Source organism: Phalangium opilio, unplaced genomic scaffold (genome assembly GCF_054372755.1).
Source record: "Phalangium opilio isolate 3A_F unplaced genomic scaffold, DU_Popi_V2 ptg000009l_1, whole genome shotgun sequence".
Lineage (NCBI taxonomy): Eukaryota > Metazoa > Arthropoda > Arachnida > Opiliones > Phalangiidae > Phalangium > Phalangium opilio.
Window position 1 is genome coordinate 6,967,901 of NW_028324146.1, and position 57,431 is coordinate 7,025,331.

Genomic DNA, 57,431 nt, shown 5'->3' on the forward strand with positions numbered 1-57,431 from the left:
AACAGTAGCCGTGCTCATTACCGAAATTATCTTCAACCACTTTGTTAAGACGTTAAATATTTAATCCGTCACGAGACGAACTCGATTTTTTTGAAACGCAAAAAATAATTTTCCACTTCAATATAGAACACCAGCAACGTAACAACTCCATTCTACGTCACTTTCAATTTTACCTTTAACTAGGTGGTAGTTACGCACTAAAAGATCATTAAGGTTTAAAAAATAATTGCAATCAAGTCTAGAATTAACTAGCAGTCCAATTCAGATTAAATGTCTTATATTAATTGACACTGGAATATACAGTCCATCAATAGTGAAGGAGTGTGTTTATTGGGCCCAACTGACTGAAAGTATCAGAGAACATGGGTTGAACAACATTTGGTTATACCCTTCTGTTGAGTAAAGGCAGGAGCAGATGACATGGGAGTCTCGGACGCTAGCTTTCATAATGTAGAGGGCAATGGGATCCGCGAACGTCACGATTATTAACAAAAATCTTTACGCCAGTGCCACCTCTCGTTGGAAATTTGAGCTTTATTTTCCAACCAATAGCGTGGCTGCAAAGTCTCGAAAGGAGATCTGGGAAATCGCGTCTGGAGCCTCTCTTTAAAACTACGTGTCGTCTTTTTATAATTAGCCTAGGCTTAACGAGTATTAGAGTTAAACAAGTCGGGAAAACCAAAATATTACCTCTCCGTGTCGAGAAGATTATATAAACTTAAGTATCCAATGAAAACGTCGACCTTTTTGCCCTCATCCTTTCCCGCGCTTTGCGCTTCCGCATTTCATCCTTACTCTCAACATTATCTTCCTCCATTTTACATACAAAAATCGAATACTCACAAAAAGAAGCGGCAAAAACCTGCTGGCTCTTTACAACCACTTAATTTAACTTAATATCCAACTTCCAAACACAAATATTTACTGGTAGATAAATTGACAACCTACAAGCAAAGAAAAATTCTCAAGAATGGCTCCCGCAAATTTAAAAGGTCTATTTTCAACTAGGTTTTTTTGAAATTTTTGGTCTAATTGTTATCTACACCTAGATGGTTTTCAGTGAAACAAACAAGGAGCATAAACACAATAATGGAAGCTTCAGTTTTATTTAAAACATGTAAAACAATTATCATCTCTGCAAATAGCTTACACATGTCTTTTTTTACCAATGCCTAACCGTTTGGATTTTTCTAAAGCAATCTCAGCACCAAAAATATTTTTTGATACAAAATAAATGTTTTATATTCTTATAAAGAATAAAACAAGAGGATAAAAAAGATCTGTCCTCTCGTAATTTTTTAAGCTTTTATCAAGATTACTCTATACAACAGTAACAAGGAGTATAAACCCATTAGTGGAAGCAGTATTTTTTTTCCGAAACAATCTCGCTTATGTTTATCCTCTCTAGGCTTCGCTTAATACGTATTTCTCTTACGTAAAATATTAATAGACAGGCAAGGATTGATACCATTAAAGAAGGAGAGCAATATTATCCATATTTTCATTTCATATACAGAGAAAAGAAATTATTATGTTTCTGAGAGGAGCTTCCCATTTTTGTTGTTGTTTTGAAAAATATATCGCAATGCACGGGCCTTAATAGATATTGGAGGCAATGAATGAAATATATCACAATGCACGGGCCTTGATAGATATAGGAGGCAATGAAGGAAATATATCGCATGTACGGGCCTTGGTAGATATAGGAGGCAATGATAACCTCTCTTTGCACGAGAGGTTTATCATTAATATTTAAATAAATATAATTATTTTTAATTATTTTAATCTTCAATAATTAACATTAATAATAGTTAAATCGTTTAAAATAAAGTTATACCTATTATCATCTCAAACTTTGCTAATATAGACGTTTAAAGTGAAGGGTACCCCTCTTGCCCGCTTTTTTCAAATTTGGGGTATATATACGATTCGTTTCCATTATAATAGTAAGGAAAAAGCGCAATTGCGAAAACCTTTGGTGGAGATCCCACCTTAGGGAGGCTAGACGTTTCTCGTAACCCTAGCTGATCGCCGCGTATATCCTGAAACCAAACGATGATAATGGAGTAGAAGCCAATGATAAAGATTGGTGTCTATGTGGAATAGACGGAAGACCAGTGGATGGTGGTGTTAGAAGCCAGTGTAAGTGCAGACTGGTGTCGATGTTGGGATTGACAAAGAATAGAAGATGGTGGTGGTAGAAGCCAGAAAAGTACCAGACCGGTGTTCATATGGGATGGACGAAGACCAAACATGGTGGTGTGAGAACTCAAGTATAGATTAGCCAAAGGAGAGAAATACAATTTTCCAAATTTCTGTGAACTGTCAATGCGGTCCGGAAATTGGGAACACGTTTGCTCCGATACGCAAACTGCGAACGCGGTCACGTGGGTGTAACAACGGACAGACAGACACACAGACAGACACACCCAGACACGGCCGTTACAGAACCTCTCCTGGACTACGTCACACGGAGAGGTAAAAATGGATTTCAACGGCGTTTTAGTCTTTTTTGGGACTAAAATTGATAATGAAAAGCCCAGCTATTAGTGTTCGTACGGGGACCCCGACCCCGAAAACCGGGGATCCCCGAATTTTTCCCCCGACCCCGACCCCGGTACCTAACATGTAAAATGTAGTCGGGGTTTTTTTCGGGGTTAGATTTTGGTTAGGTTATTTTTAGCAAATTATTTTTTGTCCTGCGCCAAAAACAATCATCTCATTCGTCTCAAATAAGTGCTCCGCTTCTCCTTTATGGAAAACAAGTTGGGAAAACCAAAATATTACCTCTCCGAGTCAAGACGACTACTTACAAACTTATTTACCCAGATATGGAAATGTTTCTTAAGTTAAAATTTATGAAATATTTAAGCAGTATACAAAGCATAGCAAATATACTGTATATCAGACGACATTTTACATCCAATAATGATATACTTGTACACATTAAAATCATCCGATGGGGTAAAAACGGGAAATGAAGAGATAAAACTTTGGAGGGATATTACCTTTACGTGTTTGTAAAGGCCCAATTTTCTACTCCTAAACTGTATGCCCTCTATGTTCAAAGCCATATTCACAACAGGGTTGCCATGTAAACACTATCCTCTCGTTTCATCTCAACGATTTTCTTTGTTTGTCATCATGACTGTTAACGTTACATAACACCAAAGCTTATTTGTGGCTACACACACTGAAAGTAAATGCGTACCAAAAAAGCATGAAAACACGAAGCTATTATCCGATTACGATCAGACCTTTCACTGGTCTGGGCTGCGTTCAGCAGAGCTCAACAAAAAAGACAGCGGATTTTGGAAATGTTTACCGGTGAGGTCTGTCGTCATACTTTCTCCGGTCATCAGCGTTTTATAAATGACGCTAGCGCAATAAAGCGTGCAAGGTACCAAGGCTTAACAAAAATTGTACGATAACATATTTATAGAGATAGATAACAACTTTTATAATTAAACTAACATATCTCTTAAAATTGGCGAGATCAACTGGTTTCACGCCAATTAAATAGCTATAGTCCCATAGAGCTATTTGTATTTATTCCTCCATGGTCTTTTCGCCAAGCTGAGAACTACGCGTTTTGCGTCACGTTATTCAAAAAGCCGACTATTTTCTTTGAAGACCGCGCTAGCTCAGCGCTATGCACCGTGACGTCAAAATTCAAAAATAAAATCCCGTTATGTAGGACACTGCTAACAGCGCTGAGCTCTGCTGAACGCGGCCCAGATTTCCACCATGACCATAAAATCTAAGCCTAATTATTTAAAAGTGTATTTAATTTTCGGCTCACTCTGAAGTTCTGAACCGTTAATGTCTCTGCATTACAGAAACTAAAACCAAACTCAAGCGTTTACTTTTTGGTTCACTAGGCCTATTGAGAAATAAAAAATCATTTGACCAACATAGTAGCGTTGTGCTTGCATTCACTTTTGAAAGGATTATGCTATAAACAGATGTAGTATAGCTTAAGTAATATATAAATATCCATTTTAAATAATAATATTAAAAACAATCTTTGGAATATCAAAATGAAATAGAGCTTTAAAGCTACAAAAGTACTAAATGCATCATAATTACGAAAAATATTTCCACATATTCACTTTATATTAAGGATAAAGGGAATATTATGGTTCAGTAGGATTTCTATACACATCAAAACAAAACGAACTTCTAACGCAGCGCACTACAGTAACAACGGACGGACACACACAGACAAAAACATAGACTGCTTTTTAACTCTTTCCGTATTAATTTTGAATTGAGAAACAAGATTATCTTAAATTTTAAAATAAATATAATTAATATTTAATATTTTCTTCGTTAGTTATTCGCCTTATTGAACGTTACATCGTTTTAAAAAAGAACAATTAAACATTCTTGAGAGACTTAACTAATATTGGCGTTTGAAATGAAGCATACGCCGGTTGCTTCGCCATACTCAAATAGGTAGTATATAAGGGTGTCGAACTACAGCTAAAAGCAAGAACAACCGCAATTGCGAAAACCTATCGTGGACAACCCACCCTAGGGAGGCTAGACGTTTCTCGTAACCCTAGCTGATCGCCGCGAATGTCTTAAACTCAACGATGACGATGGAGTAGAAGCCAGGTGTGCAGACTGATGTCCATGTGGGATGGACAAAAACAAAGACCAGAAGATGGTGGTGTAGAAGCCAGGTGTACAGACTGGTGTCCATGTGGGATGGACAAAAACAAAGACCAGAAGATGGTGGTGATTAGAAGCCAGTATGTACAGACTGGTGTCCAAGTGGGATGGACGAAGACCAGAAGATGGTGGTGATTAGAAGCCAGTATGTACAGACTGGTGTCCGTGTCGGATGGACGAAGACCAAAAGATGTTGGTGATTAGAAGCCAGTAAGTACAGACTGGTGTCCGTGTGGGATGGACAAAGACCAGAAGATGTTGGTGTGAGAACTCAAGTAGAGGAGCTATTTCCGTGACTGTGAAAGCAGTTCGGAAATGGCGAACACGTTTGCTCCGATTTGGAAACTGCGAACGCGGTCACGTGGGTGTAACAACAGACACACAGACACACACACACGATCGTTACAGAACCTCTCCGTGACATACGTCACTCGGAGAGGTAAAAAGGGCAAAGGGGTAACTAACAACAAACAAAATACAGTAAAAACAGTCACCAAAATTCCAAAGTTCACCATCCTCCCTCGAATTTGTATATTAATAAAGCTTCTTTCCAAACACCCAGAAATTTAACGATTTTTTTTATCATTTTTCCAAAATTTTTCAGCATGCGATGTCTTACCCTGACCCCGACCCCGACTTGTTTTTTTCGGGGATAACCTGCCCCCGACCCCGATTAAATTTTTACCCCGTACGAACACTACCAGCTATTATAAAAAAACTAAAATATGTTTCAGTGCCAAATTTTTCTAAATTTCTTCTTGAATTAATTGTTAGCTACGAGAGGTTGGGAAACGAAATCACTCACCCAAAATGTAAGAGATAGTCAGTGATTTCGTTTTCCAACCTCTTGTAGCAGTTAATTAATTCAAAAGAAATACGGAATATAGAGGCCCTAAAACACATGTATAGCATTGTGCTTCGGCATCTTTTATAACCATGCTTTTATCTTTCGAAAACCCGAATCCAATCACTCCAGTGGTCACAAATTGTTAATTAAGCCTTGGCTTACCTGGCTTTTGATATGTTTCTCTGCTAGTTTGGACGTACTTTGACTATTTTGTAGGTTTAAAGTCACAAAATGTAGTGTTATCTTTTATCTTAACACCAATGGTTACATATGTTTGAATAAAGTAATTATATTGTGTATATTTATGTCGCGAACGGATAAGACGAACCTCAGAAGCTATCGCTAGTCCGTTATTACAAAAAAAAAATTCCCAGCAGCCTTTGGTGCTATTCTGTATGGCAAACGATACCACTACATTTTCGGCCGAGCTGTGACGTACGCGGGTCCCATTGCCCTCTACATTGTGGAAGCTAGCGTCGAAGACCCCTTTGTCATCTGCTCCTGGTAAAGGTACAAAACGGTTTTAGATAGTTCTAACACAAGCTGGCGCTGCTGGGCACTCGGTTTAAAGTCGTACATTGTTGGATATTTTCTTGTTTTAGGGGCCAATGTTTGGGGGCTGTACACTCCATGTTATTTTATACTTTCCACTCAGTTGGGCCCAATAAACATGCTCATTAACATAGCACCCTGTATATATCATTTTTAAATGTAATCTTTATCGTTAATTTAAAAACATCTCCTCGAATTAGAAAAATATTTTCAAGTGCACGCCTACTTCTTAAGAGTAACGTAACTGCGAATTTTCAGCCCTGAGTTAAGTCAGGGCATCTATAGATTGAGCTGTACAACTAGTACCAGAGGTGGATTAGGGGAAGTTATGAACGAGCCATAGGGCTCACTGTGGGGGCATTTTATTTACGAGAGAGAGGAAGAGGAATGGCTGGGTGGGTTAAAATTCCTCCCCTCTATCAACGGAGTAAGATTAAGGTCTCTACCTGGTGGATGTTAAGAGAAGTAACACGGGAAATTGAGAAAATGGCCTCCGAAGTTAAGCTTGAAAACTCTTCGCGACCTATTATGAGTATTAAAAGCTCTAAAAGTTATGAAGAAGTATCAACTCAATGTAATTTTTATTTAATGGTCAAACAAAATATGAGAATTAAGTCTGTAGGTTGTAACATAGATAAAAAACCGACAAAAAGTAGCGAAAAATCGGAAAAGATAGCTAAGCCTTTGCCGCGCTTTAAATCAGTTTCAACCCAGTGCTTGACTTTAATAAACCCCGTCACAATACCACCAAAGAAATCGGATGTTAAACGGAAAGGTATTTTCCCTGCTTTGGAACTTAAAAAATGGTCCACCAACGCTACTCTAGTTTCAGAGGAAGTCACAAAATAGCTGAGATCATTTTTTAATTGTTCTATTAACTTCTTAATAATGGGAAAGTCCGCGCCTCCCGACGATTGTTCCATTTCTAACTATAAACGACTCTTGACTGAGTAAGCCTTGTACATCATACACTAAAGCAGACGCTATTTTCAATCCGTTAGGTGGCGATATCGTTACCCTGCTATCCTCGTGAATTCTCTCTCATTTGGGGGGGGGGCTTAAAAATAAAGAGTAGCTCTATGTTCCCCCATCGCTTTTATAAAGCATTTGCCCATCCAGAAATTCTGCCTCTTTCGTAACTTCCCCTAATCCACCTCTGCTAGTACGTAAATACATACATACAGCCATATAAGAGTGTCCTTATTTAAGAGATATAAAATTCTCGTGGTGTTATTAGCGGGCGTTCAATCTTTTAGAATAGAGTGGCCCTTAATATGGTAGAGGCCAAAGGGTGAATTGGGGAAGTTTGCCTTGGGGCTTATTAATTTTTCGATGCCCATAATAAGGAGGCAAAGGCTTAGAAAAGCGATGACTTCAGCAGACTCTTCTTTAAAGATAAGCGACGATAAGCATCGAAATACATAAGATACTAACGTAATTCGCCCCAAGTCAGACTTCACTATAAAATCAAAGGTAGTCTCTAATAAAAAAGGCTAATGGAAAGTGAGGAAGAAAAGACAGCCTAATTGACAACGTAAAACTGTTTACTGATCTCTATAGCGGCATACAAGGGGAAATCTCGCGTATGGTTATAAAGGGGAGTAAGTGTGCAAACCGTATTACAATTACCAACTACACACAAAAAAAATTGAGTGTTTCTTGGAGTGAAAATGGTGTACTTTATAAATACACCTAACATTTTCACATGAATAACAAAAACGGTGTTATATTGGTATTTCAAAGGTGACCATTATCTACGAAAAAACGCTAAGTTAATATAGGTGTAAAATGTATCTGGAATTATCCTTTTTCTCAAAAAGGGTGTTATAAGGGTAGATCTCAGACTTTAAATTTTATAAACTGGGATTTTTTAGCACAATTCTCTAAATTTTTAATTTCTACTGTATATAGTTAAACTGTCTCATACAGTACCATACAATAACGCGAGAGAGGCGAGAGACCAATTTCGCATTTTTTCACTGATTTATGATTACTATTAATATTAATATGAAATAGTTTTGTGGACAATTAATATTTAGCGAAATGGAAGTTTCAAAAGAGTGTAATTCAAGAAAACACTTTTTTACAAATTAAAACACCCAAAATAGAGTTTCGTCACTTTGAGTTTTCCGGACAATTTAAGGTGTAAATTCGGTAATAAAAACCTGTAAAACACCGTTTGAAATTAAACACGGAAATTAAATAATAATACTGCGGGATAGAAAATCAATAACTTGTTTCTTAAATGAAGTCTTCCGTTTCTATAAATTTTTTAATCATGAAGTCAATCCAAAGATTATAAAGTCAAGGAAAATACTTAATTGTTCGTATTTAATTAAATATAACAGCATTTTTTAAAGATGATATTTTCTTAAGAAAATATTTTTATCCCTGAGTAAAACGTAGCTAAGGAATTTGTCATCAGGTGGTATGGTAGCTTTATAAAACCTGTTAAATGTGTTATGTGACACTTTTAAAAGCGTTACGCGACACTCTTAAAGGCGTTACGCGACACTCTTAAAGGCGTTCCGCGACACTCTTAAAGGCGTTACGCGACACTCTTAAAGGCGTTACGCGACACTCTTAAAGGCGTTACGCGACACTCTTAAAGGCGTTACGCGACACTCTTAAAGGCGTTACGCGACACTCTTAAAGGCGTTATGCGACACGCTTAAAAGTGTTATTTTAAGCTCGCAAAAGTGCTGAGACACATCCTGTAAGGAATTGCACAACACACATAAAAGAGTAACAGTTATCTTTTAGTACGAAAGACGAGTTGAAAAGGTGTTAAACTGCACCTCTGTTGAACAATTTCCATTCTTATTTTCGACACCCATTGTTCAAATAAGTGTGTTTAAATCCTTTCAGCTTAATATCTAGAGCTCGGCATTTTCGATCAATTATCTACATTATTTTATCTTAATCCATACCCGAAAATTATCCACAGAACTTACATGTTAAATCGTATTATAATCCACAAATTTGTTTATAAGTAATCGGTTATCCACCAATTTGTGGATAATTGATCGAAAATGCCGAGCTCTATTAATATCTAAGGAACAGTTTCGAAGTGTACCATATTTGACATTACCCATAAAGTTTTATAATCATTGTTTTGACACATTGCGTCCCGGGTTTAACATTTTTAATGCAATCAAACAAGGTTAATTTATCGTTAAGTGCTCGCGACGCCCACACTCTGCGTATTCGGTCCAAAGTATCGGTTATCGGTTGAATTAATAGTTTAGAAAACCCGTATAATAACAAAATTTCTCCTGCACTAAAATTTCGTGATTCTGCGGATGTAAATTTGAACTACAGACAAACCTTTCATTAAAAATCCATAAATATCTCAATAATTTACTGGAACATGTTTATTTACCATAATTTAAATATCAATTTATCTTTTTAAGCATCATCTTACAATAATAACAAGGGATATGTTATGGATTATGGCTTATTTCTTCTTTCCCTTATATTTAGATAAGCCTTCAAATCTTTAGATAATGTATCACCTTGCAACTCTGTTATTATCAGAGAAATTTTTGCAACGAACACTTAAGTGTAGTTATTTGAGGCTATTTACCACTGTTCGAAAACCGCCTAAATTGCGGGAGTTTGGTCAAATGGGACCTTCGAATTATGGTTTCGGTCTGTGTGAAATGTGAACCAATAAAAACGACTTTTAAAGGTGTTAAAACACACTAAATATTTTTGAGTGTATCAGGGTTGGCAAGTTTTAAACAAATTGTTTTAAACTTTGGTTTAAAACTTGTTTTAAACAGCCATGAAAAAAAACATTAATTTGTTTAAAACGTTTTAAACAAACAGTTTAAAACATGTTTTTTATGGAGAGGAATTTCGAATATTTTTAACTCGTTTTATTTGAAAATGAGCGAAAATATTAAATAATAGAAATAATAAGCTTCAGTCAAAACCTTGCAATAATTTGACTGTTTCATATGAGTGTTTAATTGTTTGGAAACCCTTCCAGTTGATTTATCCGTTACCAATCTGTATTGAAGACTGATATTCAATAATTTGATTTGGAATAACTTATTTTGTCGTCTACCTAAGGTAAAGGAACAACGTTTTTCTACACTGTTGGTACATTTTACTGTTCTAAAGTGAGTACGCGTAATATTTAAAGCCAGGCCCTTGACAGTTCTAAAATTAATACGCTTAATCCGTAAACGGAAAACATGAAGCACCTACAAAGTAGAAAGGGGTGGTGAAGTTTCAAATGTATGAGTTCTGACCAAGAAACTCTGCAGTATGGAAGCGAAAATTCCTTAATAGTGGCCACAAAAGAAATCAAGCATTTGGACATTTGGGGTTAAATGAACAATTTTACCCATCACCCTCATTTTGTATGCGCTATAAAAATTACATTTTCGTTTTGAAAAGATCTCTTGCTCTTTTTAAACAGTCAGTAGAACATTTCAAATATTCAAAATAGATCCCTCAACACGTACCCCTTTCAAATAATTAATTTCATGATAAAATGTTTCCGGAAAATCTAATTTTAAATCGTGTTTTAAACAATAAAAACACAACTTTTTTTACCACATTTTTGCCAACCCTGGCAAGGACCCTTTCTTACACCTTCAAATTCTAAATTTTAGGAGCTCTTGATTTCGTCTTTTCGTGTTTTTTTTTCTCAATTTGTTTTCGTGGTCTGTTGGTCAAGCTGTATGATACTCGCTTTGGGTTCAAGTGGTCCCTGGTTCTAATTCCACACGGACAATTTCTTACACCTTGAAATTCTAAATTTAAGGAGCTCTTGCTCATTTTAAACAGTCAGTAGAATATTTCACATATTCTGTATTGGTCGCTTAACACGCACTCCCTTCAAAATAATTAATATCACAAAATAATTTCGGAAAGTCTAATTTGTTCTTGAAAAAGCTCAAATATGTTATTTTTCAATTAATTTCGAGGGAATAAATCGATTAACAATTAAAGAAGTTGATTGAATTAAATTGTGATTAAGGAATAAATTAATATAAATAAAGAAAAATCGCACTGTCGGATCTTCAGTCAATTGACAAACGTCACTCTCATCGTTTGTTTTTTCTGTCTTGGTCCAAACCAAGACCATTTTGTTTAATCAAGCAGGCTGTGAAAATAAGCGCCTTGCGCTAGCGGGAGTAGTGGCTTAAATGGAGAGCCGCGATGTATAATATATTTGACTATTAGATCTGCAAGAGTGATTTTAAACATGTTTAAAACTAGGTTTTTTTTGTGTTTTTTACTGTTTTTTTCTACTTGTTTAAAAAACAGTTTAAAACAACAAATCGTGTTTTAAACAATAAAAAACACAACTTTTGTTTTTTTTAAAAAAAACTCAATTTTTGCCAACCCTGGAGTGTATAGTGAAAAGTATAGGTAGCACCTTTATTGAGTGTAACACGATGTGGTAAAGGTGGCAAACTGTATTAAAATCACGCTGTGTAATACAGCCTTCCTACAATATTTCACGCCTGTTCTGCAGTATTTTCCACTTCAGTAGTTCAAATTCACGCCATTTGAAGAATATTGGAAGAACATACAAACACTTAAAGAACACCTTTTAAAAATATTATTTTTAAAAGGTGTAAGAAATAGCTCAATGAGGTGTAATAAATGTGTCAGTGGGAAATATTTTTAAGATTCAGTGTTAAAAATGGTCTATTTAACACTTTCAGAGGCATTGTTTAACATCTTTAAACTAAGACGAAAGGTGCTAAATCACGCCTTTTGTTTTAAGAGTGTAACCTCAAGCCAAAATTTATGCCTTTTGAAGACTATTAGAAGAACACACAGGCACTTTAAGAACACATTTTAAAAACATGGTTTTTAAAAGGTGTAAGATAAAGCTTTATAAGGTGTAATAAATGTGTCGGGAGAAAATATTTTTAAGACGCAAAGTGTTGAAAATGGGCCTTTTGAAACCTTCAGAGGCGTTATTAAACCACATTAATGGTGCTGTTTTTGGACCCGTCAAAATTAAGACAAAAGGTGCTAAATCACACCTTTGATTTTAAGAGTGTAGGGAGGAGAGTTCTCACGTGCAGATATACAGGGTGTTTCTGGAAAGTCTGGCACAAATTAACAGGCATGTTCCTTGGGTCAAAAGGAGTCCGAAAGGTCCTATGACGTTTTGGGGTAAAGCGCTCCGTTGCGACGTTATGGGCTCTCAAAAGTAGGCCGAAAAACAAGGAGATTTTGCAGAATTATAGCACTAGTATTGTGGTTTTGACCCAATTGTTTTCGATTATTGAGCATAAGGCAATGATCGAAATAAGTTCAAACCTAGTGGAAGACCGTGAACGTGTTAAACGGCCAAAAGATTTAATCCCTTTGTTTTTATTAATGATTGTAATTAAAGGTAAGGAAAGTAGCTCAGATATCTGTTACTTGTTTGTTCAGATGTACTAGTAACTGACCAGTCTTTTATTCTTTATTTCAATTAGACACATTACTTTTACAATAATTCGAATGAACCCCATTACTTTTACAATATTAATTCGAATGAACCCCATTACTTTTACAATATTAATTCGAATGAACCCCTTAACCTTTACAATAATTCGAATGAACCCCTTAAATTTTACAATAAATCGAATTGAACCCATTACATTTACAATAATTCTAATTTCCCCCCTGCTGTGTTGGTCTAAACATTAGGGTAGTTTTCAACGTCAGAAGCTGTAGATTTTTTACAGACGGCTTAAATGTGTGTACCTTAACGTGCTTCATGGCGTACGCGCGCAAGTTTGCTTAAACGTTGATGGTGCTCATTTTGAACAATTTTTGTAGAACAATGTAATTAGGTTTCAATCGAATTATTGTAAAAGTAATGGGGTTCGATTCGAATTATTGTAAAAGTAATGGGGTTCATTAGAATTATTGTAAAAGTAATGGGGTTCGATTCGAATTATTGTAAAAGTAATGGGGTTCATTACAATTATTGTAAATGTAATGGGGTTCATTCAAATTATTGTAAATGTAATGGGTCCAATTCGAATTATTGTAAATGTAATGGGTCCAATTCGAATTATTGTAAATGTAATGGGTTCGATTCAAATTATGGTAAAATTTAAGGGGTTCATTCGAATTATTGTAAAACTTAAGGGGTTCATTCGAATTATTGTAAAACTTAAGGAGTTCATTCGAATTATTGTAAAGGTTAAGGGGTTCATTCGAATTAATATTGTAAAAGTAATGGGGTTCATTCGAATTATTGTAAAGGTTAAGGGGTTCATTCGAATTAATATTGTAAAAGTAATGGGGTTCATTCGAATTATTGTAAAAGTAATGTGTCTAATTGAAATAAAGAATAAAAGACTGGTCAGTTACTAGTACATCTGAACAAACAGGTAACCGATATCTGAGCTACTTTCCTTACCTTTAATTACAATCATTAATAAAAACAAAAGGATTAACGCTTTTGGCCGTTTAACACGTTCACGGTCTTCCACTAGGTTTGAACTCATTTCGATCATTGTCTTATGCTCAATAATCGAAAACAATTGGGTCAAAACCACAATACTTGTGCTATAATTCTGCAAAATCTCCTTGTTTTTCGGCCTACTTTTGAGAGCCCATAACGTCGCAACGAAGCGCTTTACCCCAAAACGTCATAGGACCTTTCGGACTCCCTTTGACCCAAGGATCATGCCTGTTAATTTGTGCCAGACTTTCCAGAAACACCTTGTATACCCCTTTAAGCTAGGATTGTAGCATGTAAAGTCAATTTCATGGGCTAAAAAGCTTCTAAAAACGGCAGAAAGTTTGCAATTCGTACAAATGCATAAGGTATTAAATTGGTTTTGGAGACCATAATACTCAAGCAGTAGATCTGGACGTTCTTGTTAAATTTAATAATCGCTTTTCACTAAGAGTTTTTCGAGCACCAGAAAGGCGTTTAATTTAATTAGCAATACAATTTTTACAAAAAAAAATCCATTTAGTACTCTAATTTTTCTCAAAGTAATGATAAAACATGTCACAAAAGCAAGTGCCCTACATGTTGGCCTCTCAAGCTAGCGTCTGTTGTCGCTGTGAGGCCAGTACCTAACCTTGTCTCGTTTTTTTTAAGAATGTCGCATTCACACTCGGTTTTCACTAGGCAAATTTCTTTCCGGAAAAAAATTCGCAGAAAAAGTGAAAAAGGTAAAAACCGCCACGGAAAATATTGTCCTGTGTGGTCGGTTTCCACTGGACGAAACCGTGGCGGAAATAAATATCTGATAATCCCCGTGTCCGAACTGAGCGATTGAGCTCATTCGATTTCCTTCATATTAACATCTTTGTAACTTAAATTTCTTTTATCCCAAACATAAAGGATAATTCCTTTCTCTTCCACCAAAATTTTCGAATCTATTCATTTTAATATTTAAATAACATCACAGTTCTCTAATCAAATGATGGTAAATAGGATAAGCCTCGGTTAAACACCGCAAATTTCAAAATGGCGGCTCCCTAGTAAACACGTGCTCAGTGTTAACCACGTGACTAGCTTACCCTCAATGATTGGTTCGTGCCTACGGAGAAAAAACGCGGCTCGGGAAAAATCGCAAAAATAGAAATAGTACCCGCAACGCAAAATCGCGAAATTCGCGAAAGAGGAAAAAAATTTCCTTTTCCGCAACATTTTGCGAAAAACGCCCAGTGAAAACCGAATGTAACACTTTAAAGAGTGTCGCAAACACTTTTAAAAGTGTCGCCTTATAACACCTGTAAGAGTGTCGCCTAACACGTTTAGCAATGTTTTATGAAGGTACAACAACGTTTTACAATAATTTTTTACTGTTTGGATTGACTTTACACTCTAAGAAATGGAAGTGTTAAAAACGTGTTAAAACGGTGTAAACACCGTAAAAACACCCAAAAGAGAGTTTTATTACCTTGACTTTTTAGGGGCCAATTTAAAGTGTAAATTCGGTGTAAAATAACACTATTAAAACACCGTTCGAAATTAAACATGAAAAATTATAATACTGCGGGTTACTTAAATAAGGTCTTTCATTTTCATTAATGTTTTAATATTAAAGTCAATACAAACAGTAAAAAATTATTGAAAAACGTAATTATTAAACCTTTTTTAAAGATGATATTCATGAAAGAAAAAGTTTTATCCTTTAAATAAAATTAACAAAGAAATTGGTAATCTGGCGGTGTTGTACCTTCATAAAACTATGCTAAACGTGTTAGGCGACACTCTTACAGGTGTTAAGCGATACTCTTAAAAAACGAGACTAGGTTAGGTACTGGCCTCACAGTAGGGCCAGCTTGAGAAGCCAAAGTGGAACACTTGCTTTTGTGACATGTTTTATCATTATTTTGAGAAAAATTAGAGTACTATATGGATTTTTTTTGTAAAATCTGTAGTGCAAATTAGATTAAACACTTTTCTGGTGCTCGAAAAACTCTTAGTGAAAAGAGATTATTAAATTTAGCAAGAACGTCTATATCTACTGCTTGAATATTATAGCCTCCAAAACTAATTTAATACCCTGTGCATTTGTACAAATTAAAAACTTTCTGCCTTTTTCAGAAGTTTATAAACCCGTAAAAATGACTTTATATGCAACAACCCTCGCTTAAAGAGGTATTCCTCCCTATAGGTGATGAAGTTTTCTCAAGATGGAACCCTGCTATGAATGTAGCACTAATTGTTAATAATACTGCGGAATGGCGGATAATCAAAATTTAATTAAACCGGAAAACCATACTCGATAATTGAGTTATGCCTCATGAGTGGTCAAAATGTAGCTATTATAGTGTTTTGTACGTCATCGGTTTTGCTCTTAAGTCTAGGAAAAAAACTAGAGATTTCTACTACTATCCTACCAAAAAATCTCCCACTCTTAAAGGTGTGACGCGACACTCTTAAAGGTGTGACGCGACACTCTTAAAGGTGTGACGCGACACTCTTAAAGGTGTGACGCGACACTCTTAAAGGTGTGACGCGACACTCTTAAAGGTGTGACGCGACACTCTTAAAGGTGTGACGCGACACTCTTAAAGGTGTGACGCGACACTCTTAAAGGTGTGACGCGACACTCTTAAAGGTGTGACGCGACACTCTTAAAGGTGTGACGCGACACTCTTAAAGGTGTGACGCGACACTCTTAAAGGTGTGACGCGACACTCTTAAAGGTGTGACGCGACACTCTTAAAGGTGTGACGCGACACTCTTAAAGGTGTGACGCGACACTCTTAAAGGTGTGACGCGACACTCTTAAAGGTGTGACGCGACACTCTTAAAGGTGTGACGCGACACTCTTAAAGGTGTGACGCGACACTCTTAAAGGTGTGACGCGACACTCTTAAAGGTGTGACGCGACACTCTTAAAGGTGTGACGCGACACTCTTAAAGGTGTGACGCGACACTCTTAAAGGTGTGACGCGACACTCTTAAAGGTGTGACGCGACACTCTTAAAGGTGTGACGCGACACTCTTAAAGGTGTGACGCGACACTCTTAAAGGTGTGACGCGACACTCTTAAAGGTGTGACGCGACACTCTTAAAGGTGTGACGCGACACTCTTAAAGGTGTGACGCGACACTCTTAAAGGTGTGACGCGACACTCTTAAAGGTGTGACGCGACACTCTTAAAGGTGTGACGCGACACTCTTAAAGGTGTGACGCGACACTCTTAAAGGTGTGACGCGACACTCTTAAAGGTGTGACGCGACACTCTTAAAGGTGTGACGCGACACTCTTAAAGGTGTGACGCGACACTCTTAAAGGTGTGACGCGACACTCTTAAAGGTGTGACGCGACACTCTTAAAGGTGTGACGCGACACTCTTAAAGGTGTGACGCGACACTCTTAAAGGTGTGACGCGACACTCTTAAAGGTGTGACGCGACACTCTGAAAGGTGTGACGCGACACTCTTAAAGGTGTGACGCGACACTCTGAAAGGTGTGACGCGACACTCTGAAAGGTGTGACGCGACACTCTGAAAGGTGTGACGCGACACTCTGAAAGGTGTGACGCGACACTCTTAAAGGTGTGACGCGACACTCTTAAAGGTGTGACGCGACACTCTTAAAGGTGTGACGCGACACTCTTAAAGGTGACACACCCCAGTAACAAAATCGACGTTGGACCGACGCAGTCGGTTCGAGGTGCAACCAACACTGACGTAAAAGCGTCGGTAAACTTTCATTTCGACCGTCGAAATGTCCTATCCGTTTAAGCGTCGGCCCGACTTCAGGTCATACAAATTTTGCCAGCACTTTAACCGACTCTAAAAAGTAAGCGTGTCCAGCTCTTACCTTATCAAACAAGAAGTCGGCTTTGTTATCTGGTTATGGTCGGATTATTAATCTAATTGAGGTCGGCTTTATCGACTGTTATTTGTCGGATTTAGGGCTTGTTTGTGGTCGGCTTTATGGCTTGTTTGTGGTTGGCTTTATGTCTTGTTTGTGGTCGGCTTTATGTCTTGTTTGTGGTCGGCTTTATGGCTTGTTTGTGGTTGGCTTTATGTCTTGTTTGTGGTCGGCTTTATGTCTTGTTTGTGGTCGGCTTTATGGCTTGTTTGTGGTCGGCTTTATGGCTTGTTTGTGGTCGGCTTTATGGCTTGTTTGTGGTCGGCTTTATGGCTTGTTTGTGGTCGGTTTTGTCTTGTTTGTGGTCGGCTTTACGACTTGATTATGGTAGGCTTTACGACTTGTTTATGGTCGGCTTTATGGCTCTTTTATGGTCGGCTTTATGGATTGTTTATGGTCGGCTTTTGGCTTGTTTATGGTCGGAGTTAAAGCCTATTTATGGTCGGCGTCTAAACACCGCTTTCATCTGGTATTCTGTCAATCCCACATGGACACCAGTGTGTACTTACTGGCTTCTACTCCTTCATCATCGTTAAGGTTAGCGATCGGCTAGGGTTACAAGAAACTTCTAGCCTCCCAATGGTGCAGTTTCCACCAAGTGTTCACGCAATTGAGCTGTTCTTATCCATTACTAGGATTCGAAACCTTATGTACCGATTTGAGTAAGACAACAATGGGCGTATGCTTCATTTCAAACGTCAATATTAGTCAAGTCTCTCAAGAATGTTCAATAGTTATTTTTTAAACGATGTTCCGCGCAATAAGGTTAATAATTATCTAAGAAAATATATAATATTAATTATATTTATTTTAATGTTTAAGATAATCTTAAACCGTTGACACACTAGTGCACATTGATAAAAACGCATTTTATTTGGTAAGGAGTCGAGCAGCCAACATAATCCTTCATTACATTAACCGACTTAAAATGTAACTATCAGACTACTCGAAAAGCGAAGAATCTACCTCGATCCGACTGAAACGCGGAAGAAGCTTCATTACAACTAAATCTGAAATTTTCAGTGTGATCGTTAGGCAGTCGGATATGTCGACCTCTAGAGCCATATTGTTAACTTTTATTTGAAAGAAACGCGTGTTAGTTGGTAAGGAGTCGAGCAGCCGACCTAATCCTTCATTACATTAACCGACTTAAAATACAACTATTAGCCAACTCTATTTTATTGTTCTCACGGCCGACTGCAAAGCGGAGTTGGCAACTGAAGTTGGATAAGAGTCGGATTTTAGTCCTAACTACCGACTAGACCATAAACCGACGAATCTACCTCGAACCGACAGTACCGACTCGACCGCGGAACACTCGTGTTACTGGGGTAAAGGTGTGAAGCGACACTCTTAAAGGTGTGAAGCGACACTCTTAAAGGTGTGAAGCGACACTCTTAAAGGTGTGAAGCGACACTCTTAAAGGTGTGAAGCGACACTCTTAAAGGTGTGAAGCGACACTCTTAAAGGTGTGAAGCGACACTCTTAAAGGTGTGAAGCGACACTCTTAAAGGTGTGAAGCGACACTCTTAAAGGTGTGAAGCGACACTCTTAAAGGTGTGAAGCGACACTCTTAAAGGTGTGAAGCGACACTAATATGAGAGTAAAAATTCACTTTCAGTGCGATATAAGAGTTAAAAAGGTGTTAAACTGCACCTCTGTTGCACAATTTTATACTTATCTTTGCCACCAATTGCTCAAATAAGTGTTATTAAACCCTTTCAGGGGTGTAAATGAACACCTGTAACGGTGTCAAATTTGGACCCATATAAACTACTTTTAAAGGTGTTAAAGCACACCCCAATTTCTTAGAGTGTACTATTGAAACATTAATGAAAATGAAAGATCTAATTTAAGAAACCCGAAGTATTATAATTTACTGAGCTTAATTTCATACGATGTTTTAAAAGAATTATTTTACAGAGAATTTACACCTTAAATTTACCACAAAAACTCAAGGCAATAAAACTCTCTTTTCGTTGTTTTGACGGTGCCAAAAAAGAATTTTCTTATATTACACCCTTTTAGCACATTTTTGACACTTCCCAGTCTTAGAGTGATAGAGTAAGTAAATAGTAGATTTATCTTTTGACCGTCTCTTCACTGCGTTCTTACCAAAACTAGGTTATTTACTAAATCCGGAAATGGCAGCATTGACGTCCCCAATAGTCGTACCAACTGAAAGGAGACGAAAGCTTTCCTCGCAGTGAGAACGTTATCGTCGTCAATTAATACGTACATGGCGAAACAAGGTGCAGGAATCTGGATATTAAGGAAATATCTGTGAGAATTTAAAATCAATATGTATGTACAAGAAAATGTAAGCCCTGAAGATGAATAGTTAGATAGAAAGATGTGACAACCAACAGTATAATCTGCAGTATCAACCGGTGTACTTATTCCTTCGCTGGAATGAGGCGTTATCGTCTTTTTCGGGCTGACGAAAGCTTAGAGATTTTAAGGGACATTTGCCATTTTGAGTCTTTGGAGAAGAAACTAATATGGAGCTGAAATCTCTAAACTTCTATGAGCCCCATCACCGATAATAATAATCTGCTTCTTGTTTACATTCTTACCAAAACCGGTATGACAGCAGATATAAATCCATTTATTCCTTGGAAGAGACCTTGCTTCTTCATGAGTGCAATTTCTTTGTTCCTGATTTCAAGAACGATTCTCTGGAATGACTTCTCCCAAGCGTACAACTTCAAGACGCGGATTCCGTTCAAGATTTCGCTCATCATTTTCATTCTGATGTCCTTCAGCTTCATCAGCTCAATCTAAAAGATGAGATGATAAAAGTTCAGATCAATAACCCGTGGATGTGAAATAATATTGGGAGGCATGTTTTTATAGGACATCGGCACCTCTAGCGCCCCTCTAGTTAAAACCTGGAAAAAAGTCACCCCAAATAGTAAGCCCGTCTCCTACTCTGCTTTAATTAACCTCGGGTACTTCATATCCACCTTTTCTCTTCTCCTCCCGGTACCTGGGCGAGAGGTTTCTGTGACTAATTTAGGTAGGTTTTTAGTTTTCTATGAAAAAAATTTGTTTAAACTATAAATTTGATGAAACAAATGACAGATAAATGTGCAATTAAATGCATTTATGGAATTAGAGTCAGAGAGTGATTCTAGCGCAATATTTAAACCTAGCATAATTATCGTTTTGGGAAAAGTTGGAATTAAATTGTAATTGGTTACATTTGAATGTAATTTTAACACGCTAAGTAGTACTACAACTTCTGTAAGAACAACGTTTGCTAGGCATTTTAGAAAAATCTTGTCATAAACTTAATTTCAAACACACAAAAAACTCTTTTACGTTTCGTACGCCTTGCCGGTACAATTCAAACCGCGTCGTCCGCATGGAGTGACAAAGTTCAACGTTCTACCGTCTAAAAACGCCCGGTTTCGCTTGCCTTTCATACCCATTGTTATAAATCAATGATTAAAGAAACCACTCGCAGAGACTCCTCTGATATCGATATTGTATTGAAAGTTAATATCCGCCACAATGAAGTGCATCAAGCGAACTTTCGTAGTTTTACACTCGGTTTTCACTGGGCGTTTTTCGCAATATTTTGCGTATTATAAGCCTTTTCAATCGCCTTTCTTCATTTGTTGTTTATGGGGGTGGGGTGTGGTGTTCGACGTCTTACTAGAGGGGTGAAGATGCAAGACAAACACCTACCTCTTTTCACTTATGATTCAAACTCGCTAACGCTAGACAAGATGTTAGAATGCAGTCACTTGTGGAGAGTTAAGGCCTTTTAACGGGAACGAGGGGCTTATAAAATTTCTGAATCAACAAGTTGGGAAAACCAAAATATTACCTCTCCGAGTCAAGAGGTCTAATACTACAAACTTATTTACCTAGATATGGAATTATTTCTCTTTTTTGAAGTAAAAATTTACGAATTATTGAAGCAGTATTCCAAGCATAGCGAATATGCAGTAAAGCAGACGACATTTTACATCCAATAAGGATAAATCTTGGACACATGGAAATCAGTCAATGGGGAAAAGAACAGGAAATGAAGTCTACGCTTATATTCTGATAGCTACATTCACAACTGGTTTACAGTGTAAACACTGTCGTCTCGTCTCACCTCAACAATATTCTTAGTTCGCCAACATGAATGTTAACGTTAAATAACACCAAAGCTAAATTGTAGCTAGACGCACTAATAGTCAATGCGCACCATAAAGAGAATAAAAAGTCTGTAGCTACTACCCGTTTACCATTAGCCCTTTTACTATTCTAATTGCCACCACGATCTTTTCTTCTATTATAAAATCTTAACCTGATTATTAAAGAGTGTATTTAACTTTCGGCTCACTCTGAACCGTTGATGTCACTTCAATCAGACACGAAAATCAAAGCCCAAAGTTTGCTTCACCTCAGGCCTGAATTATTTACTCTTTGTTTCACTAAGCCTATTGCGGATAATACTTGACATACCCGCCGGAGTCTAGGTCTTAGTTTTCTTCATGAAATCACTAAACCAAGGATTATTCTATACAGGGTGTTTCTGATAAGTCTGCCATAAATCAAGGGGCGTGTTCTTTGGGTCAAACTGAGTGGAAAGTGTCAAAGAACATGGGGTGTACAAGAATTTGCAACGAAGATATGGCCCCCCAAACATTGGCCCCTAAAACAAGAAAATATTCGAATATGTAGACTAAAACAAATTCAGTCTTATCAACTTGTTTAGAAATAATGAGACAATTTCAATAGTTTCCCTCTAACATCGTTATTGAACTTTCACCTGGCAGAAGTGTATTAAATGAGTAGAAGTATGCCTACTCTAGTAAAGTAAATTCAAAGTATCATGGTACCTTTCGGTTGGTATTACTTTTATTCTTAACAAGTTAACATGGACGTTACAGGTATTGTTCAAAATGTCCACCAACGGCGTTAAGACAAACATGAACCCGTCTTTCGAAAGATTCTTGGACATGTTGGAAGATTCCTGGCATGTTCCTGATTGTTTGACAACCTTCAATAATTCGTCTTCGCAAGTCTTCCTCATCACGGACTTCATTCTTGTACACGATGTCTTTGAGATGACCCCAAAGATAGAAATCGCACGGATTTAAATCCGGAGATCTGGCTGGCCACGCAACTGGTCCTCCACGCCCAATCCACCTCAAATTAAACGTAGCATTAAGATGTTCTCTAACTGCACGGCTGAAATGTGGGGGTGCCCCGTCGTGCATAAACCACATGTCACGAAGTAATGCTAACGGTATGTCCTCGAGTAGTTCAGGTAAAGTGTCTCTTAAGAACGTGAGATATGCTTCACCATTTAGTCTGGGTGGAAGAAAATGCGGACCTAGTAAATGATTACCGACAATGCCGCACCATACGTTTAAAGAAAATTGCTGTTGGTGACTTCTAACACTAGTTGCGTGTGGGTTTAATTGGCGCCATTCGTGGTGGTTGTGATAGTTCAGAATTCCATCCCGGGAAAAATGTGCCTCGTCGGTTACTAAAAGGACCCGTGGAAATTGATTGTCCTCTACTCTGGCCAAAAACCACTCGCAAAAGTCGATGCGTCTTGGATAATCTGCCGGGTTAAGAGCTTGCACCTTTTGAATATGATACGGGTGAAACTGATGTCCGCGGAGAATTCGCCAGACCAAAACGTGATTAACATGTAATTGTCGTCCAACTTGTCTGGTACTTGTCGAGGGGTCCTCATCGAACATGGCAAGGACGTCTTCCTCGATTTCCTCCATGTCTTCTGGAATGTCTCGCTCTCGAACGTTGTTGGGTTGTACTTGTCCGATGTCCCTCAAGCGCCTGTCAACAGCCTCGAACGTACGACGATTTGGTATGCGTCGTTGCGGAAATTGTTCCTGGTATCGCCGCTGTGCTTCCACTGAATTGCCCTGCGCCAGTCCATACATGAGATGCATGTCTGCATATTCTGCATTGGTATACGCCATACTGTACTACCACACGTTCGTTCGAAGTGATACTGTGACGTTATCAACAACATCGCGTTACTTTATAGCAAACCACCGTTTAGTTTTTACGTTTGCGTCATGACTGTCAGCATTGTTTTTTATTCACAAACGTAAACAATAAACGGTGGTTTGCTAAAAAGTCTTTGGGGTCATCTCAAAGATTTTTTTGACATCGTGTACAAGAATGAAGTCCGTGAATAAAAAACAATGCTGACAGTCATGACGCAAACGTGAAAACTAAACGGTGGTTTGCTATAAAGTAACGCGATGTTGTTGATAACGTCACAGTATCACTTCGAACGAACGTGTGGTAGTACAGTATGGCGTATACCAATGCAGAATATGCAGACATGCATCTCATGTATGGACTGGCGCAGGGCAATTCAGTGGAAGCACAGCGGCGATACCAGGAACAATTTCCGCAACGACGCATACCAAATCGTCGTACGTTCGAGGCTGTTGACAGGCGCTTGAGGGACATCGGACAAGTACAACCCAACAACGTTCGAGAGCGAGACATTCCAGAAGACATGGAGGAAATCGAGGAAGACGTCCTTGCCATGTTCGATGAGGACCCCTCGACAAGTACCAGACAAGTTGGACGACAATTACATGTTAATCACGTTTTGGTCTGGCGAATTCTCCGCGGACATCAGTTTCACCCGTATCATATTCAAAAGGTGCAAGCTCTTAACCCGGCAGATTATCCAAGACGCATCGACTTTTGCGAGTGGTTTTTGGCCAGAGTAGAGGACAATCAATTTCCACGGGTCCTTTTAGTAACCGACGAGGCACATTTTTCCCGGGATGGAATTCTGAACTATCACAACCACCACGAATGGCGCCAATTAAACCCACACGCAACTAGTGTTAGAAGTCACCAACAGCAATTTTCTTTAAACGTATGGTGCGGCATTGTCGGTAATCATTTACTAGGTCCGCATTTTCTTCCACCCAGACTAAATGGTGAAGCATATCTCACGTTCTTAAGAGACACTTTACCTGAACTACTCGAGGACATACCGTTAGCATTACTTCGTGACATGTGGTTTATGCACGACGGGGCACCCCCACATTTCAGCCGTGCAGTTAGAGAACATCTTAATGCTACGTTTAATTTGAGGTGGATTGGGCGTGGAGGACCAGTTGCGTGGCCAGCCAGATCTCCGGATTTAAATCCGTGCGATTTCTATCTTTGGGGTCATCTCAAAGACATCGTGTACAAGAATGAAGTCCGTGATGAGGAAGACTTGCAAAGACGAATTATTGAAGGTTGTCAAACAATCAGGAACATGCCAGGAATCTTCCAACATGTCCAAGAATCTTTCGAAAGACGGGTTCATGTTTGTCTTAACGCCGTTGGTGGACATTTTGAACAATACCTGTAACGTCCATGTTAACTTGTTAAGAATAAAAGTAATACCAACCGAAAGGTACCATGATACTTTGAATTTACTTTACTAGAGTAGGCATACTTCTACTCATTTAATACACTTCTGCCAGGTGAAAGTTCAATAACGATGTTAGAGGGAAACTATTGAAATTGTCTCATTATTTCTAAACAAGTTGATAAGGCTGAATTTGTTTTAGTCTACATATTCGAATATTTTCTTGTTTTAGGGGCCAATGTTTGGGGGGCCATATCTTCGTTGCAAATTCTTGTACACCCCATGTTCTTTGACACTTTCCACTCAGTTTGACCCAAAGAACACGCCCCTTGATTTATGGCAGACTTATCAGAAACACCCTGTATTTATCGAGAGGGATTATATTCGGTTGAAGAAATCACAAACCCCCGAACATCGAAGAAAAAGTTTGAAGGCATGAATTGTAAGAGTTGGAAAAACTCTTTAGATCGACGTCCAGAACACCTGCCTCCTCTAAAATAACAAGAATACAAGACAAGAGTAGTCCTAAACCCTAAAAGTTCCCATTTGAGATCCAGAACATATCTTATACTCGTACCATTTCAATAACAAATCAATTCAAGGTAAAGGTTCTGAATAATAGACTGGCTGCTTAAACTTTTTCCTTAAAGCAGATATACAGGGTATAAACCTTAAACTCCGAAGATCAATCTAGATACTCCTACTTAAACTATGGTGTTTGCAGGGATTGAAATAGCTAGTAGAGAAATTAAATGAGTAGTCGAAATACATGAAGAAACCAAATTAAGCGATGTCACTGATTGGCTACAGACCGCATTTGCAGGCACGTGTTTGTAAACCCATGATTTAACAAGCTACAAAAATGCTTTGCAATTTTTGACTAAACAGAACCGAATTTATCCCATATCAGACGTATTGCAACTACCCTTACCCATATTAAGGTTTGAATTACAAGTACAAAATAAGACAGACTAGGCAACAACCCCGGGTCTCCACATTTAAGTATTCCACAGTCCAAAAGACGATCTTTAATACTACTTAAGAGAACGTTAAAGAAGGCTTATTTACAACTCAAAAAGAGAGACATTTAAAAGAATTTTTCCGCGAGGCTATTTTTGCATTTCTTTAATACTCATTTTGGTGTGAGTTTAGGTCCTTTGATTTAGACTACATTAAGTTCTTGTCTAGAATAACGCTTCATAAATGAACCTTGTTTTAGAGTCGATTAACGCCTTATAATTAAGCATCCTTTTAGACTAGACGAAGTTTTGAAAATGGATATCTGTTTAAGAACATATTTATAGCGCAGGGACTACTTCCGAGTCAACAAAAAGAAATTTATTGACCAAACTTGTTTTAAAATTTCTATTCCACTAGCCCTACACAAGTCGTGTAATGCACCTATGATCCAGTATTAGGTCACTCGAAATTGGACCTTAGCACTCACATTTTAAAGCAAGGCTGGCGAAATGGATTTTATGTTGAGATTATCAGACAATAATTATGGACAGGATCACTTGCAAATTAAGGACCAGACACCAGTTTATTATTGAAGACGTTAGAGGTAGGCCACGGTTTAAAAACGTCCTTCATTTTAAGACTGGTTTCGTTACGACTTTATCACACTGGTTAATCTTTCTAGAGATACGTGATATGGCTAGGAGTACGTGTTGTAAGGAGTCGAGTGTCAAAAGTCCACCGATATTGGGTGCTTGAAAATATTTTTAAAGTAAGTTTCGATACAGTTTTCATAAGACTGGGGTGAAAAGAGAGAAGAGGCTGAAGGCTGCAGGCGTAATCTTCAAAGGGATCATTGATTTTAAATTGCAAGTATATAAAAATGACCGTAAAAAAATTGCGCCCTTTTCAAAAACTCCTGCCAAAATTCACTTCTTCCCAGCTAACTTTGTCTTGAAACGAAACTTTTAAAATTACATTTTTTACCTCTCCGTGTGACGGCAAAATCCTCGGTCTTGACGCGGCGGGGTCACTATTTTATGACCATACTGCTGCTAGACCTAGGGCGTGTATTCTGGTTCGGAGGGATCTTTGTTGTATCTCTCAACCGCTGTACACGTCCCAGGACACGGTGGCCGTGAAGCTAGTCCTGGCCACTGGGCATGCCAAGTTGACTATCACGGCTGCCTCTGCATACTTTGCCCACGACGCGGACTCTCTCCCGACAATTGAGGTGATCAATTTGGTCAATCAATGTGAAAAGAGAGGGGACAAACTAATCATTGGCTGCGACGCCAATGCTCATCACATCACGTGGGGCAGTTCTGACTGCCACATTAGAGGTGATGATTTACTAGAATATTTAGTTGGTTGTAAACTCTATATTCTTAATCAAAACAATGAACCTACTTTTGTTTACTTCTAGTGTCTAATGAGCCGTCTCTGTCGGATCATAGGCACATCTGCTTTACTGTCGCGACTACCTCTGTCCCGGCGAGGACGGAGATACGCAATCCAAAACGGACTAATTGGGCCGGCTATAGGGAAGACCTAATCCTACGCTACGGAGGGGTCACACTCCTAAACTTACTTCACCTAAGGATCATGATAGGGCTGCTGGTGATTTACAGTGCTCCATCATGGAGTCATTCCACCGGAACTGCCCACTTAAGACCGTCAACCGCTCGAGGCTTGTCCCTTGGTGGAACGCGGATCTCAGCCGGCTTCGTAAATACACGCGCAGGCTCTTTAACAAAGCCAAGCGCACGGGTGACTGGGCTGGATACAGGCAGTCCCTTAACACCTACAACAGGGCCATTAGAGCTGCTAAGAAGGACTCCTGGCGGACCTTCTGTGAGCAAGTCTCCAATGTCCCTGCTACGGCTAGGGTCATGAAGATTCTAGCGCACGACAGCACACATCGACTTAATGCTATTAAGCTGCGGGGGGTGTGTACACTAAGTCTGGGGCTGAGACTCTCAAGCACATGCTGGAGGTCCATTTTCCTGACTCTACTTTCATCAATCCAACAAACCCTGACTCTCTCTACCCTGTCCTGCACAGGGCTAAGAGGGAAGACTGGCTTGTAGCCAGACAGGTTGTCACGATTCCCAAGCTTCGGTGGGCTGTCAACTGTTTTGAGCCCTACAAGTCTCCGGGACCCGATGGGGTCTTCCCTCTGCTTTTGCAGGAGGGCTTAGACCACATCGCCTCTTCGCTATGCAAAATCTACAGACTCTGCATTGCTCTCGGTCACATACCTCGTGACTGGAAACGCTCTAGGGTCATCTTTATTCCCAAGCCCGGGAAGGCTTCCTATCTCGAGGCGAAGGCATTTGGCCCATATGCCTGACCTCCTTCTTCCTCAAAATTCTGGAGAAGCTGGTAGACAGGTACATTAGAGACGAGGTACTTTCGGTAACTCCTCTCTCTTCTTCACAATTTGCTTACCAAAAAGGCAAATCCACTGAGACGGCGCTCCACGGCCTTACGAATTGCCTGGATAGGGCATTCGAGTTTCAGGAAATTTCACTGGCCGTCTTCCTCGATATTGAGGGGGCCTTTGACAAGGTCTCTAGCTCGGTTATTACTGAAGCTGTTAAGAGATTTGGCATCAGCGACACTCTTGGCCGCTGGATCAAGTCCATGCTTACCGAGCGCGAGGTGTCGGCGTCCCTCCTTGGGGACTCTCTAGGGGTGACTACCAGCAAGGGCTGCCCTCAGGGTGGAGTGCTGTCCCCCCTGTTGTGGTGCCTGGTGGTGGACGAACTCTTGGGGAGGCTCGGGGGAGCTGGGGCTGTAGCTGCTTCGGGTATGCGGACGATGTAGCGATAGTCTTTACCGGGAAGTTCCCGGATACTGTTATCGCGCTTATGAGATCTGCTCTCTTTAGCGTGGAGCAATGGTGTCAGGCGGTTAACCTCACCATTAATCCTGATAAAACTGTCCTTGTTCCGTTTACGTGGAAAAATACTAAGGATCTGTTCAATGATATCTCTTTCTTTGGCCAGGTCCTGACAAAGTCCTCCGAGGTGAAATACCTGGGGGGTGACCTTTGATTGCAGACTCACATGGAAGCCGCATCTTGATCGGTGTATTAAGAAGGCCAAGATGCTCTTCTGGAGGAGCTCTGTCGGCAAGACTTGGGGCCTCAACCCCAAGGATGTACACTGGCTCTATACTGGGATCGTCAGACCCATACTATCTTACGGGGCACTTGTCTGGTGGACAAGGGTCCGGCTTAAGACGGTGCAGGCTGCCCTGCGCAAGCTTCAAAGGCTTGCCTGCATTGGTGTTACGGGGGCCATGAGATCGACCGCAACTGCTTCCCTGGAGGTGCTCCTTGACATGCTTCCTCTTCATCTCTTCATTGAGGAGGAGGCTGTCATGGGGGCCTACAGGCTCAACATTAGTGGCTGCTGCGTTCCAAGACTTTGGGATTACAGCCATACGAAGCTCTTTCGGGAGTACGCCGCACTTGAGCCGTCGCTAACGATGTGCTCTGACAAAACCGTTACCAGTTTGACTTCACTAAGCCATTCAGCATCCACTTCCCCAGTCGGGCAGAGTGGACTAACCTGCTGCCTCTTGGCACTGAGGGTGAAACTATTTGGTTCACCGATGGTTCCAAGACCGATTCCGGCGCTGGCGCCCTCTATTACTGCCAAACCACAAGGGTCGGCTTTTCTGCTTGCCTGGGCACCTTCGCTAGTGTGTTGCAGGCGGAAATTGCGCAGATTACTGTATTAACAAAGGTTATACCGGACGGACTGTGAGAATTTATTCTGACAGTCAGTCCGCCCTGAACGCGCTGAACCAGTGTCAGATTACCTCTCAACTGGTGCGCAGCTGCCTTGATCTGCTAGCGCGACTGGCATCCTGCAAAAGGTTCTGTTGTACTGGGTGCCAGGGCATAGCGGATATCATGGCAATGAGCAAGCCGATATATTTCCGAAAAGGGGTGCGGAGGCCAAGCTCTTTGGGCCGGAGCCGGCCGTCCCCATCCCCTACAGGCACGTCAAACGGTATCTGCATGACAGGTTGACTGTCATACAAAACCAGCTCTGGCATAACATGGAGGGCCAGAGACAGACAAAACTGTTAGTCAATGGTCCCTGCAGGTCTCGTGCCAGAGACCTAATTTCGCTCAGCAGATGGGATATTAGGCTGGCCACTGGTCTTCGGACCGGGCACTGTCGGCTTAATAGGCACCTCCATCTGATGGGTTTTGCCGACGACCCTCTCTGTAGGTCGTGTCAGGAGAAGGAAGAAACATCCGCTCACGTACTTTGCGAGTGCGACTGCTTCGCCTCGCTTAGACTAGAATATTTTGATTCACACACTTTGGAACCCTCGCGGGTCTCCTCTATTACGGTGGAGCGAATTCTTCGCTACGCTGCTGCTACGGGCCTTTTCAAGGCCTGAACACGAGGATGCACAATATGCCTTTGGCATCGGTGCTAGGGCGCGTACCCTCCTCAACAATAATAATAATAAGAAAAAACGCAAAGGAAGAAAAAACGGAAAATAGAAATAGAGCCTTCGACGGCAAAACGCGTATTTCGCAAAAAAAAAAAAAAAGGTAAACTCTTTTACATTTGTGCAAAATATTGCGAAAAACGCCTAGTGAAAACCGAGTGTATTACGGGAATTCCAAGGTATTTCAAAGAAACTTTGCTGCTCTTCGCGAATTTAGGTATTACTAAACCATCCGCGCGTGTTGTACCAGGGAGGAGTAGAAAAGGAGAGGTTTTTTTCGCACTTTTTAGATTGATAAAGGCAGGGATAGATTTATTTTTTTAAGACGGAATGGGTAACAGGGTTATTCGGGTGCACGTCCAAGTCCACGACCCCCTTACCCGTGACGGAGGGGTATTTCGCTATGGCGTTGTATGTATATCCGGGTCAAATAAACGTCGTCTGCCCTTTCGTCTGCCAAGTTGGAATGGGCTCGGATTGTAATTTTTGAAAGAACATTGTTTAAAAATGGAAGTTACACAAGACATAGGGCTTGCAACTGAAAAAAACGGGGAAGGCCCAAGAAAATTAAAAGTGAGTTAGAATTGAGTAAAAGTCTTCATAGATATTACAGCACGAACAGGTTTTAACCAAACACTAAGCTTACAAAACTCCTGGCCATTCACTAAGCCTTGGTTAAATTCATCAAATTCGCTTACAAAATCATGAGGATTGTAGACATGATTGGTTTAAAAAAGAATTAGCGAACACTTTTCACCCTTGCAGATGTAGTCCAAATCCAAAACACCGGCACCAAATTCACTAACTACCTTCTTAATTGCTATTAAAAACAATTCCCGAATAATTTCTGGACCCTCGCTTTTAGACGGTTCCATTTTGAACCCCTGTGAAGACGCTTATCTGTACAACGCAAGAGAGGTCGTGGTGATAGCGACAGAGGTAAACAGGAATTACGTATTTTTGGCCCTCCTTGTCAGCGACGTCACCAATACGTAGTTTTAGTGAGCCAATGAGATAATTTAATTTTTTGGTTACGTGTTAAAGAAAGGGGGCTCTACACTCGGCTATGAGTCGGACTGAAACAAAGGCCAAACGTTGTCCATTCCGTCTTAAAAAAATAAATCTATCCCTGATAAAGGTGAAGCTTAACAACCAAAACGAGAGAAAGGAAAACTTGGTTATCGCATCAGATTTCTGGCTAAGAACTGCCCTCTTTACGGAATCTTGTTGGCTATAATTGCGCAAACTGTACGACATTTTTTTTTCAAAATTTTTTGGATTTTGTGTTGAAGAGAGGGTGCAAAATTGTAAGTCAATATGGAAACAGTAACTTGCCTGACAATAATGAACCAAATTAACCCCCTTTAGACCCCCTTTCTCCCGGAGTCCCGGTTTAGACTCGCGCTGTAAAATACTAGTTCACTGCTCTCTGGCTGTACTAACCGTGTTTTCTTTTTTATCGCGGGCAGTGTGAGAATGATCTAGAGCATAACAAGTTCGAGACTATAATTAAGTTTATTCGAGTGCTCGTAAAAAACTCTATAACACATGGAGGTATTTTGATTATTAAGGCTCTAAATGTAATAGACCATTTTATAATTCTAGGAGAGCGGTAGCTCTCTTAGATAAGACTTCATACTGCTCTTAATGTATAAGGAGGGTTTTTTGTTTGTATGTAGTTTTTTTGTATCGTATTAATTGTTTCGAAACAATTCCACAGAAAAGAATATGTGGTTAAAATTTCAAAAAGATCCACCTAATAGTTTATTTTATAAAAAATAAAGTTGCTAAGGGTGGTTTTCATTTCCATAAAATTAATCAGCCCTTTTGGTGAAAAAGTTAAATTTTCCCATAGAAATAACATGGAGTTTTTCTCAAATTAAGCCATTTTGTCGCCAAAATACATTTGATTGAGGGATTAGTCTCTTTTCTTTGGGTACCTTGTCATTGACATCTCTTTGGGGGATATTGTCCTGGAGATTGTGAATCGTCTGAGAGGATATTATATCCATTTTTGGCTCTGGAGGGATTATGACCGGGTCTTTATGGACATGGGGGGGGGGGGATCATGACCTACGTTCTCATAAATTACTTTCCTCCAGGAATGGTTGTGCAGACGCGAGAAGGAAGAATATTGTTTTCCCCGGGCTACATTTTTGAAAGGCTCATGATAAAACGCTGTTCACATTTAATTAATGTGTTCTACTAGAGATTGATGTTAGTTTATGCAAATGGTTCCGATTGCTGGGATGTTTTAGTTGGACAACATTTACCTGCAATTCTTTGTATTTCTTGGTGCTGAGATAGTTCAGTGGAAGAAGAACGAGAATAGGCACGACGCCAGCAAAGGCTGAATAACCAAGTTCTTGATACATGAAGGTGAAACACAGTACTGTTTGTACCGGGACGGACCACAAGAGGCCAAGTTGCGGTGAAAGAATTTGGAATCTGTTCGTGTCAACGTACATAGTGTTCAGTATTTCGCCCATTGTCAGGTCACGCCGATCACAACTCGTCAAGCGAAAGGTCTGTATCGAGGAATCTCACTAATGAACTTGTGTCCCACTATCAAGATAGCCCTAACTTACTTTTTTGTACAGAACGTGCATGGTGGCGGATTTGAGTCTCAGTCCAAGTTTGGTGTGGAAAATGGCGCTACCTTCTTGTAACAGAGTTTGCACAAGACTGGCTACACCGTAAAGGCAAACGTAGAAAATGCCCTTCCACAAAGGATCTTGACTCGTCGAGTATTCAATGATGGAACTGAAAACATAAGTAAACTGGTTACTCGTTCTATAGTTTGTTTAATTCAATACAGCGTGACCACTTGCAATCTCAATATCTGCTACTATGCTAGATTCAATTTTAATGAATATTTAGAGGAATGTATGACCCATTAAATTGTTATGGCTAATGTTGTTGAGCTTCAATATGAGCAAGGAACCAACTGAAAGCAACGAAGGAACTTATATTTCACGCTTTATGTGAACAACATGTTCTTTCTAGATATTCTATTTGATTTTAATGTTCTACTAATCATTTCCCATATTAATCACTTTTGATGTTATGTAGTTTTTATGTGGCTGAAAAAGTGAAAGTGTTTACCCTGTCAAAAGGGCAGGACCAATAGACACTACGTCGGATAGAACCTGTAAGACCACTCCAGAAATTAAGCAAGGCCCGACTGTCCTCAACAAGGGCCAAGTGATTGACTTGCTTTGACTTTTTGTTCTGTTTCGCTCTTCCGAAAATATTATCATTTCCATATCATTGCCGTCAATTTTGGCCAAAGGTTGGGGCTTCAAATGTTTTTCGAAAATGCCTGAGACAGCCAATGCCCTCTCCGAGTCATTTACGTCGTACACATCCGATGGCTGCAAGTTTTTCTTCCAACCTTTCCAAAGGATGCTACAGTTCGTTTAAATTTGAAAAGAAAAACTTGAAAATTAGTGCTGTAATAACTTCTTCAAGAACGGGCAGTATATAAAAATACAATAACAAGGAAAGATTTACCTGGTAAGCCATGAATGAACCACGCGTGAACAAAAAGATGCGTCATCTTCCTTTGAATTCTTATTGTTCTAAAATAACCATCTTTTGGTTAAAAAAATATAATTGAAAATTTAAGTGTATGTGTTCTAAAAGTATGGCACTGAAACCTTAGTTAGAGCTAAATATAGAACGTCAAGCCCAAAGGCAAAAAACTATAGCATTTAGTATGTAGTATTACCATTTTTCCTTCGATTGCGTATGCATGTTTTTCGTACTGCGTAGAGATGTCACTCTGTGTATGTAATACGAGTGTAACTAGTACTAAAGAGTATTCTACCGACTGAATTACCAGCCCAAAATAGTCATCAGTGTCGTTCTGAAATATTTCACTATTTTATTTTTGGCTGTTATATTAATATAAAATTAAAAGCTTCGCTTACTTGTAAATAGTATTTCTTAATGGTGGATCTTAGTGTGATAGTTTGCGCTAGTGTTAAGAGGAACCAAAACATTGTCAGGATTCCGGACAACATCGCGCCACCCCCTCTGCCGTAAATTATGAGGAATAACGCCAAGATCTGCAACCCGCATTTTTATTTACTTTTATAATCACGTTAGATATGGATTTTTTAAATTGTTTTTTACGTAAGTTCCAATTTGAAGGACGACCGCCAAATTGTCAACTATTTCATAATCCCCGTAGTATATTTGTTTACCAAATTTTAACACGCTAATTGCGGTCAGTAGCAAAACCAAGAACTGAAAAAACCAAAGAAAACTTAGGTTTTTAGGAATTTTTCGGTCAATCGCCCTACAAATATTCCCAAATGCCAAGACCGCGGTCATCCTATGCATTTTATGCCGTACAACGATGATCCTCGCTCAATAAAGACTTACGCTTTTCGTAATGGAAAGGTGAGAACGGGAGACGCTTCGTAGGTCCGATTTGGCGATCAAGGCAACTTCCAGTGGTAGGAACAACCATAGTATGGCGCACGGCACCCAGACCAAGATGGTCTTTTGAAAACACGGTGTAAAATCCGGGTCATCCGTGTTCCATGTCAAATTGGCGTCCTATCAAATGTAATTACACTCTCCTGAACTCTCGCAAACTTGTAATATTCGTACTCTAATTCAAACTATGAAATTTGTAAAAAAAACCTCACGTTGCATACCCAAAATGGTGAATTACAAAAGTCATCCATTATGAAGGAACCCATTTAAAGATGAATAAATCTAACTTACAGCAATTTCTTTAGAGACTAGTCTAACTAATTCTTTCAACGTTTCCAAGTTAATCGTTCTGGTAGTGTTTCAAAACCCTACATTAAAAGACCTTGGCCCAGAGTCGCTCGCAAAACGCAACTGCTATTATATCGAATTCGTCTACATTAGAACTGGATATCAAAATACTAGATGTTAGGGGATAAAATCGTTCTTTTATGAACTGTACATTTTGTTTTTATAATAATCTTTCCACCGCTGATTACAGACCATATTACTAGAGCTCTATCTATCCTTGTAAAAGATTGTGTAATCCTTAAGAATACATTCAATTTTGACGTCACATGCGATGAGTTTAAATCTGAAATTGCAAAGAAGAAAATCATGCCAAGGCTGTAACGAATGCGTATCTCTTCTAAAACCAAATCTGAGGGAATATAATCAGTCCTAGATTCAACAATTGGGCTTATCGGAGGTGACTTATTTCTAGCCCATGTGAGACTTGGGATCCCATTTTTGCGTTAGTCCGACGGGGCCTAATGCAGGCAAGGCTAATTTACGCCTGATCAGATTAATAACAAGTCACGTAAAAAGATTTACCTATTAACTAAGTGTGGTTGAGGTGGAAAGGGCGTGTTAGTTTCGTATGTGCGAATGTAGTACAGTATTCATGTTTTCTATTTCTCTAACTTAATATTCGAGATGGCCCAACGTTTGGTGTGCATTAAGTTCTTACCACATCTAGATAAAAAGGTCTTTTCGCCTAGCCAGCCTCCACAGACAATCCACAAACACACACACTCAGTCACGCACAGATCATAATCGTAAAGCCAGTATGTCTTTCAGAACGTAGATAAAAACCTATAACAACTATATATGAATATACACACATTGAAGGGTCAAAAGATGTTTTCAACGACAAACATAAATAAATAGCAGCAACTCAGCCTTTACACATAGTGCCCTTTCCGTATGAAAATCACTATCTCATTCTAGGTACCTTGCCCGTATTCCCTATCCCCAACCTCGCCCTATCTCCAAAAACCGGAGTAAAGGGAAAATATGTTAATCCGTTTCGAAACGGCCGTTAGTCAAATGAACCGTAAACTTTATCCTCACCGCAATCTAACAGGGTGAATACTTTGACGATGCCGATCTGATTTCTTTCCCAACCCAGTATTCGCCAACAGTTAAACCCAGTATTCGCCAACAGTTAAACCCAGTATTCGACAACAGTTAAACCCAGTATTCGCCAACAGTTAAACCCAGTATTCGCCAACAGTTAAACCCAGTATTCGCCAACAGTTAAACCCAGTATTCGCCAACAGTTAAACCCAGTATTCGCCAACAGTTAAACCCAGTATTCGCCAACAGTTAAACCCAGTATTCGCCAACAGTTAAACCCAGTATTCGCCAACAGTTAAACCCAGTATTCGCCAACAGTTAAACCCAGTATTCGACAACAGTTAAACCCAGTATTCGCCAACAGTTAAACCCAGTATTCGCCAACAGTTAAACCCAGTATTCGCCAACAGTTAAACCCAGTATTCGCCAACAGTTAAACCCAGTATTCGCCAACAGTTAAACCCAGTATTCGCCAACAGTTAAACCCAGTATTCGCCAACAGTTAAACCCAGTATTCGCCAACAGTTAAACCCAGTATTCGCCAACAGTTAAACCCAGTATTCGCCAACAGTTAAACCCAGTATTCGCCAACAGTTAAACCCAGTATTCGCCAACAGTTAAACCCAGTATTCGCCAACAGTTAAACCCAGTATTCGGCAACAGTTAAACCCAGTATTCGCCAACAGTTAAACCCAGTATTCGCCAACAGTTAAACCCAGTATTCGCCAACAGTTAAACCCAGTATTCGCCAACAGTTAAACCCAGTATTCGCCAACAGTTAAACCCAGTATTCGCCAACAGTTAAACCCAGTATTCGCCAACAGTTAAACCCAGTATTCGGCAACAGTTAAACCCAGTATTCGCCAACAGTTAAACCCAGTATTCGCCAACAGTTAAACCCAGTATTCGCCAACAGTTAAACCCAGTATTCGGCAACAGTTAAACCCAGTATTCGGCAACAGTTAAACCCAGTATTCGCCAACAGTTAAACCCAGTATTCGCCAACAGTTAAACCCAGTATTCGCCAACAATTAAACCCAGTATTCGCCAACAATTAAACTCAGTATTCGCCAACAATTAAACCCAGTATTCGCCAACAATTAAACCCAGTATTCGCCAACAATTAAACCCAGTATTCGCCAACAGTTAAACCCAGTATTCGCCAACAGTTAAACCCAGTATTCGCCAACAGTTAAACCCAGTATTCGCCAACAGTTAAACCCAGTATTCGCCAACAGTTAAACCCAGTATTCGCCAACAGTTAAACCCAGTATTCGCCAACAATTAAACCCAGTATTTGCCAACAATTAAACCCAGTATTCGCCAACAGTTAAACCCAGTATTCGCCAACAGTTAAACCCAGTATTCGCCAACAATTAAACCCAGTATTTGCCAACAATTAAACCCAGTATTCGCCAACAGTTAAACCCAGTAATCGCCAACAGTTAAACCCAGTAATCGCCAACAGTTAAACCAGAAGTAATATAAGAAACCTCCCTACGGGAGGGAAGTATACAAGACGCCATAGGCATAACGTTAAAACACGCGATACATCCTCGTACCGCCAAATACCATATTCAGACACTATTGCTCATGGACAAGGTACGGTAGTCTTTCGATATGGTCGTTGGAAAAGGAAAGAGGAAAAAGCGCTTCAAGCTAGTGTAGTCTGCTTAGCCGTCTGTCTTAAAGAAACAGGAGATTCCTGATTTTGTTAATAAATATTCACATACTTTTATTTCGAAACGAAAATCTAGTTTATTGTGAAGCCAAGAAGAAGATGAAAATTATGAATACAAGAATAAAATTTCAAGAAAGATAATAACACCATTTTGAAATCTATGTATAGTGTTAGTCATATACCTTGGCAAAGTAAGGGTTTATTTCAAATTTTACGCAAAGACCTATGAAAATCCTACAATCTAGTCACTGCCTGTCTATTAATGATTGATTATCATCAAAATCTAAAAATACTGCATGAATTATTTCATTGGAAAAGTTTAAAATTACAATGAGTTTGTGAAATTGACAAACTTAAGCAGCCGACGCAATCACTTAAGCAGCCGACGCAATCGCTTAAGCAGCCGACGCAATCGCTTAAGCAGCCGACGCAATCGCTTAAGCAGCCGACGTAATCGCGAGATCAGAGAATGTATTCCTACGCTCTACGCGGCCCAGCCCTATTTTTACCTCTCCGTGTGACGTAGTCCAGGAGAGGTTCTGTAACGGCCGTGTCTGTCTGTGTGTGTGTGTGTGTGTCTGTCTGTGTGTCTGTCTGTCCGTTGTTACACCCACGTGACCGCGTTCGCAGTTTGCGTATCGGAGCAAACGTGTTCCCAATTTCCGGACCGCATTGACAGTTCACAGAAATTTGGAAAATTGTATTTCTCTCCTTTGGCTAGTCTATACTTGAGTTCTCACACCACCATGTTTGGTCTTCGTCCATCCCATAAGAACACCGGTCTGGTACTTTTCTGGCTTCCACCACCACCATCTTCTATTCTTTGTCAATCCCACATTGACACCAGTCTGCACTTACACTGGCTTCTAACACCACCATCCACAAAGTCTATTCCACATAGACACCAATCTATATCATTGGCTTCTACTCCATTATCATCGTTTGGTTTTAGGATATACGCGGCGATCAGCTAGGGTTACGAGAAACGTCTAGCCTCCCTAAGGTGGGATCTCCACCAAAGGTTTTCGCAATTGCGCTTTTTCCTTACTATTATAATGGAATCGAATCGTATATATACCCCAAATTTGAAAAAAGCGGGCAAGAGGGGTACCCTTCACTTTAAACGTCAATATTAGCAAAGTTTGAGATGATAATAGGTATAACTTTATTTTAAACGATTTAACTATTATTAATGTTAATTATTGAAGATTAAAATAATTAAAAATAATTATATTTATTTAAATATTAAAGATAAATCTCTCGTGCAAAGAGAGAGATTATCATTGCCTCCTATATCTACCAAGGCCCGTGCATGCGATATATTTCCTTCGTTGCCTCCTATATCTATCAAGGCCTGTGCATTGTGATATATTTCATTCATTGCCTCCTATATCTATTAAGGCCCGTGCATTGCGATATATTTTTCAAAACAACAACAAAAATGGGAAGCTCCTCTCAGAAACATAATAATTTCTTTTCTCTGTATATGAAATGAAAATATGGATAATATTGCTCTCCTTCTTTAATGGTATGAATCCTTGCCTGTCTATTAATATTTTACGTAAGAGAAATACGTATTTAGCGAAGCCTAGAGAGGATAAACATAAGCGAGATTGTTTCGGAAAAAAAATACTGCTTCCACTAATGGGTTTATACTCCTTGTTACTGTTGTATAGAGTAATCTTGATAAAAGCTTAAAAAATTACGAGAGGACAGATCTTTTTTATCCTTTTGTTTTATTCTTAATAAGAATATAAAACATTTATTTTGTATCAAAAAATATTTTTTGGTGCTGAGATTGCTTTAGAAAAATCCAAACGGTTAGGCATTGGTAAAAAAGACATGTGTAAGCTATTTGCAGAGATGATAATTGTTTCACATGTTTTAAATAAAACTGAAGCTTCCATTATTGTGTTTATGCTCCTTGTTTGTTTCTCTGAAAACCATCTAGGTGTAGATAACAGTTAGACCAAAAATTTCAAAAAAACCTAGTTGAAAATAGACCTTTTAAATTTGCGGGAGCCATTCTTGAGAATTTTTCTTTGCTTGTAGGTTGTCAATTTATCTACCAGTAAATATTTGTGTTTGGAAGTTGGATATTAAGTCAAATTAAGTGGTTGTAAAGAGCCAGCAGGTTTTTGCCGCTCCTTTTTGTGAGTATTCGATTTTTGTATGTAAAATGGAGGAAGATAATGTTGAGAGTAAGGATGAAATGCGGAAGCGCAAAGCGCGGGAAAGGATGAGGGCAAAAAGGTCGACGTTTTCATTGGATACTTAAGTTTATATAATCTCGACACGGAGAGGTAATATTTTGGTTTTCCCGACTTGTTTAAACTTTGTTTACGGCCGTATAAGTGCGCGGGGACATTGGCGGTACGAGGATGTATCGGGAAAAATTCGCCTTTGTACACTTTCCTCCCGTAGGGAGGTTTCTTATATTACTTTTGGCTTACCTTAATGAACTTCCGTTCCCGAGTCACGTTATCGTGAAACAGTAAACTAACCCTAAAAATGTGGAAAATAAAATCTGGTGTTTGAAGGATCACGAAACAAATGGCGTACCTAAACATATAGGGTAAATTTTATTACACTGACCTTTGACGATAATAGATGGACTTTACACCAAAAATTCTGTGCCATCTAAAAAGAATATGATAAGTAACTAAGAGCAATCTTCCACCATGGAGTAATATTTAGGGAGACCAAACTGCAATGCAGTGCAATTTAAAGGAAAGCTTGATAACAATAATGTAATATGCTTTGCAATGACTATTGAAATTAAAAATTGCTTTTTATTTTTAGATTTTTTATATTATTTTTTATTCGTTTACGGTATAATTATCTTCCGCTATGAATCACGTGAACGACGTTATTCTTGACTTGTTCCATATAATCTCTCTTGGTTAAACGATATAAAAGGCAAAGATTTTCGAACGAAACATGCAAATTATATTTTAAGTCTCTTATCTATAGCGCTGGTGATATTGAGTAATGGCTCGCACTAAAATAGGAGAGAAGGATATGCGCAATGTCACAATAAGAAAGAGGAAAGTCGATAAACCGGAAATTCTAAGATCCATGGACCATGGTAAATATCTAGAATAATGCGGGTTTACCGTCGTATTTCCATAGAAAAAAATGTGTTTGAAATACAAATTTTCGTTGTTTTTCTTCCAATTTTACGCCTTAAAGTCATCATTTAGAAGTGTCTATTCACCTTGATTCGCTAGAATCCTAGTTAACCTTTGCTCATGCACGCCACTCGCTTTGTGTTCACAAAGCGCACAGTTTTCGCGTACTTCTTAAGACCCAGGTTCTAACAGACTGGCACGTCTAAGAATAGAACATACTTTAATTCTTGATAATTTTATGTGTCATTTGATTTTCTCGGGTTAATCGTGGTTTGAAAATAAAGATAGCACGTGTGATAATTTAATGGCGCGTATTTTACGGAATTTGTTAGCGAGTTGAAACTGACGTTCCTCATTTTACCTTGAGGAATGTTTACTCGGAAATTAACAGAGAATGTGCATGAAGAAGAGGTCTAACATTTGCTTATCAACTACAAATGATTATATAATTGATTTTTATTTATAGCAATTGCGAAAAAAAGAATTCACCCACGACAAACCGTTTCCAGTCGGGCCGAACTCCTCCTGCCAGTTCCACGCGTTAAACGTAGACTGCAAGATGGCAGGTACGCCTTTAGTTACCGAAGAGACGCGGTTGTGGCCTTGACCGCGGCGCTGGAATATCTGATGGCTGAACTAATGGAAATTTCGTCTGCAAAAGCTCGCGCGGGGAAGAAAGGCCGCATCACTCCTCGTCACATCATGTTGGCCCTTGAAGAAGACGATGATATGAAGTCATTGTTCAAAGGCACAACCATCGCTTCCAGTGGAGTAAGGCCTAAAATATTAACAGTTCCAAAGGAAAAGAGGCGCTTAAAAAACCAATAATTTTTTAAATTAGTTTTAGTTTAAATATTATATATGTTAAATATTGTGTTTTTATTAGACTTATTTGGTTTATACTTTTTGGAAATAATTTTTAACGGCAATAAAATGTTTTACGTACATTTGGGTGTCTATAAGTTTTTCTATTCCCATTCATGACATACGATATAAATCGTGATTAAGATGAATTGAGGAATTTGAGAATAGTTTTCATCGTTAATAAGCCCTCACGTAGTACTACTATTCCATATAATTTTTACCTCTCCGAGTGACGTATGTCACGGAGAGGTTCTAATTTCGACATGTCTGTCTGTCTGTCTGTCTGTCTGTCTGTCTGTCTGTCCGTTGTTACACCCACGTGACCGCGTTCGCAGTTTGCAAATCGGAGCAAACGTGTATTCAATTTCCAGACCGCATTTACAGTCCCGGAAATTGTATTCCACTTACAGGCTATTACTCCATTGCCTGTCTAACAACTCTGTTCATTTGCCCACCCCACATGGACACCAGTCTGAACTTACTAGCTTCTAAACACCACCATCTTCTAGTCTTTCGCCCATTCCACATGGACATCAGTCTGTATTTACTGGCTTCTAAACACCACCACCTTCTCGTCTTTGTCCATCCCACATGGACACCAGTCTGTACACCTGGCTTCTAACAGCACCATCTTCTGGTCTTTGTTTTTGTCCATCCAACATGGACACCAGTCTGTACACCTGGCTTCTAACACCACCATCTTCTGGTCTTTGTTTTTTTCCAACCCACATGGACACCAGTCTGTACACCTGGCTTCTAACACCACCATCTTCTGGTCTTTGATTTTGTCCATCCCACATGGACACCAGTCTGTACACCTGGCTTCTAACACCACCATCTTCTGGTCTTTGATTTTGTCCATCCCACATGGACACCAGTCTGTACACCTGGCTTCTAACACCACCATCTTCTGGTCTTCTTTTTTGTCCATCCCACATGGACACCAGTCTGTACACCTGGCTTCTAACACCACCATCTTCTGGTCTTCTTTTTTGTCCATCCCACATGGACACCAGTCTGTACACCTGGCTTCTAACACCACCATCTTCTGGTCTTCTTTTTTGTCCATCCCACATGGACACCAGTCTGTACACCTGGCTTCTAACATCACCATCATCCTTAAGGTTAAGACATACGCGGCGATCGGCTAGGGTTACGAGAAACGTCTAGCCTTCCAATGGAGGGGTCTTCCTCCAAGGTTCACGCAATTGCGATGTTCTTATCTACAGCTGCGATTCGAATCCTTTATATACTACCTATTTAAGTAAGGCGAAAAAACAGTCATATCCTTGAACTCAAACGTCAATATTAGTCAAGTCTCTCAAGGTTGTTTAATTATTCTTTTTTAAAACGATGTAACGCTCAATAAGGCGAACAACTAACGAAGAAAATATTAAATATTAATTATATTTATTTTAATATTTAAGATAATCTCTTTTCTCAATTCAAAATTAATACGGAAAGAGTTAAAAAGCAGTCTATTTTTTTGTCTGTGTGTGTCTGTCCGTTGTCAGACTAGTGCGCCGAGTTAGCAGTTCGCTTTGTTTTGATGTGTTAAGAAATCCTACAGAACCTTAATATTCACTTTTTCCATAATATAAAGTGAATATGTGGAAATCTTTTTCGTAATTACGATGCATTTAGTACTTTTGTAGCTTTAAAGCTCTGTTTCATTTTGATATTGCAAGGATGTTTTTTAATATTGTTATTTGAAATGGCTGTTTACATATTACTTAAGCTATACTACATCTGTATATAGAATAATCCTTGGTATTATTATATCAAGACGAAAGCTATGGCCTGGATACTGTCGGGGAAATCAAATAATTGAGACCTGAGGTGGAGTAAACTTTGGGTTTTGATTATCGTGTCTCTAATGAAGGGACATTAACGGTTCAGAGTGAGCCGAAAGTTAAATACACGTTTAAGTAATCAGACTTAGATTTTATAATAGAAGAAAGCATCATAGTAGCAATAAGATCAGTGAAAGGGCTAATCGTTATCGGATCATAGCTTTGAAGTTTTCATTCTTGATTCAAAGTTAATATAGAACTAGTATTGATACTGTTAGTTATTTAAAACAGAATTGAATATTTGATTTGCGATAAATGATAAAATGAAGTTTCAAGTGTGACTCTCTGAAATACGGTAGGAGGTAGAGACGAGTGCTTTTTATTGATATCGTTAGTTACTAAATTCAATGTAGTGAAGTTAATTTTGGGATAAATGACAAGCGCAGGCTCTCTTTCAAATGACCGTAAACGGTTGGTCTTTCATAATACGGGAAATCAACGACAAAATGTATAATGCAACACAATGCAAAAAGGTCAAAGGTTATATTCTTCCGTCCATACTCCGTGATTGTTACCTCTCCGAGTGACGTATGTCACGGAGAGGTTCTAATTTCGACGTGTGTGTGTGTGTGTGTGTGTGTCTGTCTGTGTGTCTGTGTGTCTGTTGTTACAGCCACGTGACCGCGTTCGCAGTTTCCAAATAGGAGCAAACGTGTTCGCCATTTCCGAACTGCTTTCACAGTCACGGAAATGGCTCCTCTACTTGAGTTCTCACACCACCATCTTCTGGTTTTTGTCCATCCCACACGGAGACCAATCTGTACTTACTGGCTTCTAATCACCACCATCTTTTGGTCTTCGTCCATCCCGCATGGAGACCAATCTGTACTTACTGGCTTCTAATCACCACCATCTTTTGGTCTTCGTCCATCCCACATGGACACCAGTCTGTACATACTGGCTTCTAATCACCACCATCTTTTGGTCTTCGTCCATCCCACACGGACACCAGTCTGTACATACTGGCTTCTAATCACCACCATCTTCTGGTCTTCGTCCATTCCACTTGGACACCAGTCTGTACACCTGGCTTCTACTCCATCGTCATCGTTGGGTTTAAGACATTCGCGGCGATCAGCTAGGGTTACGAGAAACGTCTAGCCTCCCTAAGGTGGGATCGCCACCAAAGGTTTTCGCAATTGCGGTTGTTCTTGCTATTAGCTGTAGTTCGACACCCTTATATACTACCTATTTGAGTAAGGTAATGCAACCGGCGTATGCTTCATTTCAAACGCCAATATTAGTCAAGTCTCTCAAGAATGTTTAATAGTTCTTTTTCAAAACGATGTAACGCTCAATAAGGCGAACAACTATCGAAGAAAATATTTAATATTAATTATATTTATTATAATATTTAAGATAATCATGTCTCTCAACTCAAAATTAATACGGAAAGGGTAAAACAGCACTCTATGTGTTTGTCTATATGTGTCCGTCCGTTGTAACACTAGTGCGCTGCGTTAGAAGTTCGTTTTGTTTTGATGTGTAAAGAAATCCTTCAGAACCTTAATATTCCCGTTTTCCATAATATAAAATGAATATGTGGAAATATTTTTCGTAATTATGATGCATTTAGTACTTTTGTAGCTTTAAAGCTCTATTTCATTTTGATATTCCAAAGATTTTGTTTAATATTATTATTTAAAATGGATGTTTATATATTACTTAAGCTATACTACATCTGTTTATAGCATAATCCTTTCTATAGTCACAGTGAATACAAGCACAACGCTGCTATGTTGGTCAAATAAATTTTTATTTGTCAATAGGCCTAGTGAAAAAGTAAACGTTTGGGTTTGGTTTTCGTTTCTGTATGCAGAGACATTAACGGTTCAGAGTGAGCCGAAAGTTAAATACACTTTTAAATAATTAGGCTTAGATTATATAATCATGGTGGAAATCTGGGCCGCGTTTAGCAGAGCCCAGCGCTGCCAGCAGTGTCCTACATAACGGGATTTTGCTTTTGAATTTTGACGTCACGGTGCTTAGCGCTGAGCTAGCGCGGTCTTCAAAGAAAATAGTCGGCTTTTTGGATAACGTGACGTAAAACGCGTAGTTCTCAGCTTCGCGAAAAAACCATGGAGGAATTAATATTTTTTAATTATAAAAGTTGTTATCTATCTCTATAAATATGTTATCCTACAATTTTTGTTAAGCCTTGGTACCTTCCACGCTTTATTGCGCTAGCGTCATTTATAAAACGCCGATGACCGGAGAAAAGCTATGACGACAGAGCTCACCGGTAAACATTTCCAAAATCCGCTGTCTTTTTTGGTGAGCTCTGCTGAACGCAGCCCAGACCAGTGAAAGGTCTGATCGTAATCGGATAATAGCTTCGTGTTTTCATGCTTTTTATGGTACGCATTTACTTTCAGTGTGTGTAGCCACAAATAAGCTTTGGTGTTATGTAACGTTAACAGTCATGTTGTTAAACTAAGAAAATCGTTGAGGTGAAACGAGAGGATAGTGTTTACATGCCAACCCTGTTGTGAATATGGCTTTGAACATAGAGGGCATACAGTTGAGGAGTAGAAAATTGGGCCTTTACAAACACGTAAAGGTAATATCCCTCCAAAGTTTTATCTCTTCATTTCCCGTTTTTCCCCCATCGGATGATTTTAATGTGTACAAGTATATCATTATTGGATGTAAAATGTCGTCTGATTTACAGTAAATTTGCTATGCTTTGTATACTGCTTTAATATTTCATAAATTTTAACTTAAGAAACATTTCCATATCTGGCTAAATAAGTTTGTAAGTAGTCGTCTTGACTCGGAGAGGTAATATTTTGGTTTTCCCAACTTGTTTGAAACTGAGATGTTAAGTTTTAATTTTTAGACATTAGTCCGTAAGATACCTTCAGAAGTTTCATCTTGTTAAGAAAATTGCCTAGGAATCCCATTTAAACGAAACCCTTTTTAAATTAAACATTAAAAATACTCTTATACGAACACCCTATACATTTGTAAATATGCAGTAAATAACAATAATTCAAGCATGCAGCTAAAATCCTTACAGGTTTCATTTGAAAATTAACTTCTTTTTTAAAAATAAACGCATTCACTCTTATTAAAAATACATCTTCTTAAACTAGTCAAATTCAAGCGTATCTTGTAAACCGTACCTCTAACCTTTCAAGACCATTAATACCAAACACCCGGTGCATCATTAAACACCTTGGTTTAGTGATGGTGCTAGGGGATAAGGTTCCTTCTAAAGGCTTAAGCTGTCTGCTGCGAGTTAATACTTGTCAGAATTTTTACCTCATTCTCGCTTTTCAGCCCGTATTGTTTCACCTTTTTATTATCCTACATATCCCGCACGAGTGTCCTTTCTACTGGGGCAGCTTGTTTTAATAAAGTTTGGTATGCCATCGAGACCGAATATGGCTTTTGGTTTTAGTTTTGCTATGGCACATGAGACATCTTGTTCAGTGATTCCATAAGGAAATTATACTCTCTCTCTAAGGGCCCAAGATTCTATGTTACGGATGAAATGTATGTATGTCCGATTTGGTTAGCCATCCGTCTCATCTCAAGTGGTATAATAATTGTATAGCCTAAACAGAGGCCGAGCGCATTCGCTGCAGAGTAACCCGGCATTGAACATTTTTCCGTCCTTCAAAGATTTCTCACGACAGCTCTTCGTGATTTTTACTAAGCGCGAATTTACCTCTTGTGTCTGAGAGAACTGGGGGGTTCTGGAAATTCTCTTACTTATTTTTTCCCCTCAGTCCTTCCTCTCTCGCGTCTCGCCACTCGCCTCTCCGCCTGTTTTAGTTTGATTCCCAACCGCTTGGGAGCGTTATCTCAGAGCTCGCCTCTAGACCACGACCGGCTTAGGATATCGGTCGTGGCTGATTTTGAAAATTATTTTTCTCTCCCGCGAATTTCACGAAAAATTCGGAAGGAGCCCCTATACAAAATCTACGTCACATCTAGCAGAACTAGATGTTTTTAATAATAGATGCGCTTGGGCCCTTAGAGAGAGAGTATAATTTCCTTATGGTATTATCTTATCTTGTTCAATTATGTTTTACTATTTCCAGTCTATGTCCAAAAAGATACTTTGTGTTAATTTGTTTAGCTCTTAAACCCGTTCTTGAGCCTAGCACTTCGTTTCTTTTTCTCGCGCCCTTTTTAAATCAGAGTGTAAAAATGCCTTTTGGGCGCAAAATAGCGAGTTAAAGCCGTTGGGGTGGGGTAATGGTTAGAATGTCAAGGAAAATCAATAGGCAAGTTCAGAAAATGCTATTTCGCGATTCCTAGTCCTTTAAAAAGGAAACAAGTTGGGAAAACCAAAATATTACCTCTCCGTGTCAAGAAGATTATATAAACTTAAGTATCCAATGAAAACGTTATTATGTTTCTGAGTTGGGGTTTCCCATTTTTGTTGTTGTTTTGAAAAATATATCGCAATGCACGGGCCTTGATAGATATAGGAGGCAATGAATGAAATATATCACAATGCACGGGCCTTGATAGATATAGGAGGCAATGAATGAAATATATATACAATGCACGGGCCTTGATAGATATAGGAGGCAATGAAGGAAATATATCGCATGCACGGGCCTTGGTAGATATAGGAGGCAATGATAATCTCTCTCTTTGCACGAGAGGTTTATCTTTAATATTTAAATAAATATAATTATTTTTAATTATTTTAATCTTCAATAATTAACATTAATAATAGTTAAATCGTTTAAAATAAAGTTATACCTATTATCTTCTCAAACTTTGCTAATATTGACGTTTAAAGTGAAGGGTACCCCTCTTGCCGGCTTTATTCAAATTTGGGGTATATATACGATTCGTTTCCATTATAATAGTAAGGAAAAAGCGCAATTGCGAAAACCTTTGGTGGCGATCCCACCCTAGGGAAGCTAGACGTTTCTCGTAACCCTAGCTGATCGCCGCGTATATCCTAAAACCAAACGATGATAATGGAGTAGAAGCCAATGAGACAGATTGGTGTCTATGTGGAACAGACGGAAGACCAGTGGATGGTGGTGTTAGAAGCCAGTGTAAGTGCAGACTGGTGTCAATGTGGGATTGACAAAGTACAGAAGATGGTGGTGATTAGAAGCCAGTAAGAACAGACTGGTGTCCTTGTGAGATGGACAAAGACCAGAAGATGGTGGTGTGAGAACTCAAGTAGAGGAGCCATTTCCGTGACTGTGAAAGCAGTTCGGAGATGGCGAACACGTTTGCTCCGATACGCAAACTGCGAACGCGGTCACGTGGGTGTAACAACGGACAGACAGACAGACAGACACACAGACACGGCCGTTACAGAACCTCTCCTGGACTACGTCACACGGAGAGGTAAAAAATGTAATTTAAAAAGTTTCGTTTCAAGACAAAGTTAGCTGGGAAGAAGTGAATTTTGGCAGGAGTTTTTGAAAAGGGCGCAATTTTTTTACGGTCATTTTTATATACTTGCAATTTAAAATCAATGATCCCTTTGAAGATTACGCCTGCAGCCTTCAGCCTCTTCTCTCTTTTCACCCCAGTCTTATGAAAACTGTATCGAAACTTACTTTAAAAATATTTTCAAGCACCCAATATCGGTGGACTTTTGACACTCGACTCCTTACAACACGTACTCCTAGCCATATCACGTATCTCTAGAAAGATTAACCAGTGTGATAAAGTCGTAACGAAACCAGTCTTAAAATGAAGGACGTTTTTAAACCGTGGCCTACCTCTAACGTCTTCAATAATAAACTGGTGTCTGGTCCTTAATTTGCAAGTGATCCTGTCCATAATTATTGTCTGATAATCTCAACATAAAATCCATTTCGCCAGCCTTGCTTTAAAATGTGAGTGCTAAGGTCCAATTTCGAGTGACCTAATACTGGATCATAGGTGCATTACACGACTTGTGTAGGGCTAGTGGAATAGAAATTTTAAAACAAGTTTGGTCAATAAATTTCTTTTTGTTGACTCGGAAGTAGTCCCTGCGCTATAAATATGTTCTTAAACAGATATCCATTTTCAAAACTTCGTCTAGTCTAAAAGGATGCTTAATTATAAGGCGTTAATCGACTCTAAAACAAGGTTCATTTATGAAGCGTTATTCTAGACAAGAACTTAATGTAGTCTAAATCAAAGGACCTAAACTCACACCAAAATGAGTATTAAAGAAATGCAAAAATAGCCTCGCGGAAAAATTCTTTTAAATGTCTCTCTTTTTGAGTTGTAAATAAGCCTTCTTTAACGTTCTCTTAAGTAGTATTAAAGATCGTCTTTTGGACTGTGGAATACTTAAATGTGGAGACCCGGGGTTGTTGCCTAGTCTTATTTTGTACTTGTAATTCAAACCTTAATATGGGTAAGGGTAGTTGCAATACGTCTGATATGGGATAAATTCGGTTCTGTTTAGTCAAAAATTGCAAAGCATTTTTGTAGCTTGTTAAATCATGGGTTTACAAACACGTGCCTGCAAATGCGGTCTGTGGCCAATCAGTGACATCGCTTAATTTGGTTTCTTCATGTATTTCGACTACTCATTTAATTTCTCTACTAGCTATTTCAATCCCTGCAAACACCATAGTTTAAGTAGGAGTATCTAGATTGATCTTCGGAGTTTAAGGTTTATACCCTGTATATCTGCTTTAAGGAAAAAGTTTAAGCAGCCAGTCTATTATTCAGAACCTTTACCTTGAATTGATTTGTTATTGAAATGGTACGAGTATAAGATATGTTCTGGATCTGAAATGGGAACTTTTAGGGTTTAGGACTACTCTTGTCTTGTATTCTTGTTATTTTAGAGGAGGCAGGTGTTCTGGACGTCGATCTAAAGAGTTTTTCCAACTCTTACAATTCATGCCTTCAAACTTTTTCTTCGATGTTCGGGGGTTTGTGATTTCTTCAACCGAATATAATCCCTCTCGATAAATACAGGGTGTTTCTGATAAGTCTGCCATAAATCAAGGGGCGTGTTCTTTGGGTCAAACTGAGTGGAAAGTGTCAAAGAACATGGGGTGTACAAGAATTTGCAACGAAGATATGGCCCCCCAAACATTGGCCCCTAAAACAAGAAAATATTCGAATATGTAGACTAAAACAAATTCAGCCTTATCAACTTGTTTAGAAATAATGAGACAATTTCAATAGTTTCCCTCTAACATCGTTATTGAACTTTCACCTGGCAGAAGTGTATTAAATGAGTAGAAGTATGCCTACTCTAGTAAAGTAAATTCAAAGTATCATGGTACCTTTCGGTTGGTATTACTTTTATTCTTAACAAGTTAACATGGACGTTACAAGTATTGTTCAAAATGTCCACCAACGGCGTTAAGACAAACATGAACCCGTCTTTCGAAAGATTCTTGGACATGTTGGAAGATTCCTGGCATGTTCCTGATTGTTTGACAACCTTCAATAATTCGTCTTCGCAAGTCTTCCTCATCACGGACTTCATTCTTGTACACGATGTCTTTGAGATGACCCCAAAGATAGAAATCGCACGGATTTAAATCCGGAGATCTGGCTGGCCACGCAACTGGTCCTCCACGCCCAACCCACCTCAAATTAAACGTAGCATTAAGATGTTCTCTAACTGCACGGCTGAAATGTGGGGGTGCCCCGTCGTGCATAAACCACATGTCACGAAGTAATGCTAACGGTATGTCCTCGAGTAGTTCAGGTAAAGTGTCTCTTAAGAACGTGAGATATGCTTCACCATTTAGTCTGGGTGGAAGAAAATGCGGACCTAGTAAATGATTACCGACAATGCCGCACCATACGTTTAAAGAAAATTGCTGTTGGTGACTTCTAACACTAGTTGCGTGTGGGTTTAATTGGCGCCATTCGTGGTGGTTGTGATAGTTCAGAATTCCATCCCGGGAAAAATGTGCCTCGTCGGTTACTAAAAGGACCCGTGGAAATTGATTGTCCTCTACTCTGGCCAAAAACCACTCGCAAAAGTCGATGCGTCTTGGATAATCTGCCGGGTTAAGAGCTTGCACCTTTTGAATATGATACGGGTGAAACTGATGTCCGCGGAGAATTCGCCAGACCAAAACGTGATTAACATGTAATTGTCGTCCAACTTGTCTGGTACTTGTCGAGGGGTCCTCATCGAACATGGCAAGGACGTCTTCCTCGATTTCCTCCATGTCTTCTGGAATGTCTCGCTCTCGAACGTTGTTGGGTTGTACTTGTCCGATGTCCCTCAAGCGCCTGTCAACAGCCTCGAACGTACGACGATTTGGTATGCGTCGTTGCGGAAATTGTTCCTGGTATCGCCGCTGTGCTTCCACTGAATTGCCCTGCGCCAGTCCATACATGAGATGCATGTCTGCATATTCTGCATTGGTATACGCCATACTGTACTACCACACGTTCGTTCGAAGTGATACTGTGACGTTATCAACAACATCGCGTTACTTTATAGCAAACCACCGTTTAGTTTTTACGTTTGCGTCATGACTGTCAGCATTGTTTTTTATTCACGGACTTCATTCTTGTACACGATGTCAAAAAAATCTTTGAGATGACCCCAAAGACCTTTTAGCAAACCACCGTTTATTGTTTACGTTTGTGAATAAAAAACAATGCTGACAGTCATGACGCAAACGTAAAAACTAAACGGTGGTTTGCTATAAAGTAACGCGATGTTGTTGATAACGTCACAGTATCACTTCGAACGAACGTGTGGTAGTACAGTATGGCGTATACCAATGCAGAATATGCAGACATGCATCTCATGTATGGACTGGCGCAGGGCAATTCAGTGGAAGCACAGCGGCGATACCAGGAACAATTTCCGCAACGACGCATACCAAATCGTCGTACGTTCGAGGCTGTTGACAGGCGCTTGAGGGACATCGGACAAGTACAACCCAACAACGTTCGAGAGCGAGACATTCCAGAAGACATGGAGGAAATCGAGGAAGACGTCCTTGCCATGTTCGATGAGGACCCCTCGACAAGTACCAGACAAGTTGGACGACAATTACATGTTAATCACGTTTTGGTCTGGCGAATTCTCCGCGGACATCAGTTTCACCCGTATCATATTCAAAAGGTGCAAGCTCTTAACCCGGCAGATTATCCAAGACGCATCGACTTTTGCGAGTGGTTTTTGGCCAGAGTAGAGGACAATCAATTTCCACGGGTCCTTTTAGTAACCGACGAGGCACATTTTTCCCGGGATGAATTCTGAACTATCACAACCACCACGAATGGCGCCAATTAAACCCACACGCAACTAGTGTTAGAAGTCACCAACAGCAATTTTCTTTAAACGTATGGTGCGGCATTGTCGGTAATCATTTACTAGGTCCGCATTTTCTTCCACCCAGACAAAATGGTGAAGCATATCTCACGTTCTTAAGAGACACTTTACCTGAACTACTCGAGGACATACCGTTAGCATTACTTCGTGACATGTGGTTTATGCACGACGGGGCACCCCCACATTTCAGCCGTGCAGTTAGAGAACATCTTAATGCTACGTTTAATTTGAGGTGGATTGGGCGTGGAGGACCAGTTGCGTGGCCAGCCAGATCTCCGGATTTAAATCCGTGCGATTTCTATCTTTGGGGTCATCTCAAAGATATCGTGTACAAGAATGAAGTCCGTGATGAGGAAGACTTGCGAAGACGAATTATTGAAGGTTGTCAAACAATCAGGAACATGCCAGGAATCTTCCAACATGTCCAAGAATCTTTCGAAAGACGGGTTCATGTTTGTCTTAACGCCGTTGGTGGACATTTTGAACAATACCTGTAACGTCCATGTTAACTTGTTAAGAATAAAAGTAATACCAACCGAAAGGTACCATGATACTTTGAATTTACTTTACTAGAGTAGGCATACTTCTACTCATTTAATACACTTCTGCCAGGTGAAAGTTCAATAACGATGTTAGAGGGAAACTATTGAAATTGTCTCATATTTCTAAACAAGTTGATAAGGCTGAATTTGTTTTAGTCTACATTTTCGAATGTTTTCTTGTTTTAGGGGCCAATGTTTGGGGGGCCATATCTTCGTTGCAAATTCTTGTACACCCCATGTTCTTTGACATTTTCCACTCAGTTTGACCCAAAGAACACGCCCCTCGATTTATGGCAGACTTATCAGAAACACCCTGTATATTGCGCTTCCATCGAAGGACATTTCCCTTATTTTCCGAGCCGCCATTTTAAAAGCAGGCTAGGGGCATATTCAAGCCCAAAGCACGCGTCTATAGAATACCGACGTTAGTTATTGTAATAACTATTAATGACATCCTTTGAATCGTACAATCAACGTTATTCAAAATGAAAGGTGTTGTCACACTTCTACTCGCCATTTTTCATGCTGGTGCGGGATTGAAGAAAACCTTTCTTGGCGTGTGCCTACTGTAACAGTAATGCAATGCTCCTGCAAAACTAGTGTTCAGTTTCCTAGCTAGAATATTTGATTATATTAATGTTAGTCTAATTGCTATTTCAAAGGCGTTAAAATTAAAGTACATTTATTGAAATGTGGATTCAATTAACCCGAATGTAAGATGTAGTTATAAAAGAAATCAATATTTATATACAGTAGCACATTGGAATGCCGCAGAATCTAGCTCCCAATGACGGAGCACTTTTCGAATGAACACACGCTTAGGTTATCACTTAAATCCTCATGATTGGCCAACTCGTTATAGAGAACGGGAGGGACACTTCGAGAGATTAGAGCTTCTTCTAGTCTTGGAAAATATAGGATTTTGAGTGAAAGAGATCATATGAGAATATGCGCAGTAAGAACTGCACAATTTGGAATTTTGGCTCTCGTGATACCTGTGCACCTTGTGGCACGCTGCGAACCATTTCAACAAGGTAGGAAAAGAAGGGTCAATAAGGGAAGGGTTAAGTAACCTGAACGGCACATTAGTTTCTGCCCCTCACGCGCACCTACCTCGATACACAGCTGAGGACTAGTACGTCACGTGATACATTAAGAAGAAAATCCAAAAGGGTATTTAGGGTAAAAAGAAGGCTCACGCTGGAGATCAACGTGCTTAGCATAGGAGGTAAACAAATTTCTCTTATTTGCGCTGATTGCGCATGTGCGGAACTGTAGAACCAAGCCAGTGCTCAGTACCGGTTTTGAAAAGGGGGGGGGGTCGGTTCTGACACAGAATTTGGTTTCACGGAACCTTGTTCTATATGTGGTCACTGATTTCCATTTCCCTGTGCTCGTTAGTCCATGCTATTCCGCTCTTTTGTAAAACCACTTTTTTAATAAAACTAGGCAGCAAGTTTGAAATATATTATATTTTTGTTCTACACTTATCTGTATAGCATATTTTTATGCGCAAGGAGGTAGAGGTTTAGGGATTTCACCGTTGCATAGTGTAGGTATGAATATCTCATTTTAGAAAACGTGTTTTTATTAGGTTTTTGCACCTGGTGGATAATAAACTGAAGCAGGGGTGTTGGGGTGTTCATCTGATATATCGTGGATGCTTCTAACGCTTATCTTTGAAAAGCATCTTTTAAAGGATTCGAAATTTTCGGGATCCACTTACCGTGGCCCATTATCGATTCGCACAGTCAATTTTAAAAGAGAATAATACAAGATCACTCGAATATGGTTAGGTAAGTATGTGTTTGGATAAGATTGTGAAACCTTTTTATAGAGTTCAATTATTTTTAAGGGTTTTTCGCATTTATGGGGTTCACATTGACTGTTTGTCGCAATGCAAGAGTGGTGGGGATTGGTTTCTCTGTTTCTGAAGGCAAGCTTTCATAATCGGTGCTCACGCTTATCTCGTTTGTGTGGAATAAACTTTTCGTCGTCCCACAGTAAATATGGGTTGTCACAGGTCTGGGAACCCCCGGAATAGTGAAGGTATGTAAGGATTTTAACGAAGACACGCTATTTATTTATTAGGTTCTGAACAATTGGAAGAGTGAACAATGTTCCAGACGTTTCGCGTGTTAGCATAAATCAGTTTTAGAACACAATTTCCTGAAGATATAACATGTTTCAGGCATATTTGACTGAGTCCACCTCTTTGCCTGGGGAAAAGCATTGACTCGGTATTCGGCAAATAGCAAAGATTCGGTACTCGGCAAAAATTAAGTAACGATATTTTACATTTATTTTTCCTTAAATTGAATTTCCAAATTTCCGGCTTCAAATAGCCCTGTTGGAAGTTGGGGGTTGCAATAAGGCGTATATCCTTTATTTTTTATATGGGGCCGCCACTGCCTTTGTAATAGAACTTTTCCTTTTCTTTAATTTTTTTCTACTTTTTCTATTCTGTTTCACTTTAATAATAATAATTTGAAAAGTTTTCGGTTTCAAGATTAAGGAGTAAAAGATCGATATATTCTTTTGTACCTCTACAAAGAGAGCAGTCCGTTATGCATCGCTTCACACTAACGTAGCTCCGCCATCAAAATATCCTGGAATTTAATCAAGTTTTCACGACAATTTAAAACTATAATGGTACAATCATGCCTCCTCTAATACCAAAACCGATTAATGTAGCTTTAGACTTCGTAACGTCCTCGCATATTTCATTGAGAAACTTCGTCTGCTTATATTTTAGTTCCACCCACAAACTTTGTATACAGTGTGGAAGAGATCAGAGCAACACCTACCTTTGTGGAAAACCCCCAAAACCCCTGACGGACTACTTCACTGCAGTACATTTTCGAGCTCGTATACAGGGTGTGACATGTGTCATTGTATGCAAATGAGAACGTGCAACAAGTATCGTAGTGAATATCGTTTAATGATACGCACTTTGAAACGTTAAAGACCTACGATTAAGCTTAGGAACTAAGGCATCACACTACAAATTAAAGGGCTGTTTGGTAACCCATCAGCTAAGCAAAGTAGTTGGGTCGTGTGAACTTGGCACATCCGTAAATGGTTTAGTAGTAGTTGATTTTAGCATAGGAATTGGATGACTGGTTTAGGTTTGGTAACAATTTTTTTGACAAGATTGCAACAGGTGGGGGAAACTTTGACAAAGATAGGTATGAACTTTTAAATTTGAAAAAATCTCAGTGAAATTCGAGAAATTTTAACGAAGTCAGGGAATCAAAGAAAAATCTGGAAAAGTAAGGGATTTTGAATCCCCTTTAAATTGAAGTTGTGGCAGCAATGTTTGGTATAAGCTAATTTTGTCAAACTATAGACGTAACTGGCCATAAACATTAAAGGTCAGCTCTGATTGCTTCTTTCAATCCTAGCGCTAATGTAACAACAAAATCAATAGTTGTAAACTCTGTCCTTTGTATATTAGAGCTTAACATTGGCATGCGAAGAAGCCTTTATTATGGTGAAAGCGTTATGCACATGAAGGAAGTGTCAGCCGTGTAATTGGTTCACTAACGTACGTCTTGGTGGAGATAGATTGCGACTGAAGGGGTTTCACCAGAAGAAGAGGCAAGTATATATACCATATTAGATACAGTCTCCATGGTAACTCCATAATTCACTCATCGTCTTGGAGAAACCTTTTAAGGGCCTGCGAATCGTCTCCCTCCAGCCTTGTGCTCGAGAAGCCTCGCACACTTCGTAATAAAGGCGCGATAGCTTTCTAACAGGGACGGCAAGAGTGAATCAAGCGCGTTAGTGTACTACATTACTTGAGACATTGCAGGGAATATTTTAAATAGCAAAGTTTGTCTTTAATTTTTGATTCATAATACCAGGAGTTCATAATAACCCGAAGTACGAAACTGGTTAAAAAGCCCGTAACAACAAAGTTTTGCCGTAAAGCTCAGCGGATTCATACACCGCTTAACTCCCAAAGAAATAGTTACCCCATTTTTTAGCGCCCGCGCGCATTTTCTTACACACTTCCGGTTTAGCACTATTTTTATCTTGTGATTTTAGGAGCGAAAATGGCTCACG

General features: G+C 39.3%; 2 protein-coding genes across 4 annotated transcripts; both read left to right on the plus strand.

Annotated features, from left to right (window-relative positions):
• The first annotated feature begins 28,437 nt into the window (after positions 1-28,437).
• On the plus strand, positions 28,438-33,391 carry LOC149713589 (uncharacterized). Of its 3 annotated transcripts, XR_016369289.1 has the most exons (3): positions 28,438-32,727; positions 32,802-32,976; positions 33,274-33,391. XR_016369289.1 is itself a non-coding variant. In XM_089843898.1 (2 exons), exons 1-2 carry the CDS (start codon positions 32,575-32,577, stop codon positions 32,868-32,870), a joined length of 222 nt encoding a protein of 73 aa, XP_089700024.1. In that variant the 5' UTR covers positions 28,438-32,574; the 3' UTR covers positions 32,871-33,131. The 3 variants fall into 2 exon arrangements, 1 of the variants encoding a protein (XP_089700024.1); XR_016369287.1 differs by lacking the exon at positions 33,274-33,391 and having other exon boundaries at positions 32,802-33,131.
• A 6,864-nt stretch (positions 33,392-40,255) lies between these two features.
• LOC149713590 (late histone H2A.2.2-like) lies at positions 40,256-41,682 on the plus strand. The gene is made up of 3 exons (XM_089843968.1): positions 40,256-40,298; positions 40,697-40,811; positions 41,321-41,682. Exons 2-3 carry the CDS (start codon positions 40,715-40,717, stop codon positions 41,680-41,682), a joined length of 459 nt encoding a protein of 152 aa, XP_089700094.1. The 5' UTR covers positions 40,256-40,298; positions 40,697-40,714.
• The last annotated feature ends 15,749 nt before the right edge of the window (positions 41,683-57,431 follow it).

Bases quoted from the DNA above. Each gene is read 5' to 3' on its own strand.
- LOC149713589 (XM_089843898.1), top strand. From the start codon at position 32,575: ATGAAGGTGAAACACAGTACTGTTTGTACCGGGACGGACCACAAGAGG. The intron at 32,728-32,801 runs GTCTGTATCGAG...TTTTTTGTACAG, and splicing joins CACAACTCGTCAAGCGAAAG to AACGTGCATGGTGGCGGATT.
- LOC149713590 (XM_089843968.1), top strand. From the start codon at position 40,715: ATGGCTCGCACTAAAATAGGAGAGAAGGATATGCGCAATGTCACAATA. The intron at 40,812-41,320 runs GTAAATATCTAG...TTTTATTTATAG, and splicing joins TCTAAGATCCATGGACCATG to CAATTGCGAAAAAAAGAATT.